The sequence below is a fragment of the Sprattus sprattus genome, assembly GCF_963457725.1.
Source record: "Sprattus sprattus genome assembly, chromosome: 11".
NCBI classification, from domain to species: Eukaryota; Metazoa; Chordata; class Actinopteri; order Clupeiformes; family Clupeidae; genus Sprattus; species Sprattus sprattus.
In genome coordinates, this window is record NC_137909.1 from 10,094,274 (window position 1) to 10,166,362 (window position 72,089).

General features: G+C 43.9%; 1 protein-coding gene across 5 annotated transcripts; it reads right to left on the reverse strand.

Moving 5' to 3' along the window:
* Window positions 1–31,977: 31,977 nt before the first annotated feature.
* On the reverse strand, window positions 31,978–60,628 carry sec31a (SEC31 homolog A, COPII coat complex component). 5 transcript variants are annotated; one of them, XM_080848011.1, is made up of 29 exons: window positions 60,455–60,628; window positions 59,516–59,595; window positions 57,772–57,895; window positions 57,063–57,261; window positions 55,683–55,778; window positions 55,361–55,501; window positions 54,587–54,729; window positions 54,346–54,445; window positions 53,955–54,116; window positions 53,562–53,714; window positions 52,950–53,180; window positions 52,542–52,616; window positions 52,284–52,325; window positions 47,891–49,498; window positions 46,346–46,604; window positions 45,890–46,068; window positions 45,510–45,636; window positions 45,149–45,294; window positions 44,431–44,604; window positions 42,791–43,021; window positions 40,895–40,990; window positions 39,463–39,565; window positions 38,100–38,492; window positions 37,751–37,786; window positions 36,643–36,701; window positions 35,574–35,798; window positions 34,761–34,880; window positions 34,290–34,361; window positions 31,978–34,157 (listed from the first exon to the last, which is right to left on the reverse strand). In XM_080848011.1, exons 2-29 carry the CDS (start codon window positions 59,592–59,594, stop codon window positions 33,978–33,980), a joined length of 5,553 nt encoding a protein of 1,850 aa, XP_080704137.1. In that variant the 5' UTR covers window position 59,595; window positions 60,455–60,628; the 3' UTR covers window positions 31,978–33,977. The 5 variants fall into 5 exon arrangements, with proteins under 5 accessions (XP_080704137.1, XP_080704140.1, XP_080704138.1 ...); XM_080848014.1 differs by lacking the exon at window positions 47,891–49,498; XM_080848012.1 differs by lacking the exon at window positions 37,751–37,786.
* Window positions 60,629–72,089: the final 11,461 nt, after the last annotated feature.

The following is a 72,089-nucleotide window of genomic DNA, read 5'->3' on the forward strand; positions in this document are numbered from 1 at the left end:
CATAAAACTTAATACATTCAGTCAGAAAGCCAGTACAGTTCCTTTCAGTCACATTTCAGAAATACCAACACAGAAGAAACGAATTGCTGTGATTGGTACGAAAAGGCCATAATGACAGTATTGTTCATCACTAGAGTGGACACTATGACCCGTCCAGCATGATCAGTACCATGTGTTCTGCTACTATACGTGTGTGTGCTGTAGTGTGTGTTTAGTCATGTGTGATAACCCCTGGGTACTCCTTTTCCTCACCTCCTCTTCCTCACTGCAGATCCTGCAGAGCCGCACCAGCCGTGAGCCACAAGGGCTTTGAAGAATACAGTGGGTACACACAAACTGCAGAAAAGAGGAATGATTAAACACACACACACACACACACACACACACACACGCTAAAGTGGGAGTGGGTAAACATACACACATTACAGAGAAGAGGAGTGATTAAACTCACACATTCACTCAAACACACACTCTTAAACACTGCAGAGAAGAGAATATAGGTTAAACACACACACAGAGACACTATACAGAAGAGGCGTGGGTCAACACACACACACACACACACACACACACACACACACACACACACACACACACACACACACACACACACACACAGTCTCCCGTGAGTCTACTCCAGTACAGAGTCCCTTCCAAATAGATCACATGTCTATAGCATTCAAGCAAGTTTCACCCTAGATACTTGTTGAGTCCACCCCAGCCCAGGTGAGTCTACCCCAGCCCAGGTGATTCCACCCCAGCCCAGGTGATTCCACCCCAGCCCAGGTGAGTCTACCCCAGCCCAGGTGAGTCTAACCCAGCCCAGGTAAATCTACCCCAGCACAGGTGAATCCACCACAGCCCAGGTGAGAGTAGACCCAGCTCAGGTGAGAGCAGCCCAGCCCAGGTGAGTCTACCCCAGCCCAGGTGAGTCTAACCCAGCCCAGGTGAGTCTACCCCAGCCCAGGTGAGTCTACCCCAGCCCAGGTGAGTCTAACCCAGCCCAGGTAAATCTACCCCAGCCCAGGTGAGTCTAACCCAGCCCAGGTGAGTCTAACCCAGCCCAGGTAAATCTACCCCAGCACAGGTGAATCCACCACAGCCCAGGTGAGAGTAGACCCAGCTCAGGTGAGAGTAGTCTCAGCCCAGGTAAATCTACTCCAGCTCCAGATGAGTATAGGTCTCAGAATCCCAAGTGAATGGTACCTTCCTACACTGCTCACAGTGTACAGCAGCTGGTCCTCTGGGGCTGAAGGCTGCTGCACACAGCAGGCAGGAGGTCACCCCATCACCACGAGCCGTCAGCTTCACGCTGTCCAGCTTCTGCTCAAGACGTCTGTCAACACACACACACACACACACACACACACACACACACACACACACACACACATTTACAAAAATGCAGATACAAAAACATTCACGCGCACACACACACAATCAGTAACATAAACTTAGCAACACACCATGAAAACACATGTGCACAAACCCATTTACAAGAACACACATTAACAACCATGCATACCCACAGAAAGTAGCACACACACAAACACAAACACACACAGACAAGAAAAGGACACAAGGTCAGTAGGGTGCTTTTCTTTCCGACACTGATGTCAGATTATATTAGCTGATGTGAGCTGATGTTGTCTGTTTGCCATTTGTTATTTCCAGAGGCTGTGTATGTTGTTATTTGTCTGTGTCTCTGTGTGTAAGTGTGCATGTGATGCCCTCCCTTACCGATGCAGCCCCCCCCCCCCCACCCACCCGATGTGGTCCTGCCCCCCCCCCCTCTTACCCGATGCGGTCCTGCTCCTGTGCCTCCATCTGCTCTGCTCGCTGTAGAACTCCGCTGATAATCCTCCTCTCCTCTTCAGTCAGGTCATCCTGACAGACCGCCATCATCTCTCTCGCTCTCTCTCTCTTTCTCTCTCTCATACACACACCTACCTCAAACACACACCTGCCTCACCTCAAACACACAGACACATACACCTATCTCAACTCACCTATCTTAAACACACACACACACCGAATACACTTCTCACACACGCCTTAAGGGACCTGTGAAAACACAGAAACATTTGGTATCAGAACACACTGGAACTAAATATCTCACTGTAACTGTAAAGCAGTAGATATCTCACTGTTAGTGTAGAGCAGTAGATATCTCACTGTAATTGTAGAGCAGTAGATATCTCACTGTTAGTGTAGAGCAGTAGATATCTCACTGTGTAGATGCAGTTTCTTTTAAGTTCCTTGAGCTTAAGTAAATGACGCGAGACTTCTTTAAAGCTTCTTCTGTTTACTAACTCAAAAGGTTCACAGTACAAGAACAAAATGGCAAAAATAAAAGTTCTTTCTAATTTAAACAGGAGATCGGTTAATTCCGTGTAGTCACGGTCAAAGACTGTTGTGCTCTGTCTCTCAGGGACGTTACTCACGCAGCTTACTTCTTCAGCATAATGATGTCATGCATACATATATTTAAGCAATATTAAACCTAACAATTAACATTACTAAACAAACAACAGTCAGTTCTAAGAAATATTCAAGCAAACATTACACATTACAAAACATTAAATTATAATTGTCTTATTATTTTCCTATTCTCATTATGGCTCTAACATGCCCGGCCCCTAATTGTGCAGGCATGGCGATGCATCAATTACTTCCACCATACAGAGCCATTCACTTTCTTAATCAAACAATAAAGAAATATTCTCAATTTTCAATTTAAACTGTGAATTATTATTCTAACAGTCCTTTATGTCCATTCACACTGCTTCCTGCAGCAAGCATAACTTGGTTATAGGTCTTATCAGGACGCTGCTCTTTGTCTGCACTTGCACACTCCGAACACTGCCTCTGTAATCTGGCATGGTCTTGATGACGCGGCCTATCATCCATGAATTTCGTGGACCTGAAGGATCCACAATCAAAACAATGTCGTTCACTGCAAAGTTTCTTTTCAGCTTGGACCAGCGCTGACGTTCTTGCAGCAGGGGTAAGTATTCTGAGGTCCATCTGCGCCAGAACAGGTCAGACAGGTACTGTATTTGTCTCCAACGTCTCCTCCCGTACACATCACTCTTCTCAAAGACCCCTGGTGGTATCGTAGGCTTCGTTTTCATCAGTAGTAGATGATTTGGAATGAGCGCTTCGAGATCATTTGGCTCTTCTGACATCTAAGTTAACGGTCTGCTGTTGATTATGGACTCTACTTCACACAACAGTGTATGCAAGCCATCATCATCCAGAACTTGTTGTTTTAGCAGAGCTCCAAGCACCTTCCTTACCGTCCTAATCTGGCGTTCCCAGACACCTCCTTGATGGGATGCACCAGGAGGATTAAAGTTCCACTCAATTCCTCCTTTCAGCATTTCTTCTTTGATCTTGGAGTCATTCATGTTCTGAATTGATTCACGCAACTCTCTTTCAGCACCAATGAAATTCGTTCCATTGTCCGATCTGATCACAGACACCTGTCCTCTTCGACTGATGAAGCGGCTTAATGCATTAATGCACGCATCGGTGTCCAGCGAGTGCGCAACTTCTATATGAACTGCTCTCGTGGTCAAACAAGTAAACAAAACGCCATATCTCTTGACCATGACTCGTCCTCTTTTTACTTGAAACGGCCCGAAGTAGTCAACACCAGTGAACGTAAAAGGTGGGTTGTCTGGTGTCAGTCTCTCCACCGGCAAATCCGCCATCTTTTGCTCGCCAGTCCTTGCATACATTCTGCGACAGGTGTAGCAATCTGATAACATTCTTCTTATGGGAGAATTTGCTTTCGGGATCCAATACTTTTGCCTAAGTCGTGCCAGAACATGATTCCGTCCACAGTGTCCAACCTGATGATGCGTATGTTGAAGAATAAGGGTCGAAATCTTGAGGTCCTTGTGCAGGATAGCTGGATGCTTAGCCTCCTCTGGCATTGCTGCCCTGCACAGCCTTCCTCCAACTCTCAACACTCCTTCATCAAGGTACGGATCCAGCTTGTATATATGGCTGCTATTTCTAACTTGGTTCTTCCCCTGTCGCAGAGTTTTGATCTCTTCTCCATATTTCAGCTGTTGACTGTAGCGAATCAGATCATGTTCAGCATTTGTCAAATCTTCCACACCAATTGAGAAGCTCTTCAGGCTCTCCTTGTATTTCCTCATTTCCTGGGCCAAGGCACTTGTCTGGGAATTCCCCGCCCCTTCACTGCATTTCATTTGCTCAGTTAGTCTGGCGAAGTACTAAATGGAGGTCCACTTCTGTCACGTAATTGGACACGCCTTTAACCAATCAGACCAACGATACTATACAACGATACAACGATCGGTAATAAAGCAAACACATCTTTTTTCTGTATGAATTGTTCCCTTATCAATGACACTTGGTTTGCTACAAACGTCTTGTATCGAGCTGCATCATTTTCGATATATTTCAAGACGGTCATGCTGTCCGTCCAAAACAATGACTCCCCCAGCTGCATGTTTAGTTCCTGCATTAACATTCGGTCCATCTTGACTGCCACAGATGCAGCTGTAAGTTCCATTCTGGGTATGGTTATTTGTTTGAGTGGTGCCACTCTGGACTTGGCCATTACAAATGAACATGACTTCTGATCATTCTCATTGGTCAACACAAGGTAGGTCACTGTCCCATAACCATTCTCGCTGGTGTCCGAAAAATTATGCAACTGTGCAGTCTTGACTGGTCCAAAGCTTGCAGGCTTGAAACATCTCTTCACACTAAAACTGGAAAGCTTTTGCAGATAAACAGTCCATCCTGTCCACCGTCTTAGGTGGTTCTCTGTGATCTCCTCATCCCAACCTGTCCTGTCTTTACAGAGGTCTCTCAGGAGCAGTTTTGCTGGCAAAACAAACGGTGACAAAAATCCAAGGGGATCACATACAGAGCCAACAACTGACAAGATTCCTCTTCTTGTAGGGGGTTTGTTCTGCACATTGATGTTGAAGGAGAATGTGTCAGTTTCAGTACACCAAGTCACCCCTAAAGCTCGTTCTACAGGCAACAACCCGCTGTCCAAGTCTAGATTCTTGACTTCTGTGGCTCGCTCTTGGTCAGGAACGGATGACAGGAAGGCTCTTGAATTACTCATCCACTTCATCAAGTGAAATCCACCCTTGCTACAGAGAGATGTCAGATCCCTGGCCAGCACGATGTCCATAAATCCTGAGTAATACCTGTGAAACTGAGGATTTCTTGTAAGTTTCCTTTTCAGACCTAACAGCCTCTGCATTGCTATGCATTTGTTGTTTGGCACCTGAATCTTTTCATCTTTCAGAGGCAATCCAATGTGGTAATGACCATCTTTGAATTGTAATGGCTTGGTCACTGATTGCATGAATTGATGATCTTCCTGAGACATTTCTGTCTTATCCTCATATCGCCTTTCAGGAAAGTCTGTATTGAACTGCTGAACCAGCAAGTCTTCAATTGTCTCCACTGATATGCGATTCGCTATGCTGCTTTGCAGAGCGTCATTTGTGCTTTCTTGTTTCGGGCCATTCACAATCCAGCCTAGTACTGTCTGCACTGCATATGGTCCGTCATCTCCACTGTTCACCACTTGCCATGGTTCCATTGCTTTGTAGGCATTCACACCAATCAACAGTCCAACATCTGCTTCAATGTGTGGTAGACGAACTTCACGCAGGTAAGGCCACTCACTTAGATCTTGTTGCTTATGAATATTGCCTTTCTTCACAGGAATATGTTGCTGTGTCAACACCCTTGGCAGATCAATGTATGTGGTTCCTTCTAGTGCACACACTTCCAAATCTGTTAAGACATGTCCTTGAGTCTTCTTTTGCTGTCCCATGATACACAGTTAGAAGTCTGTCTTCTTGCCTCGGACATTAAGTCTGTGCATCAAATCTTCTGTGCAAAAAGTAGTGGTACTACCTGGGTCTAAAAATGCATTAGTCTCTACAGTCTTGTCACTTCTCTTTGATTTCACCTTTACAGGTACTACTGACAAAATGCACTCACTGTCGCCGGCCCCAGTAGATCCACAAGTTTCTTGATCCAGTGACAGAAGAGCATTCGTCACTGTAGGACTGCTGACATTAGTATTCCCATCAGAACCACTATTTTCCTTCGTCCTATGAAGTATCGTTGGATGCTTCAAAGTACAATCTGCACAAGTCAGTCTTCTCTTACAATCTTTACTTAGGTGTCCTTTGGTGAGACATCCATAGCAAAGTCCTTTGCTTTTCAGGAACTGTATCCTTTCTGGATGCTCCTGTTCTTTAATCTTTTCACATGAGCTGAGTGCGTGTGCCCTTTCACAGTACAAGCAAGCATTTTCTGAAGTGTCAGACTTGACTGTATTCTGCTGTTCCTTTTCCTTAAGACGTTGTGTGTTGTCCTTCACAATGGGGGAAACACCTATGGCAAAGTTAGCTCCTTTAACGTCATTCTTCTTAGCACTCTTCCAAGCAACTAGCTTCGTCTTGGCCTATGTATCAGGGTTCACATCCTGAATGTCTCCGAAGAGAGGATCATTCACAACTTGCGCACACTGGTCGATTGTGCTGATGTTGACCAGGTCTTCAAACCTCGCTCGTCTTCCTTGGCGTGCCTGAGGGTCAAATGCAGTGTTCCGCCATCGCTCTCTGACTTTGTATGGAAGTTTTGAGACCACTGTCCTCATATTGGTCGGATTGTCCATCTCTTCCATAAACTCAACATCAGTCATGGTATTCTTACATCCAATGAGAAACAACGCATATGTCTTCAAACCTTTGGCATCCTCAGTTTTGATCTGTGGCCATTTGAGTGCTTTCTCTAAATAAGCCGTGGCTATCTTCAGTTCATTGCCATAATGGTACTGAAGCAGTCCCTTAGCTTCTCTAAGCCCTTTATCTGACCTCATATGTTCACAACTGCGCACAAGGTCTCTTGGTTCGCCACTTGTGTACTGTTCTAAGTAGAACAACTTGTCCTGATCACTGTTCGTCTTTTTCTCAATTGCACTTTCAAATGCCCTCATAAATGATCTATAGGCAAGTGGATCTCCAGATAAAACTGGAACCTGTCTCTGAGGAAGCTGGGATAGACCTTGCTGCAGGACTAGTAGCTCTGTTACTTCATTCTGGCGTTGCATTATCTTATGAAGTTCTTTCTCAGGGGCACTTAACTGTTGTGAATAACCAGAGTCAGGAATTCGTCTAGTTGATGCATCTGCCTTGCTGCGCGCACCAGGTGCCTGTAACGTTGACCTTGGAAGAGGTGGTACAGGCTTTCTTTCCTCTTTCAAACGAGAATTGGAAAAATCAGTTTTGCGCTCCTCTTTAATATTCTTGTGTGACTGATAATAATTGCCCATGTCATCACGAGCATCCTCATGTTCACTAAGTATTTCCAATCTGGCAGTAGAAGCTGCAATCTCTGCATTCATCTCAACATGTTCTCGTTTGGCCTTTAACTTTAATTCTTCAGCATCTAATTCTTGCTTCTTCTCTAATGCAGCTGCCCGTGCAAATAATGCTGCATGCATGCATGCATGCATGCATGCTCTGCCTTGGCCTTTATGCGTGCAGAGCTGGATGAAGAATGCGCTGAAGAGCTGTGTCTACTCCTAGCACCCAGTGTGAAAGCCGCTGATACACTGTCCTTTGGCATAATGCCTTCATTGACATCATCTTCACTAGGCCCTTTACGTGTTTCTGAGACCCATTTTTCAGTTTAAAAAATAAACCTTTCAAACGCATCAAATTTAGGCTTATACCAATTTGACTGGTCATCTTCCCTTTCTGCTTCTGATATATTCTGAACCATTTCTTCGTTGGCTTCTTTGAATTCACTAAATATGCGATGAAAGCCATGTGACAATTCAACTCCAACTATTTCCACATTATCTTCAACTTCTTTCATTTGCTGAATATCATGCATCTTGCGAGTGAGCAGTGCTAATTTCCCTTGTCTCCTATTGCGTAGCCTATTCATTTTCTCCTCCATTGCTATTTCTGTGGGCTTTGGCGCTCTCTTCTGGTCAGCAAAATCCCCATTTTCGTTTGCTGAGTCATCAGCCATTTTAGCAACCTTTATGCTAGTGCACATTAACTATCACAGTTAACTAGAACTTCGACAGTTTCTCTGTCTTCTAAATGTTCACAAATCCTCTTGTGAAAAGACACATACAGAGTGCAGCAAGCATTTAAATAAAGTTGGTTTCTTACTAGGCTTCCACTAGTCCTTCTCCAATAGCAGCAGGAATTAGCATGTAGACGCTAGCATGTTCATTTTAGCATTCAGACATCAAAGACATATTTCGTACTCATCGTCGTCTTCAACATTCAGTAGAACAGTCTAGTTCAATGTAGTTTAGTTTACCTTCCTTTCAGAATGCAACTGGATAGATGAAGGCTTTGTTTTTCCTCCAGAATCATATATTCCACCTTGAGGCGTCCATGAACTCATCCAAGAGCACAGTCTAATGTAGATGCAGTTTCTTTTAAGTTCCTTGAGCTTAAGTAAATGACGCGAGACTTCTTTAAAGCTTCTTCTGTTTACTAACTCAAAAGGTTCACAGTACAAGAATAAAATGGCAAAAATAAAAGTTCTTTCTAATTTAAACAGGAGATCGGTTAATTCCGTGTAGTCACGGTCAAAGACTGTTGCTCTGTCTCTCAGGGACGTTACTCACGCAGCTTACTTCTTCAGCATAATAATGTCATGCATACATATATTTAAGCAATATTAAACCTAACAATTAACATTACTAAACAAACAACAGTCAGTTCTAGGAAATATTCAAGCAAACATTACACATTACAAAATATTAAATTATAATTGTCTTATTATTTTCCTATTCTCATTATGGCTCTAACAAACTGTAAGTGTAAAGCAGTAGATATCTCACTGTACTTGTAGAGCAGTAGATATCTCACTGTAATTGTAGAGCAGTAGATATCTCACTGTAATTGTAGAGCAGAAGATATCTCACTGTAAGTGTAGAGCAGTAGATATCTCACTGTAATTGTAGAGCAGTAGATATCTCACTGTAAGTGTAGAGCAGTAGATATCTCACTGTAATTGTAGAGCAGTAGATATCTCACCGTAAGTGTAGAGCAGTACATATCTCACTAATTGTAGAGCAGTATAAGTATATCTCACTGTAAGTGTAGAGAAGTAGATATTTCACTGTTATTGTAAAGCAGTAGATATCTCACTGTAATTGTAGAGCAGTAGATATCTCGCTGTAATTGTAGAGCAGTAAGTATATCTCACTGTAAGTGTAGAGATATCTCACTGTAAGTGTAGAGCAGTGGATATGTGTCTCACTGTAACTGTGACTGTAGAGTTATCTGTCTTTAATACACAGAGAACAGAGAACAAATGAGATTTCGTTTTAATCATTTGTACTGAAAATAACAGTGAGCTCATGTGTGTGTTTGAAGGAGAGTGTGTCCTCTGCCAGATAGACTCCTGGTAATGTGGGTGGGGGTGGACGGGGTTAATCAAAGCAGAGACAGTGCAGAGTAACAGGCTCTGACACCTATCTGACTCCCATAACTCACCCTGCCTGAGTGAGAGCTGGGCTGGGCTGGGCTGGGCTGAGTCAGGCAGAGATGAGCAAAGCCCCATAAAGGCCATCAGTGTCTTTCAGTAGAGGTCACGAGGAGTAGAGCCACCCACCACTTATAGAGCAAGAGGCTCTGCGCTCATTACATTACTGAAGAGAGAGAGAGAAAGAGAGAGAGAGAGAGAGAGAGAGAGAGAGAGAGAGAGAGAGAGAGAGAGAGAGAGAGAGAGAGAGAGAGTGGTTTCAGCCGTGTGAGAAGAGCAGAACACCATACCCAGCAAACCTATCCAAACAGTCAAAATCACCCTACATCCAGTGACATGACCTTGTGTAAGATGTATGCAATATGTCCAGCAATCCCATATAATTTACATTATCCCCCTAGACTCAGCAGAATGGCCAAACAGCCCCACACAGTTCAACTACACTCTACCATAATCCACCATAACCAATCACTTACCCCTCATACATCCCACCTACACCTACCCACCTACACCCCCATACATCCGCCTACAGCTATCTACCTATAACCTCATCCACCTACAACTACCCACCTATAACCCCATACACCTCTCTTCAACCACCCACCTAAACCTCATATATATCTCTGCAACTACCATACTGTAAGGCAAAATTCAATCTGAGAATGTCCATGTACTGGATCATTCAGAGAATCATTTGCAGTGTTTGGAAAAAAGGTACACAACACAGCTTCTCAACCTGTACTCAGCTCACAGCAACCCCCAATGCATTGGTTGCTATTAGGCACCCAAGAGCTTGGTCACAGTTGCATTAATTGCCACATGCCGCATTCTTTTAGAACCTGGTTTACCCCCCATTGTCACAGAGAGAACCTCAAGAGGTTTTGGATTTCCAAGTATGTGCAAATCTATGTGAATGTCAACCCACTAACACCCCACCGCAATCCCCCTATACTGACCATCCCAGTTTTGCCGTCTCATTCATCCATTACGCCTGCCCTTCCTCTTTGGAAGGATAACTCCACCAAAAGCTGTCTATGGGATCAACAGAAGCAGATTACCGTATGACTCTACTGGGCTACTGCTACGGGACAGATTCTAGTGACTCTCACCAACAGATTATTCCGACTATGACCCCCCTGACCCCTCCCTCTCTCCCTCCCCGAAGCCCTTTTAACCCAACCCCCCCGCCCCCTTACACCCCAGTGTCATTCCTTCCCTCTTTGACACCATCACGCAGGTTCCCCTTCCTCCTCATCTATATGATGTAATGTTGACAGACATCATCCACAGGCAAAGAGAGCTGAATCAGGGCATTTAACATAAAAATATGTCACATTAAATCACCACTACCATTGGGCTTTCTCTAGCCCTGGGAATACCACCCTCTTGAACAGAGATGTACTCCTACGCACTGTGATGTATTAGGACACCATGTATGAAAATAGTCCCACAAGACCCATAACACACTCATGAGCAGCAGAATTCCATACAGCACACAGAGTTCCCTGTGAGTGACCCATACTGCACACAACATACTATATTAGTGATCCATACTGAACACTCTATCAGTGGTCCATACTGCACTGCTATCAGTAATCAATACTGCACACTGCATAGGCTACTTTATGAGTGATCCATACTGCATAGCCTACTCTGTGAGTGTGGCACCCATATATGGGGTAAGGGTAGGGGCAAAGGCAGCTTTGTTTTGTGTGTGTGTGTGTGTGTGTGTGTGTGTGTGTGTGTGTGTGTGTGTGTGTGTGTAGGTGTGCTAATGCCCGCTCCATGTGTATTTGTGTTTAAATAAATATGTGTGTATGCCTGCAGACATGTCTGTCTTTGGTTGTTCATCGTCAGTCAATCCCACAGGAGCCTTATTCTGATGAGAATAGGAACTGGCAAGCAGTGTGTGGGTTTAACAACAGCTTCAGGCTGTGTGTGTGTGTCACAAAACGAGGAACAGGAGAGAAGGGACCAAAAGGAAGATGGTAAGGATGAAGAGGGAGTGCCTGACTAAGCCGCTTTTGTGTTTAACAGTGAGATATGCGAGATAGTGATTGCGTAAATGTAATATCTATGAATGAAATAGTCAGGGGGTGTAGTAATTGCCAACGTGAAGCATGAGCGTGAAACGTCTATTGAAACGAAGCATCTGTAAGAGAGGCTAAATAAAGCATATTTTAACTCTGGGGTGTGCTCTGTGATTAGGAGTTTTTAAGAGAAGCAGATGGTAGTGGAATCTGAAGGAACACCAATGCCTTTTGGGGGGGAAAACCTGTCATATGACGCACCATACATTTCCCCTCGCATCGCTGCCTGTGATGCAAATTAGGTCGCAATGTTCCCGGTTGTCTTTCGTCTTACAATTACAAGTTGTGCTTGGACCACATGCACCTCACAAAACACCCAACGACCGAGGCTCTGGCCTTGTAAATAAATCATTCCGCTCGGGAGGAGACGAGACGCGTGAATGGTGGAGGGCGCACAGGGGCACATTCTCCAGCGACCTTCCTGCCTCTCCTCCAGCGGCCACGGACTTAAAGAGTAACGCACTCTCTGCACGCTCTACCTATCTTCATTTACGCCAAAACAACGCGTCCAGAAGAGCTTCACAATAATGACATGCCCGATGAAGTTTTTTTGATAAATACATATTATTTAAATTGTTTTAAAACAGACAAATTACAATTATTAAGCCAAGATCAAATCGGCTACAATTTACAGTAACCTATTCACTAAGGCCATATTTTGCAATTGTTCAAATCCACGGGTTGGGTGTAAATAACGCGTACAAACTTTTGAAACAATCAAACAGACAAACTCCATTGAATGCAGGAATAATGGGAAACACTTGGTTTCCTGACCCTTCCTTGTGGAGACAAAACATTTTTAAAGATCTGTTAGGTGAGAGAAAAGCAGTTATATCTAGGCAGTGCAAGTGAGCTTATGCTCTTGCTGATTAATTGGTAGGCTACACTTCAAAAATTGTTCCGCGAAGTTGGATGTATAGAACTGAAATATTTCCAAGATTCACGTTTCACGGACATGAGAGCATGCAACATTGGAATATTTCATTTTAGCCCGGTTTCAAGCTCTTGTTTCATGAGTTCAAAAACGTTTAAATATTCATGTTCTGGACTGAAATACAAATAGCCTAATCATCAATATTTAGTTTTGCCGCCCGGGCACCTATAAAATGTTTAAGGAGCTGCTTACCCGTCCTTCGAGCTTGTGGATTCTGGGGATGCAGCTTCAAGGATGCGGCGCCCCCTCACTCCAAAGATCTTCTCAGCACGGTGTGCCTGCGCTCTCTCTCCCTCTCACTCATTCACAGACGACATAGCACCTGCCCTCCGAATCGGTGGACGTAGCCTAGATTTGGCTTACATTTCATGGAATTCTTATGCTTATCATTGATTTAGTCTCAGTAACAACTATATTATGTAGAATGCTTGTGTGTCAATTTAACGTAAACCCGACGATTTAAAGACGTTTCAGACGTTTCAAAATATCAATGCTATTCATATATACAATTTTGGTATGATGTAAAATATTGAATAACATTTTCAGTAGGGCCGTGTGTGCTTCAATGCGGCTAATGTTTTTTTATAAGGAAATGACACCTGCTCTGTGGCTGAATTGGACATGTAGGCTATTTGTTAGTTTATTTGAGCGGGGAGAATAGTACGAAAACTTACTATAATCTATTTTTAATAACCAAGTAGGCCTAAGCATCCAATCGCCTCCCCCATCGAAAACACAACAGACTACTGTCAAAAATGGGTAAAACGTCTTTATTTAATTTGCCAATACAAACCCATCTACTATCTCAAACCCATCTACTATCTAGCCTACTATGATACATCTACTATCATTTGAACTGTGCAACAAGCTGAGACCGGCCATGAAAGCACACATTTCCCTATTACCGTTTCAATGTGGATGTTGCCCTGAGTCTATCTAGCCTGACCCAACACAGACAGATTCCTACATAATATATCTCGGACAGGACTTAAACTTGTATTTAGGTCTACCTTCTTGATAGCAGGAATGGGCATGTCCAATGCATGCATTTCATATATTGCCCTACTGACCTTTTGACTATGCTTGGATTTTAAAGATCATTTTTGTATGATAGCCTATATTCAGGATGTTACTTTCAGGTTATCCAGGGCGCAATTGCTTTTGCCTGCACCTATACTGGTCTGAATTATTACAGCTTTTCACCGCAACACACATCGCAAAACGTTTCAGAGAATGTTTTTGTTGGGTGGAAAAGTCTCAGCCGAACAGTGTTGCAGGTTAACAGACCTTATGTTTTAAATTTGGAGATTAAGCCCCACCCATGTGGTTCCATCATCATACAACATATTTCCAAGGTTATATTTAGAGCGGAGTGGTAACAAAGCTGCGCTTTCCATTGTGATGTGCTGTTTCAGATGTTGGCCCATGACAAAAAGAGCAATACAAAAAAAGACCAATAATATAAAAAACTACGGAACCCTTTAAAAGTCAACAGTTTAGCTTAATTCATTTTGGCCCACATTTTTTCCCCCAGATTTTCCTTGGGCTGCCGACTGTTTGTTAAAAGGCCAAAATGATCCAATTTAGGCAGCTTTGCCACCTCCACCTTTTTTCTCTTGCCTTTTCCTACAGCCACTTGTAGCCTATGCTAAAAACGCATTGTTACGCTTGCAGGTGTGCTGTGCTCAATTCTACACTTGCTTGTATTGACCTTCCAACTTGATTCACTAGCTATAGCTAGCTAAACCCAAACTGATGGCGAGATGAGCAGGGACCCCCTACTATATAAATTGCATAAAATTAAGTTTATATACTGGGCCTAGTGCCACATAGCTACCCTGTTATTGTGCATTCAATACTAAGCTATTCAAATAATACAAAGGTTAATATATTCATTAACTTTGCTAACATTGAATTTAACTTAAACATTTTGAACAATGAATTTTAGTGAGATGTATTTTCTTTTCAATAACTCCTGACTGACACGATCCAACGAATGACGGAGGAGGAGTCTGGCGCATGGGGTTGTGTTGACAACAGAGACGTTATAGTGAGATTGACAGGTCAACAAACCAATCACACCGCTAGCAAGTTGTGAACCTTGTAGGTAGTAGCATGCTTACATTAGATAGGGGGTACATACCTCGCAAATCCTCTCAGACTTATTTTTCAGTTACAATTAAGGTTTTTTAACCTTGTACAGTGTCTATTTCTCTGTATTTTTTTTTTAATCTAAGCAAAAAACATTTAAAACTAACAACGTATAGGTACAAACCAGCTACAGAGTTTGGTTCGCCATCTTTTATTTTTGATCTTCGCGCTCTTTAGACTTTTGCATGAAAGGTGCTGTGAGTGAACCGGTGCCCAGCTTGAGAAAGCTCCTGTGGGTAGCTGAATGTGAGCATTGGACTGAAAGATAACGTCTTCTCGATCCATTTTTTAAATTTTTTTTTAGAAATAGGAAAAAAAAATCTTATCAACCAAGTATTTCGCGACCCCCCCTGCAGTACCTCCGCGGACCCTGTTGAAGACCTCTGAGCTATAGCGTATTGTATCGTCACATGATCAAATAAAGACTTGACATTGGACAACAACATACATATTACCCAGCATTCATCATTGCAAATCTAAATATGACAAAAATACCAAAGAACATAAGAACGTATTAATTTAATTGCATAGTTTTTTAATAGTTTATATAAGTATATTATTTTGTTATTTTCCCCAACAAAAAATACCAACCATGACGAAGACAAGTTTTTCTTTTCAAGCGTATTTATAGCAGTAGACACAAATCCATGTCTTATCGCAGATCAACTCTGAACAGCGGCGTAATGGGTGGTAAAATAGGGTTTAAGATTTCTCTTTTAGACGAAGAACTAGTGGGGATTGTCAATCCCACTCTGATATAATAACACAAGGGGAGGAGTAGGAACACGTCTCGGTGAGGTAAAACCTGTATTATATACTTGTCAGTGTGTCTTGATTCTCTCCTCCCTGCTAATATTTACTCCTCAACCATGGACGGAATAAGAAACCACGGGTCCCTGGGTCGACATGTCTCAGAAAATAGTTACAGTACTGAGTTGACGATAAGGCAACAAACAAATGCTCTCTCCCATGCATTTAAATCGCTGCAATTCAGGAGCCGAATTCCGAATTCAGGGCCAAATTGGGATGTCTTTTCAAATATGCTGAAATATGAAATCCAAACGGAAGGCGAAAATGTGACCTCCCCGTCGGGGAATTGAACCCCGGTGACAGGCGGGATACTATCCACTATACTAACGAGGATTGGCACAGTGGACAAAGAATACCAAAGAATGATCTTCGCTGTTACACAAATCAGTTTAGCTAAACAGCTCTAAACAGTTTCCCATTCATTCACAATGGTAATGCCAAACCACTACGGATGTAATATTATTTTGGCCACTACTACCTTTTGACGCTGTGGCAAACTTTTATTTCAGGCAAACGTATTACTCTAGTAGCCAGCCCATAGAGCCCCATTGTGAACCCGGAAATGTTAAGTATAGCAAAGTTTTATTGCAGAAATGTGAAGTATGGGTCCCCAGTATACAGAAACTGCCGGATGCTAACTTTCATATGTTGAGCAATTTGCATAATTAGCATAATTAGCTGAATCGTCAGATTAACACCAGATTTTGCACTGTGTGACCAATTCCTACAATATTGGAGTCTTTTTAGAGGTTTGAGAGGATACTGAATTCAATTCTGGCACTTTAAGACATCAAAATGGTAAATTTATAACAATTTTGGATACATTTAGACAAGTTTCTGATACATTTCGGATGAAATTTAAGGTTATTTTCATGGTGAACACAATAAACTCACATTTCAGAATCACAATTGCTACTTTTCTTTGGTTTGAATGTTGATAACCTAAATTTGTTAAAATTTTTGAGGTACGGTCATGTTTTTATGCAAACAATTGCACATAGATTCTGGCCAGCAGAGAGGGAGGGTGACTGGTTGCTGCAACAACACTGCCTTGAAGAGATGCTACCCTATGTTTTTGCTGCTGGTCATCACAACTATGCTAGATGGATAACTTGGCATATACGTGAAATGCAGCACCTTCCTTCCATTGCAAAAGATGACCTTCTTTCCGGAAGTCATGTGTGCCGCCATTCAGATGGTGCACCTGCAGTGAGTGCAGATATGTTTGGGGAGCAGACATGCATCAGGCAAGGGAAGGGAGCAGGGGGCATGAAGGGTATTTCAACCAACATTGAACAGGTTGCAGTTTGGATCCAATCATTTGGCATTTGGCATCTTTCTCGGTCATTGGATGACATGCATAGTGATAAAGTAGCATCAGAGAAGACTCTGTCCAACAGACACAAAGAGGACGGAGAAGCACGATGGGAGTTGGATGCTGAGGACTGCTCTAGAATTGTGAGGATGCTATGGGAAAACACAAATCCACTCAAGACAGAGAGCACTTTGCTCTACCACATCAAAAATGGAGAGGTGGCTGATGAAAAGGTTAATGTGCAGGATGCACTGAAGATTGGCCAGGCTATGTGTACAAAGTTTTCTTCATCACTTCCGGAGGCATTTAATGCACCCATCTCTCACAAGGTAGTGACTACGAAGTTCCAGAAGTTTGTGACCTTGAGTCATTATTTGCTCGTTTGTTGGTGGTGGGAGGCCAGAGAAAAATGGAGCTCTCTTCTCTCTTCAAATATGAGCTTAGTCCAGTCCCCTTGTCAATCATTGATGACAATGGATGTGTCCGAAAGGGCAATAAGTCAGTGCTTGTCCAGCAGCTTGAAATTCCAGTTTGCAATCCCCAGCCACCAGATGTTGTCATTGTGGATGCATCTCAGCTCATTTATCACGTGGTTTGGCCATCATCTGGGACAGTGGCAGATCTTGCAGCCAGCATGGGACATCGGCTTAGTTGTTACAACACCCAAACATTAGTCATCTTTGACAAATATTTTGCAGGTGTCTGCCAAGGACCATGAGAGACAAAGAAGAGCAGGGGAGAGCTCCACAGAGTACAAGCCCTCATTGACTACACCTCTACCTCGTGGAGACAAAGTTTTGAAAAACAAGCACAACAAGCAACGGCTGAGCAAACTCCTGTGTACTTTAAATGTAGGAAGTAAGATTGTGATGGTCAGTAAAGCTGACAGCATTGACACTCATGATGAGGCTGATATATCAGTTATACTGTATCTTACATGTTAGATGCTGTCAGACATGGGGCTTCAACTCTTCGCATTCTTAGTGATGGCAAAGATGTCTTTGTGCTTCTGGTTTATTGGTGTTGGAGGGCTGGTATCACAACTAACCTACAGATGGAACAATGAAATGGCACTGTTCTCAGCATGAATGCAACTGCAAAGAACCTGGGTGACCATTGCAGTTCCATTCTGGCCATGCATGCTCTTTCAGGATGTGATACCACCTCATATCGTGTTGGAAAGGGGAAGGTATCTGCACTCAAGGCCATGAGAGTTGTACCTGGCAAGCTTCTCCGCTGCATTGGAGAGGCAGAAGCCACAGATTAACAGATCACCAAAGCAACCAGGAATTTCTAGAATCTAGAACAATAAAAAATAGCGCACAGGCCCTTGCTGGTAAAATAAGTGGATGGAGGATCCATCAGTCTCATAATAAGACTTGGCCCGTCCACAGGCACGACAGGTCTTTGTCTGCCTTCTCTTTTGTTGCTGCTGCTGCTGCTGTGGCTGCTGTGGCTGCTGTGGCTGCTCCTCCAAGATGCCCTCCACAATTTGCTCTATTCTTATGGCAGAGGTGTGGACAAGGCAGAGGCAGGTGGAGGTGGATTATTACTAGCCTGCCCAATAGTGACCACAGGAACAGTCACCCTCTCACTCCCCACTGTTAAGAGTGCCACAGCGGTTGCGTCAGCAAAAGGGTTTCCTGGCTTGTGTTCAAAGATGAACTGGTGTTAATGAGTTTTGCCAGGTGCTTCACGTAGCGGGATATGTGTAGCCTGGTTGTGGGGTGCAGTAAACTGTTGGGATCGGTGGCAGACCGATGGACCATGTCTGCATAATCTTGATCCACAAGCTTTAGCATGTCCTTCTCCCCATGGTATTTCTGCAGCAAGCCGTCAACAGCATTTTTCATTGGTGCCATCCAGCGTGTGTGGTCTAACACAAAAACCCATCCAGGGCATATGAGAGTTCTGGAACACAATAAAGCAATTCAAGTTTCTGAGTTAATCATGTGATAACATTTCGATATAATGCAAATATGTACGCCCAAAACTTTATGTTAACTTACTCATTGCTGCGGGAGGTTCCTGGTGGTCGTCTGTCGGCATCTTCTGCTTAAGAGGTGCACGTGCAGAGAGCGGATGGCCAACGGATGGTGTGCCAGGCGACAGTGTCCAGCTGGAGGAGGGTGCTGGTCCAGGGGAAGGTGTGCCAGGCGACGGTGTCCAGCTGGAGGAGGGTGTTGGTCCAGGGGATCGTGTGCCAGAGAGCGGTGTCCGGCTCGAGGGTCTTGGGCAGGACCGGTTGCCTGCACACTGGACGGAAGCACAAAAGCAGCAGGTTCATCTCTCTTTTGTGTTCCATGTTTGTCCCAATCCAGATGGACTGGACAGCAGCCTGGCTCCTGGTTCTCTAGGCCAAACCTCTCTCCATCCCCCTGATCCACTGGGCTTGGTGGAAATGGTACCCTTCCTGCTGTGATGTACCTCTGACAGGGATCCATATCGGAACTTTGGCTCCTTCACCAGGTACATGGTTCAGCTGAAAAGTTCCACCATACCGGTACAGGGGCGGAGTGGCCATCGGGAGCACCGGGATTTTTCCCGGTCGGCCGGTAGGCCAATAATCTCTCGAGAACCAGCCTGCAGGCCGGCCTTCGCAGCCGTCGCATCAAATTCATGAGCGGCCCATTTGAATATACGTCAAATCCTGGTCCCGGGAAAATCTCTAAATTCTCCGAAAGTTACAATATTAAGCAGTCCAACCACTATTTATAGCACTATTTGTCTCTGTACATCACACCTATGGTGTGTGTCAAACTCACTCCCATCAATCCAACCTTCTGATTTATGTTTAGCCTCCTATATTGATGTAATTCTTTTTATTCAGACGCTCCATTACTTTCATGACCACAAATATAAATTGGCCAGCGATTTAATTCGTTTTTTTTTTGTTGAATGTAGAATAGTCGGTGCAAAGCATCATGGGAAATGCGTATCGTTCTGCCTTTATCAAGTGAACCTAGGGAGATAAATTAGCGGCTATCAGGGAGAGATAGCAGGTGAAGCGGGCCTGATGGAGGGACATAAGAGAAAGGAGAAAGGAGGGGGCAAAAAGGCCAGACTGAAAAAGAGGCGGATGCTGGAGGAAAGTGCATCAAAATGTACAAGAATTACGGATTTATTCAACCAGCCGTCAACTAGGTGCGAGTGAGTTGACATGACACATTGTTGCGAATTAGCATAACATTTGAGCCAATACGGGACGCGATTTGTTCCGTATTTCCATAAGTATATACAAATACACTGTCACTGTCATGTCTGTCACCCACACATCAACTATAAATCTAACAATAATGATCAAAAGCCGCCCGTTTGTTTCTGTAGTTGATATATGGGAGGTGGAGGGGATGCGGGTTGGGCCAGTTGTGGGCACGTTGTGGGCACGTTATGGGCCGGTGGTGGGCCGGTGCAGTCAGAATTGTCCCGGTGGATTTTTGTGTCCCACTCCGCCCCTGTACCGGTACATTATACCCTCTGAGAGTTCAGGGACACTGAAGCAACCATGGAGAATGTGCACTCTCTGTATGCACCATAACTTCAGCATAGATGGCTTCAAGAGTGGGACATTGTTGGGGTCCGTAGCTAAGTGAAAATGTTTCAGGACTTTCTCCACTCTGTCCAGCAGCTCTGTGGGTTGTGGTATCTTGGTCCTACAGTGCTCATGGAATGTTGTTTGGTGGGATTAGCCGGATGGATACCACAGAACTCATAGGTGTCCTGGAGCCTCTTTAAGTCCTCCTGATACACCACAGAGAAAGCAGCGGAGAGGAGCTGGCAGAAAGTGCTGGCACTCCCGTGAAAAACGCCTCAAGCAGTGGAAGAAGTCCAGATTCACGATGTTGGTGCTGTAATGTGACCGTGAGGGTGTTTGCCAGCAGTCCATAGTTGGCTCCAGCAACCACAGAAGGAGTAGTCTTTCAGGCATCCCAGTGCAAATGCTCAGCAGGGATGCAGTCCGGGATCTTGAAACGGAGCACAGCAATCCTTAAGGCACAAAGATACAGAAGAATTAAGACTTGATTTTTTTTTAACAAACTGATTGTGCTAATTAGAAATAGTATTGCCAGTGTGAATGACTTTGAAAAGAGAAGTTGGCTATTCTCACCTGTCCATCCAGTGGTAGTCGCCTTTTCCACTCCACCTCTTGGCATGTGAGATTTCTCATATCTGAACCACAATAGAGCAATAATAGCTCTTTCATTACTCTCATTTCAAGACTTATCGAGGGCTGTCCACAGGCAAGACAGGTCTTTGACTTTGTCGGTCTTCTATTCTGTTCTCAGTGGCGTAACGTAGTAACGACGGGCCCAGGTGCAAGATATTATGACGGCCCCCCTAGTGAACGCTACCTCAGCACCCGCGTCTAAATAAAACGCTAATCAAAGATGTGATGGGTGCAGGTGCGATGGGTGTGTACACAATTAACTAAGTCTTCTTTGGCTCTCAGCGAGAACCTCTCTTACCGTAAAAATTGTTAGAAAGTAATGATAATAGCACTATTTTCCCAACTTGTAGCCTAGTAATCCTGCCCTACCATAATGTATGTAGGCTATAACTTGTCTTGAAATGTATATCTATCACAATAGCCGTAGGTTACCTGTTGCATGGTTGCTGACACACCACTGAGGGCAGCGATGCTGATCCCAGCTGAACTGCTGCACCGCTGCTAGCAGGGGGGTTGTCTGTGGCAGACTCCGTGGGCTGGCGACTAGTTGACGGGCTATTTAAACAGCCAAAATAATCTAATTTAGGCGTTTGCCGCCTTCTTCTCCTGTTTTTTTTTCTCTGGCCTTTTCTACTTCCACTCTTATGCTTAAAAGGCATTGTTACGAGTAAGGTTGTGCTGTGCTCAATGAACAATAGTTACTAAATTGCCGTGACCTTCGAATTGGTTTAACTTTAGCGTATTGTATTGTCACATGATCAAATAGAGACTTGACACATTGGACAACAACATACATATTACACAGCATCAATGCTTATCACAAAAACACCAAAGAAAATAAAAACGTATTCATTTCATTGCATAGTTTTTTGAAAGTTTCTATGTACGATAAGCATATGATTTTGTTATAAATTGCTACTTTTCCCAAAAACATTATACACCATGACGGAGATAAGTTTGCCTTTTAAACAGGATATAACATTAGACATTTCCTAAGTTCAGGAACAGTTAGTCTTTGAACACAAGCATAACTGTGCGGCAGAAGCTATTGGAGGGGCTGGCGAGATACGTATGTTCATCTCTGGGCACGGTTACAGGCCCCGACTCCCCACCAGCTGAGAAGCACTTGCTGCACCTCCTATAATAACATCCCTGTCTGTTCTGGCTGGTGCTGCTGCTTATCCATGATGCCTTCCACAACACGTGCAATATAACCAGCCTCAAAGTGACAACAGGAACTAGTAGCGGTCCCACTCCTCTGTTAAACATGGCCATGTGAAATACATGGAAACTACACACATTTTCAAAAATATTGTCATGAATTCCTTTTTTTAACAAGTTATTACCCCAAACTTTGTCTGAGAGAGAAAAGCCGGCCAACTCTCACATCAACAAGGGTATTAGCAGCGAATACTAATGTTGCCCAGAAGCAGGCTAACTTTTATGACTATATGGAAATGTCTGCCGATATATCTGTAACTGGTTCCCTGCGTGGGACCCCGACCCCCTCCGATTGGCGGTGTGCGGTGCCTCCTGCCGCGCAGATGTTACCAGCCGCTCGAGCGCGTGGAGGGGCACCGTCACACGCTTCCCCACCAGCAGGTTTCTGGAGGTCCACAATGCGGTCTTCACCCTGTTTAGGGTGAGCCAGAGCGCAGCAAAATCCACGGCTGGGAGCCTCTGCAGCCTCTGACCCACCCCATGTACCGCTTCCCGGTACTCCAGGGGGTGGACCTCCCCCGCCGGCAGGCTCGGGCTTGTCAGGGGGCCGGTCACGGCCCACAGGTCCTCTGCCACACTGCACTCCCAGAACACGTGCCTCACGGTCTCCGGTTTTCCGCACCCGGACCGTGGGCAGATGGGGTTCTTTGCCATGCCCCGGGAGTGCATCACGGCCCTGACCGGGAGGATCTCGTGGGCCGCCATCCACGACAGCTCCTTCTGTTTGTTCTGGAGGGCGGGCTGGGCCACGTTCCTCCAAACCTGTTGGGCCCCACGTGTTGTGAGGCCAGGAACGGGGCTCACCTTCTCCCGGTCCTGCACAAGGGAGACAAGCAGCCTACCATTAGTTAAAACCTTCAATTCTTCTTTTTCCAAACAATGCATTTCTAAAAACTTTTTAATAAAAACATAACTTTGGGGTAGGGTAAAAGAGACTGGGGTCCTTAGGTCTGGTTTTAAAATCTTCAGTTTCCGAAGATACGACCCCATCCAAAATCTCGCCATGGCCGCTGTTTTGCTGGTTGTGGATGGGGTCGTAGCATACCTTATGTGGAGGGCGGTATATTTGCTTCCTAAAAACAGGTGGGGGTCTGGGAGGCCCTTCCCGCCGTTCTCTGGTCTTTTTTTCACTGTTTCACGGCGGAGTCTCTCCCACTTGGACCCCCACACGAAATAAAATACCGCCCTCTCCAGACCTAAAAGGAAAAAACGAGGGGGACTAAAAACAGAACACAAGAGTAAAAGCAAGGGTAAAACAACAGCTTTAATAATTAAAACTTTGCCCTCAATTGTCATTTGTCTTAGTCCCCAAAATCCCAGTCTCTGTCTAAATTTCCCTAGCATGTCCGTCCAGTTGCCCCGTCCACCACCCTCATTGTCAAATTTCAAACCTAAAATCTTGATGTCAGTGATTTTAAAAGCTACCTCCAAATTTGGTCTTACGTCACCCCACGGTCCAAAGAGCTGGGCCTCGGACTTGCTCCTGTTGAGCTTAGCGCCCGAGGCCCTTCCGTACCAGTCAGTCAAGTCAAGTGCTCTTTGGACCGATAAAAAGTCACAACATAAAAGGGTCACGTCGTCCATGTAAAGAGTACAAGTCGCTGTCAGTCCACCTGGCAAGTCCAGTCCTTTGATCCATTTATCCCTTCTCAAAATCTGCGCCAACGGTTCAATGCATGCAAAGGAGTGGAGATAACGGACACCCCTGGCGGACGCCAGAGCGAACACTTATCGCTTTGGTAAGGTGCCCATTAACAATTATTCTGCTGCTGATGTCCTGATATAGCAGTCCCACCCACTTAACAAACCTCCCTGGGAAACCCATCTTTTGCAGTACCTGAAACAGGTACTGGTGCGAGACCCGATCAAAAGCTTTCTCAAAATCTAAATTTAGAACTAAAAGCCGAATATTTCTGTCTCTCGCAAAACAGATGGCGTCTCGGACCAGCACTAGGGTGTCCGTGATCTTCCTTCCAGGGACGGCGCAGGTTTGATCCGGGTGGATCACGTCCTCTAAAACAGTCGACATGCGTGAAGCTAAAAGTTTACTAAAAAGTTTACAATCTGTGTTTAAAAGCGTGATCGGTCTCCAGTTTGCTAAGTCTGTCCGGTCACCTTTCTTAAACAACAAGCAAACTGTCCCTAATCTAAAGCTGTCGGGTAGTCGGTCGAGTCTTTCAAATTCATTAAAAACAGTCAAAAGGTCTGTGTTTAAAATGTCATAAAAGGTTCTATAATACTCCACGGGGAGGCCATCCTCTCCCGGGGCTTTCCCTTGTTTAAAACCTTTTAAAACATTAGACAATTCTAAAAAGGTAAAGTCCTTTGTTAAAATGTCATGACTGTCTATAGTTTTGTCTAAAAAACTCAACACCTCTTCTTTTTCTTTAAAATGCACTTTCTTTTCTTTAAATAATTCTTGATAAAAGCCTTCTACAATGTTTAAAATCCCTTCATTCTTGGTTTCAACCCTCCCTTCTTCTTGTAATTTAACCATCCCTCCTCCCCTGGCTAATATCTTTTTAAAAAAGTACCTTGTGCATTTTTCGCCTTCCTCAATTTCTCTCTCCCGGCTTTGTTTTAAAAAAGCTTTGCTTTGTTCCTCTTTAAAACTGGCAATTTCTTTTTTAATATCTTTTATTTCGTTAGAAAAATCCAAACCATTTTTTAAAAGGTTAAAATATCTCTGTAAACGTTTCTGCAGCCCCATCATGTGCCTCCTTTCTTTTTCTTTTTTCTTTTTGCCTACGTTCCTAAAAAAAGTCTTGGTCCGTCCCTTCACCATCTCCCACCACTGTGCTCGTGTTTCGTAGCAGTCTTGGAGGGTCTGCCAGAGGCCGTACTGCTCCCTGTAGCTCTCCGCTACCTCCCGATCTTGTAGTAGGGAGCAGTTTAGCCTCCAGAGCCCTCCCCCTATTGTCACATCAGTGGGGAAAGACAGGGTGCAGGAGAGAAGGGTGTGGTCAGAAAAGTACAGGGGGGTTAATGTAGCATCAGTCGGTGCACAGTCTCTTGTAAAAATATAGTCAATTCGGGAGGCTCTGGTACCATCACCACTAAACCAGGTGAAGCCCTCCTCCCTGGGATGCATTTTTCTGTAGCAGTCTTCTAATTTAAAATCCCTGACTAAACCCTGCAGCACAACTGATGTTTTATCTAATTTAAAATCCTCCCCTACATTCTTTCTATCTTTTTTACCTAAAACACAGTTAAAATCCCCTCCAAGTACTAGGGGAGCCCTCCCTAGCATGTGGGGCTGCAGGTCTTCTAAAAGTGTGTGTCTTTTATTTTTATCATTAAAACCATAAACATTTAAAATGTTAAAATCCCTTCCTAAAAAAGTCAAATGTGCTAAAAGTGCCCGCCCTTCCCTCACCACTGTGCTGCCCTTCACCAAGATGTGAGGGTTTTTAATTAAAATGGCAACACCGTCGGCTCGGCTGTAGTGCGAGCCGCTCCAGAGAGAGGGACCGGCAGCCCAACGCTGCTCCCAATCTCTATATGTTTTTAAAAACGGCAAGGCACACTCTTGTAATAAAAACACATCAGACTTTATGTTATTTAAAAGGGATAAGACACTCTGTGCTCTAATGGGCGTTCTCACACTTCTAACATTGATTGATGAGATTGTGAGGGCCATGAGCAGTTATGGTTTTAAAACACACACATTTTTAAAAGAACACAATACATTTTACAGAGGTACATTTAAAACTAAAGAGATCACAAGATCTCCTGTGACACCTGCTCCTCCTTGACCACCACTGGTCTAGGGTCTGGAGGTTTGCAGGTGTCTCCTGCCTCAGCCCTCACAGAGATGATCTCTTGCGAGGGCTTTTGAGGCGTTGACACTCTTAGCGCATCGGAAAGCGAAAAGGACTCCTCAAAGGGTGGAGCTTCATCGGCTACCAGACGGCTCGAGTCTTCCACTGAGGAACTACTCGGCCGCTGCTGTCGATGCCTCTTCTCCTGCCCAGGGGCAGGAGGAGACTCCAAGGGCCTTTTCGATGACTGCGCATTTGGGAGTGAGAGGGACTCTTCACTCCCGCTGGAGGCCCCCCCAAAGAGGTCCACAGTAGTCATAGAGGGAGCAGACTCAGATGACTCCTCCCCCACCGACTCCTCCTCCTCCTCCACCAACTCCTCCTCCTCCTCCACCATTTCCACCTGGTCCGCCTCCTCCTGTACTACTGCTTCGGGGGTGGCCTCCAGGACCTGCTGTGACTCTGCCCTGATGCTAGCTCCGCCCCCCACCTCTTGGCCAGACCCCGAGGCCGACTGGAGGTTTTCACCTCCCTCCAAAACCTCAGGGTCCGCCTCCACCACCACTTCCTTCTCCTTCTCTTGTTCTGGGCCATGTGGCCCGTCGGCCATTTTGGTGACCTCCGGGCCTTGCGGCTCGGCGGCCATTTCAGTGGCCTCCGGACCATGCGGCCCAGGTGGCTTTTTGGTGGTTTTCATCTTGTTGGCATAGCTATCAGGGCAGTCTCTGAAAAGATGGTCATACTTTCCACAGAGGTTGCACTGTCTGCCATTGGGACACTGGTCATAAGCGTGCCCAATTAGTCTACATTTTCCACATACGATTTCCTTACATGCTTGGGCTAGGTGCCCATCTTTGCCACACTTGCGGCAAAGTTTGGGCATTCCTTGATAAAAGATGTAGCCCCTATTTTGGCCCAACACTATCATTGACGGAATATGTCTCAGGCCAAGGTAACTGCTCGGGTCTTCCCATTGTTTAATGGGAACTCGCCACGAGCAGTTCCATATGCCGTCCTCATCATAAACCTTGATAGGTTGTGACCGCACGGTGCAATATCTAGCCAGCCATGTAGCAATGTCATCTCCAGTCACTGTTTCATTGAACATACTGACAATCACCACTTTTTGTGAATTGTCCGTAAGCTTTTCCACAGTGAACATGGAAAACTGGCTCCTAGCCTCTTCAAAGTTAGCCCAAAACTGTGTCAAATGTATAGCCGAGCGGAAGCTAACATCGAATCCCTTGCTATAGGGCAGAGTCACCAAACAATTCAGGTCAGTAGGTTTAAAATGGAGGGCTCCCTGGATTAGCCTCCTGGAGAAGTCCAAACGTGACATCCCCAGGAGCTTGCCCTCCACCTCCTTAAAAACGAAGCGCACACTGTGGTGCCTCCGCATGCCGGCACTGGCAGCCGACATGGTGGAGACACCACCAGTGAGGCTAACTGCTAAAACAACTAAAAACTAGCCAATAAATAACTAAAACAATAAATAGATAAATACTAAAACACACTAAAACTTTAAAAACCAGACAAAGAAGAATAAAAATTGCGCTTACCTGCTGGGTCGTAGATGTTCTTTCGACGAGATGAGCCCCAATGCTCGAGGACCAAGGCCAACTGCCTAGGACCCGATCCCGTTCAGCTAGGACAAGTTCAATATACTCAGAGTGCTTAGGATCAGTATCACAAGGATAAGGATCTAGGGACACTCTGAGCGATCGAATCTTAGCCAAAAGGCCGAGAAGCGATGCCGGCCGACTTTTCAAGAGAAGGAGTGGATTCTCCGTCGTAATCTTCACGATTAGAGTGTTCAAGAACAACTTAATTTTTCTTAGCGAGCAAGTCTGACATATTGTTGTCTGCTCATTGTATTACTTGTAGCGTTTGAAAGTACCTAGATCACTACGTTTAATCCTTTAAAAAACATACTTTGGATGCGACGTTACACGAGGTGTCCCGTCAACCAATCAGGTACGAGTATATAAAGAAACGTTTATAAGAGTCAGATCTCATGGAAGGTACTTAAAATGTCTAAGAAATTAAGTGTATCGATCACAAACATTGCATCGTGTGCTCTAAGGGCTATGCTTTCAGATGTATTCTTTAATTTGAGTTATAATACGACTCCCCCACCCAGCGGAGAAAAGTGGTATTACAACATTACCGATATTTACTTGCAAGCCAATAACTACATGCATCTGATGGCGTGTAGAATCCATGATATGTCGCCTAACTTCCCTTTCTCACTTAGGCCACTGTACAAAAACAATAATAGTTTAAAAAAATGTTTTTACTTGTAACTCAAAATGATGTCTGCTGCTTTATACCCAAAACTAAACATTAGACAGCAAATGTTTGTTTACATTAGGAATTAAGCAGGAGATAGCACCACTGAAAACTAATTTGTGATAAGCCAGAGCACAGACCACCACTTACAATTAACACCTTTGGAATATCAACTGCAACAGTAGGCACTGACAATCTTGCTAGCAAATGAACTGCTCTCTTCTTGCAACATATGTCAACATCTGCCTTCGCTTTTTTTTTATTCCCAGTGAAGACAATTTATCCCCTCCCTAGTGATTAATTCTACTTCACCCATAGACTGTTATAAAAGATCTACAAAGCAAATTTTTGTGAAATAAAGTAGAGCACTGCAAAGTGAGAGTATAGACCACTACAGTTTCGGTGCAGCAAATTGTCCTTTTGTACAAAAACATAGAAAAATTATAACTGAGAATGTGCCTACAGGAGCAAACTGTACTGTTGTTATAGGAGGCCGAACTAGAGTGAAATTTCCAGGCTGACCCGCCATTAACAAATAACAAAGACAGGCCAAATAGTGAAAGATGCATTTTAACAGTTTTTCTCCATTGCTTTGGGTATTTTCACGAAACATTAATGACATTCTGTAAACTCTTAGTGCATTTGGCAAAATAGCCAATATGGTTCAGCACAACTACATAGATCACCTTCAAAAGGTCATATCTCACCCAAAACAGTTAACCTAAGCTTCAAAACCAAATCATTTTCTCAGTCAGTGCCCCCAAAATAAGCTAGATGGTTAATCAAAACACTATGGCACACCTGCAAAAGGTAATTTCTCTCCCAAAACAGGCAACTCATCAGTTAAAACTAATTCCTTTTCTCATACAAATAGTCAGTGCCCCCAAAATGAATAGTACCTTTGGCATTGTTTAAACACTGCAGGTCAAAACATTTAGATGTTTTGTCAGTATGGCAGTGGACCATAGAATTATCCCCACATGTGCATATTTCAATCTTGGCTTAGTCCTTTGACACTGAATGGATACTGTAATAGATGTTTTCTTTTCAGAATACTATGTGTATCAAACAGAAAAAAGGATGAATTCAAGAGAAGCCATGTCGCGCTCATGTCTGTCTGGCCACAGATTTTCATCAACATCACATCTGATGTTCTCCCTTGCTATGCAACAGGGGTAGAATTGGCGTGCATGCCGCAACCATCCCTTACACTCCCATCCACCTCCATGCAGAAAAAAAACACTCGATAAGATTGAGGTATGGGGAGTAAGGTGATTAGAGCACTATCAGCATCCTTGGATGGGCAGCGAACCATGCCCTGATGAGCTGGCCTCAGTGGAAGCTAACTTTGTCCCACACAATGACAAATAGGCAAGTGAGGCCCAGTTACAATTAACGTTTTTTGACCTTGTGCAGTGTCTATTTCTCTTTATTTATTTTTTTAAATCTAAGCAAACAATTTATAGGTACAAACAAGACCAGCTATGGATATATTTTTGATCTTCGTGCTCTTTAGACTTGAGCAGAAACGCGATCTGATTGGCTAGTGCCTGTGCTGTCGTATTTGCATGAAAGGTGCTGTGAGTGAACCGGTGCTCAGCTTGAGAGAGCTCCTGTGGGTAGCTGAATGTGTGGATTGGACTGAAAGATAACGTCTTCTCGGTCAATTTATACGTTCGCTACAATATGTTGGATTTATGTTAATGTAAATTTAAAGGGAATAAATACAATTCTGATTCGGAAGACATTTAAATTTGTGGAAAAAAAATTGGTTTAATTTTTTTTTTTTTTTTAAATATTAAAAAAAAATGTCTTACCAACCAAAGATTTCGCGACCCCCCTGCAGTACGTCCGCGGACCCCCTGTTGAAGACCCCTGGTTTAGACTATTGTACCGTTAAAAAAAATCATGGTTTTGGTTATCGACCTCTCCTGTCTTTTGAAGCAGACCGGTTTGGCCTGTTCTCATTAGAGAGCTATATTATCTCATGGCGTGAGCTACATTTATTAACTCAGCTTCAGTTCTACGCTGAACAACTGTATTCATCAACAACATCTAATGTATTTTATAATTATTATGTATGTATTCACAATCACTTATTTATTTTAATAACTAACTATTGCAATAATGTATTATTTATTCATTACTTTTTTAATTACAACAAAATCATTCATATGAACATCACAGAAACTGTTGATGTAAGCCTGCACAGGTCTCAGGATATGCATTCTTATTCAAAACAATGGCCAATACAGAATTGAGGAGAAACTATGAGATTGAAAACAAATCAGATTTTGCCACCTAAACAATCTCATAGAAGTCCTATATGGATCTATGCAGAATAGCAGTTAAAAGGTAACTACTGTTTTGTAGTATTGTGTATGTGTGTGGCTGACATGGCTGCCCTACGTGTTTTCTTATATGGGCTGTATTTTAAACTTTAACCTTAGTGAAACTCCTCGAGGCATTGCCATGTGGAATGCAAAGTAGCCTAATGCCTGATATGTTGACGGACTTCATTCTTACCGCCATGCCCTGTTGAGATCAATACGACAAGCTTTGCAAAACTATTGCAATAACGTTTTTTTTTTATTCATGACTTTTTCATTACAACAAAATCATTCAAATAAACATCACAGAAACAGTTGATTTAAGCCCTGCACAGGTCTCAGGATATGCATTCTAATGGCCAATAATGTGTGTGTGTGTGTGTGTGTGTGTGTGTGTGTGTGTGTGTGTGTGTGTGTGTGTGTGTGTGTGTGTGTGTGTGTGCGTCTGCGTGTGTACGGAATCTTCATCAGATAGTTAATTGTTGACGATGATTTCCAGTAGCTGCATGTTGGTCTTCAATGGGCGTGGGCTAATGTCCTTCCAACAAATAAATATACAGCACAACGGTAATTTTATGCAGGAGTTTACTGCTTTTTGAAGTGTTTTAAAAAGAACTAAATGACGCCTGCTTTGTAGGCTGCATTGGACGTATTAGTTTCTTTAGGTGAGTGGGGAAACTAGTATGTGAACTTACAACAGACTAAAACCATGTATTTGAACATCCAAGCAGCAAAACGTCTGTATTTAATTTGCCACTACGAACTACAGTCACTTAATAAAATAATTTAATTGTGCAACAAGCTGAGACCAGCAAGAAACGCACAAATGACTGTCTTACCGTTTCAATGTTGACTTAACCATTAGTCTATCCAGAATGATCCGACATAGACATTGTACATGTATGTGTACATTTCAGGGAATGTTTTTGTTTGAAAATAGTCTCAGTCGAGCAGTGGCAATTTAGCCCTGTGGTTCCGTCACCATCCAACATCTTTTCAAGGTTATATTTAAAGTTCCTTATAACATAGTTGCGCTTTCTGTTGTGATGTGATGTTTTAAATGTAGGCCCAGAGGCGTAGGGGGTGCAGCAGGGACGGTCGTACTTGGACCCGTGGGTCTTGGGGGCCCGTAGCACATAGACATATTTATATCTACATTTACGTGAGCCGCGGCCCGCCTCAGCTCTGCATCTGACAGAAATCTCAGAACACCATTTCGCCGTCTCAATACAGATGTGTTCACAGAAGAACTATTATTTTATAACGAATAATGCCTAATTCTATATATTCAGTTGCAAAAAGCAAACTTACCTCCATCATGGTAGGTATTATTTGTGGGAAAAATATTAGCAATACATCACAGAATGATATGCCTATCTTACATACACTATAGAAACTATTTAAAATGATTCAATAAAATGAATGTTCTTATTTCCTTTACTAAAGTTCTTATTTTCTTTGGTATTTTCGTCATATTCAGATTTTCAATAATGATTGCTGGGTAATATGCATGTTGTTGTCCAATGTCAAGCCTCTGTTTGATCATGTGACAACACGATACGATATAGCTAGTTTAGGCGGAACATCTGAACGTCTGAGGCCTTCTATCAAAAAAACATAAAAGAAGCTGACTTACTTGCATTGTCTCCGCATCGATTTGTTTGTTAAAATAGAATTCCACACATGAACTACTTCATGAAGGAAAAAATGCTCTTCTTTGACGCACGGTTTATATAATTACGAATTTATTGATAGATTCAAAAACATAACATTACAGACTCCTGATAACAAATTACTTTTCCAACCTGTGTGCGGAGAAATGATAATAAACGTCTGAGACCAAAAGTTTATGCCAGACTGACGATCTCAAGAGATCTCACAGAAGGACAGAAACCAAAACCAAATGCCATGTGATATCCTTGTGCGTAAGTACTCGCCAGAGAGTCCTCTTTTCACGTGACAAGTTGCATCTTTCTGCAGCAAAGAGTGTTTCAGTTGAAGAAGGCAAATGTTTAATCTCCATGGCCCATGATGCACTGAAGATTCAAGACACACACATCACTAAACACAGAGAAGTGTCACAGAAACACACACACACATTCCCTTTGTGTCCACATTTTCAAGCCTGAAAATGATCCCAACATTCAAAAGACAAATATCCATTCATCCATCCATCCAATCCATGAGTCTTTCTTTGACCAATCACATGCTCATTCTCCTCAGCCTTTGCAAACTCGTCATGGTGAACACCCCTGGATGCGTAATGCCACTATAAAGACTTCTTCAGGCTGGGATTTGAGGAGCACAAAGCCCAGCGTTTAGGGTGGGATGAGATGAGAGACTAATAAAACACATGGATCTTTTAATGGTCAGCCCTTCTCTACAACATGATCTCAGAAATTCTTTTTCATAATTAAAAGTGTTACTGCCATTGCAAATCTTCAATTAAAAACGTTTAAAATAAATACTATTTGTGGAAATGTTTGCTTGTTTTGGATCTTTGTTGCATATCATGATGCCACTGGTTGGAAAAAGCTGGGAAAGAAAAGCTAAGCTGAATCTTGCGTCATGAACTACAATACACAAAGTTTAAAAGCTCTGCATCTGTAGTAGGATTAACTGACCGATATATATATATTTAAGGCGAGATTTTTTACTATGGAGTGCCACCCTGGTTTGGCATCAAGAGGGTGACTGAGTGAGGAACAAACTCATTGGGTCTTCCACTTCATTTAAAGCATGCTGCATTCTTCAGACTAACATTCTGCCATAGTAAAAGTCATTCATAAAACCTTTAGGAGAGCTAGATAACGACTAGATCAGTCCTGGTTAGCCCCGAGAAGAACCCGGCAAGACTCCAGACTCCAGAAAGGGAGACGACTGGAGTTCAGCAGACTAGTCTCATGAACACATCCCACCGTGTTTAGAACACACAGTCAGTAGGATTCTGTTTGGGTGGGTTCTAAGAATGCCACTCCGACAAGATGGGTTCTGTAAACACCAGCCGTGAGGTGAGTTCTGCGGGTTCCTTGGGGTAACCCCATTGCACTCTGCTCTCACATGATTTACAGAATAAAAGCAGAAAACAACTTAAACATTTGAAACAAACAGGAAGAGAAGACAAACATCAGAGGTGTGATCAGTGAAGAATAGTAAGACTGGCAAATGTTCATGACACTTGGTCCCGCGTCCCCACATCTGGGCACCATACTGATCAGGACAGTCATGGCTTGGACTAGAGTTGCTTTAACACTGGAAGATAAGAGTGGCAGCGACTGTGTGTGTGTGTCAGTGTGTGTGTGTGTGTGTGCATGTATGTGCAAGCCTATGTGTGTGCACCTAAATGTGTGTGTATGTGTGTTTGTGTTTCCTCTCCCTCAGACTCCAAGCTTGTTGGCCTCTGTGAGCACCGCCTTGAGAATGGGCATGAAGCCGGAGATCTCACTGAAGTTGCTGCTGGTGACTATGTGTGTGTGGATGTTGAGGCCTTCGGTGTACGCCCGCGACTCGATGCTGCGTGCCATGTTGTGCAACCCACCCATGATTGGTGGAGAGAGCTGAGGGGAGACAGGAGGGAGTTTAGGCCTCACACACACCACAGGGAGATATTTCTTTCTAAACACACACACCATCTCACAGCACCCACACACACGCACACACACACGCACACACACACTAGTTGAACTCACACTCTGTTCCCTCAGCTTGTCATACAGCATCTCCAGGCGTTTATTAGCGACATCCAGCTTTCTCTTGGTTTGCTGAAACAGAGGGAGCACATGAGAGCAGGTAGGCGGTCAGACACTCAACTATTCAACCTACTGCACAGCCACCCAACACTCTCTCTACTCTAGAGGACGGAGGAGGAAAGTCTAACCAAACCAAACACTATCTGGTCTACAACAAGTGGAGTGTGTGTGTGAGAATGAGTGAGAGAGAGAGAGAGAGTGTGTATGTCTCTGTGTGTGAGTGACAAAGAGTGTGTGTAAGAGAGAGAGAGAGTGTATTTGTTTGTATGTTACAGAGAGAGCAAGAGAGAGAGCGAGAGAGAGAGAGAGAGAGAGTGCATGTGTGTGTGTATGTGTTAGAGAGAGAGTGTATTTGACAGAAGGTGAAAGAACTAGTCTGAGTGTGCAGTCTATGCGTGCGTATAGACTCACTGGATCTGAAGCGGCGGCCAGGCATTTCTGGATGAGTCCTTCAAACGTGATTTTGAGCACCATGTGCTCCTCCGGGATGGGCTTCTTAGTGATCTTCTCCGCAGGCAGCGTCTGCACAGGCTAACCAAACACCCGTTACAACAAAGAGTTAGTTGAGCAAACCGACCTTGTGTGTGTGTGTGTGTGTGTGTGTGTGTGTGTGTGTGTGTGTGTGTGTGTGTGTGTGTCAGATGCCTTGTGTTGAGTAAAACATGTATGCTGTTTCTTCAGGTTAAAGATGCTGGTATTAGTTCTATAACTAACTGTAATTTATAAAACAATTGGGTTCTATCGACTTATTTAGCTGTTTCTGATTGGCGAAGAAACGTTCCAGGAGTTGGAATATCCCAGGACAACCCAACTCGGACTTTTCACAGCTAATAATAAATCACTCTGCGATGCAACATTCTATAACGCGTTGATGATAACCGTTAATTCAAAGTTCTTATAATTCGAAAGCAAGACGTTGACAATGGAACAATTTTTTGTTGCAGTTGTTTAATCAATAACTTCGTGTTGAAATTTCAATTGGTTGACCATAAAATTGTTTTATAAAAGCAATATAGTACTCGTGCGAGTGGGGTAGGTAAGGGATATTCCGAGGGGTGTTGTTACCTGCGCCACTCGGCATCCGACCTCGTGGCTTTGGCCGTACACCACCCGTGGGAATATCCCTTACCTACCCCACTCGCACTCGTACTATATTGCTAAAGTATTGCAGTTGTCACATGGACTAAATGCACAGCTAATATGAATACAGTCCAATAGGAGTACCTGGATGATTTCTCCAGTCGGGGCGCCAGGTGCCCCCTCCACATTCATGCGTTGCATAGAGGGGGGGCCGGCCCCCGGCACCATGGTGGGGCGCATGTGGGGGTTGTAGGGGGCCTGCAGGCCAGGCTGGGGGGGCTGAGTGGGGGCCGCAGGGGCCTGGGGCTCCCCTAGAGGACTCATGATGGGGGCGGTGATGGGGGCAGGAGGGGTGTAGTTATTTAAAACCTGCAGAGAGAAAAGAACGTTAAAGAACCACAGGAGGAACATGAGAGAACACCAAAGATAGAATATGAGAGAACTATTCAGTCAAAGGTGGATCTTGAGGACACACACATGAGTCCAGCGTGACCTAGTTGCCGCTTTGTTTGAACCTCTCAGACTCACAGTCATGCTTGTCTTCAGCTCTGTTTAACTGTAATGTGTGCATGTTATCAGTTCCTCCAGCATCTTGCGAGGGTTTGCTGTGATTATTGTGGCCAAAAGTGACTGAATTTGTAGTGGGAACTGCGGAAAACTGTGGTTAAAATTCGTGATTTTGAGTTAAATAAAATTAATTGCAAAAAATGCAGAAATTCCATGACCTTTTTTCTCTCCAGAAATATCGTGGTAATACAAGAAATCTGCAATTGCGGTAAATCTTCCAATTTGCGTGAACTTGTGAAAACACAAGATTGCAAAATTCTGGAGGGACCGCCCTGTAATGTATGAACTTGGCTTGAGGCAGCCATGGTCTTCTGCAATAGCTCTGTTTAACTGTATGTAATGTGTGCATGTAATCAGTACCTCCAGGAACTTGTGAAGGTTTGTTGTGGCCAAAAGTGACTGAATTTGTGGTGGAAACTGGGGAAAACATTGTTAAAATGAGTGTACTCATTGCCTCAAGCCAAATACATACATTACAGAAAGGTCCCTCCAGAAGGTTGCGATCTTGTGTTTTCACAAGTTCACGCAAATTGGAAGAAAATGTTATGTTGATGTAAAGCTCGGCTTGTAGCAGGAACTTTTGAGTGCCCAGGAGACAGCTCAGACGTCTGCAGTCATGTTTCTATTCAGCGGCATGCAGTCTCACCTTCTTCTTCTTCGGACCTCTGACCAGGTTTGGGGGGTCATTCCAACCATTCTGAGGTTCTGTGAAGTGGGGGGCAAAACAGAGTCTATTAATACTCCAGTACAACAGGACGAAGGTCAAAAAGCTGCATGAGACCAGAAGCACCGCTGTGGGCATCCCTGCCCCTGCATCTCTGCTTGGAGAGTGATCGACGGGACCAATGCACAGCAGGACTGTATCAAGCAGCGCAGCCATAATCACAGAGAATTACATAAGGCCATGGGAGAACAGCTATGCTTGTGGAAGCTGACCAGAGAACTATTTAACTTGCACAGGCCAAAGAGCGCTTAACTAAACCAACACTGAAGACTAACTGGAGCCAAAACGAGGCTGACCCACACCCTATAACCACACAGCATTAAAGCATCTACTGACCACCATATAACCACAAAGCATTACAGCATCTACTGACCAATATATAACCACACATTACAGCAGCCACTGATCCAGACCATATAACCACGCAGCATTAAAGCATCTACTGATCACCATATAACCAGCAGCCACTGACCACTATATAACCACACAGCATTACAGTAGCTACTGACCACTATATAACCACACATTACAGCAGCCACTGATCCAGACCATATAACCACGCAGCACCACAGTAGCTACTGACCACTATATAACCACACATTACAGCAGCCACTGATCCAGACCATATAACCACGCAGCACCACAGTAGCTACTAAGCTACTTCATGAGACAATAGCTGCTATGGGATCTGTGATTGTGGTTGGTAAGTCAGCAGGTCAGCTGGGCAGTTTGATCCTGAGCAAGATCATCGCCCAGCAGCCAGTCCTACAGGCCGGAGGTTGGAAAAGCACAGAGATGTGAGCCACGTTCAGGCTGCAAAAATTTCCCAACATTATGATTCAGTCTGTAGCATACACCCACAGCGCCAATTTAAACCTTTCCAGTTTCCACTGTACACACAGGTAATATCAATTGGCAGCATTTTTCATTGCAGCAGCCAGAGGCCAGGAATTTGTTTTCGGCATTTGGGCGGCTCTTACATTGAATTTGATTTTTTGATTTGTGATCTTAAGCGAATGTACACATTCACCTTCAGAGTCACTGTTTTCACTGTGGCTCATCAACCCTGTGAAGAAAACGCCATCAGTTTTACCGTGTCATGCTTAAGATGGATCTGTACCTCATTTCTATGCATATCTGAGAGGAATCTATACCTTATTCCTCTGTGATGGGAGTATCATAGTGGGGTGTACAGATGGCAGGGATGGTCTGTGTGTGTGTGTGTGTGTGTGTCTGTGTGTGTGTGTGTGTGTATGTGTGTGTTTGTAAGTTTGTCTGTATGTAAATGTGCGTTTATAGGTGTCTATGCTCTTGTGGACCTGTTGTCTGAGAGGCAGGAACCAGAGCTGGGTTGTCGAGTTGGGCATGCTGCTCTGTACCTGAGGTTCCTTGCGGCGGGGGGGGCAGGTGAGACACGGGGGAGCCCAGCCCCCCCTGCTGAAACGAGGGTCCTCCCACCAGAGGAGCAGAAGGAGAGAAGAAGGAAGAGGCGGCAGGCGGAGGAGAGGGGAAGGACGGAGCGATGGACGCCGCAGGAGGAGAAGGGAGAGAGTGAGGAAGAGAAGGATGAGGTTGGGAGGGGTACGTCGCGGGGCTGTGGGGGTAGGGGGCAACGGAGGGCATGTAGTGGTGGGCGTAGGAGGGGGAGGATGAGGAAGAGTGAGGAAGAGGAGGAGCAGCAACAGCAGTAGATGGCGCTGAAGAGTAGTGTAGAGGGTTGTAGAAGGTTGGAGCGTCCATCCCTGCACTGTAGGGAGGAGCCTGGGGAAAGACTGCAGGGCAGACATGGAGAGAAGAGTCAGAGTGGTCACATGCAGTTAAATCACACATCACACACATGCAAACACACACACACACACACAGGCACACACACAAGCACACAGAGGCACATACACACAGGCACCCCCCCCCCCACACACACACACCCACATGTGCAAACACACACACACACACGCACACACACACACACACACATGTGCAAACACACACATTCACACCCATACACACACACTCCAAGACATGTGAACATATCACAGATCAGAGCCAGTTCACATGCTAACATGCTAATTCTGATTATACATGCACTGACAGGTGAGGGGGCTTTTGTAAACATAAATGCAGAATGTTTAAAAAACCCCACTAGAACAGTCTATGGTTCCAGTTTGGAGAGAGACACACACACAAACATACACACACAGCTCTGAGGACATGCAGACAGAGGGAGCAGTGTCGGACAGTAATACTCCTCAGACATCACGAGATAGTATTCAGTAGCACAGGAAAATGCTAAAGCAGGGGTTTTCAACCAGGGGTCTGGTGGTCCGCGACGGCATTGCAGGGGGTCCGCAACATGAGTCCATGTTGATCAGTTAACCATTGAATTTTTTTATTTTTATAAATTTGCTTTAATATTTCAACACATTTCCAGATTACACTGACAAGTGCTACATAACTGCACATATTTAAGTGTTATATACAGAATATCTGTGCAGGGGGAGGGGGCGTGGCAGTGGCTAGCGTTGTACCATGATAATTTCACATATTTAAATGTTAAATGTTATTATAGGCAGAATATCTGTGTTGGGGGAGGGGGCGTGCACACACGCACGAGCGCGCAGCCACATCAGTGGGCCGCAAAATACTTTCTAGTCCGAATGGTGGTCCCTGTGACAAAACCAAAACCAAAATACTTACTCTGAGAATACTGCTGAGGATATGTTAGGCCTGTAGTAGGGTACTTACTCTGCGGATATTGCTGAGATTGCACGTAGCCTGGAGGACCTGAGGCAGGAGGGGCAGCACTCACAGGAGGATGATGACCAAACGCAGGAGCACTGGGGTCGGTCTGAGAGGCAGACAGAAGGGGGGGGGGGGGTTGAAATAAGACAAAGACATGACAGTTGATGCCGAGAAGAACCAAAAGCTCCAGGCACTGCTTTTAGGTGAGACAGGAGGCAGTAGCCATGGAGACCAGTGGGTCAGTCATCCACCACCACCAACAGCCATATAGAGGGAAAGAGTGTGTCAGTGACCCAGAAAGAGTGCACATGTGAGGAAAGCAGTGAAGTATGTGTGTGTGTGTGTGTGTGTGTGTGTGTGTGTGTGTGTGTGTGTGTGTGTGTGTGTGTGTGTGTGTGTGTGTGCGTGTGTGCGTGTGGAGGTTGGAAACCTAAGGCACTAGGAGCACTCCTGCAAGCATGAATGGCTTGTTAAATGTTGAAGCAGGCATCACAGGACGGTGTACACACTGCTGGCTGAAACCACACAGAGGTGGTGTCATGAGAGGTGTTGGAAACAGCTGGATGGAAGGTAAAGGGTAAAGTGAAGCACAGGATAATTGATCCTCCACAACTCCATCTGTGACTGGGGTGCAGTACAAGCATTAGGCACTAGGTGGAAGGAGTGACACTTCTCTGTTGGGCTGTGGATAAGAGTGTGAGGGCCAACCAAAGATCTGTGAGGATGTGAGGGGGTGGCAAGTCATCCATCTGACCTTACATTGGGGCACATGCATCTGAGGGAGGCAAGCTGGAGATCAGCAAAGCACATACAGAGAGAGGCTGGAGTCACATACATGAGAAGACACACACGCACACACACATACACACTCAATCACACAGAGCTGAGTGAACAGTTAGGGTACGTGAGGGACGTGGGCTTTAGGGTGTGGAGTAAGGTGGGCATTTGTGGGTGCAGGGTAAGTTTATATGGTATAGCTTCTATAGTTGTGGATGCGTTGTCTAGCATAGGGAGTAGAATTGTGGGTGTAGGCCGGGTGTTTATGGTTTAGTGTGTATAGTTGTGTACATTATATAGAGTATTTGTCTTTAATTTGTGGCTGTAGTTTAGGTCAGTGAATATTGAACTCTGTAGATGCTGTGTGGGGGGGGGGGGTTGCAAGGTCATGGGTATATTGTAGGTGTGGATGTTAATGTTAATGTATGTATGTATGTATATATATATATATAGGGGTATCTGAATGTATCTGGGTGCATGTATGATACATGTATCTGAGTTTATGTTAATGTATGATGTATTTGGATATGGAGGGGTTTATGATCTATTTGGGTGTAAGTGGGTGTATGTAGGTGTTTGAGAGAGTACGCATGCGCCTGCAAGAGCATGCATGCGTGTGCGTGTGTGTGTTTGACAGTACGCATGCATGCATGTGTACCTGTGGTTCAGGCCCTTGGCCTAGTGGATGAGGGGCACTGGGAAGGGCGGTGGGTGTTTGGTTACTCCAGGAAGTGACAGTAGAGGCGGACCTGACCTGTACACACGCACACGCACACGCACACGCACACACACACACACAAACAGACACACACACAAACACACACAGCCAACCAAGAGCAGGCATGATGACAAATACACACCAACACCAGACATACATCCGCACCAAGAAACAACACACACACACACACACACACACACACACAAAAGACAACAATCCCCTCTGTAAGTCTGATGAATTTAGATTTAGGTGAAAGACACAATATTATTTCATGACATCACCAGGAGAGACCACCAGTACTGCTGTAAATCAACACACGTCATAAGAGGTTAATAACACAGGAACAAATCCTAGACGCATGCACGCACGCACACACACACACAACAGATTAGATTGCAAATGTGCAACACCGTTAAATTAACCAACATCCACATGTGTTACCTTTTAGTAACTAGTTACACTCTGTTTCTATACAAATGTTTGACACATACTATGTATGTGAACAGTGTGTGTGTTAGGGTTTAATATTTTTCCCGAAAATGACATGAATCAGATCCCGGGATAAGATGACCAATTTCCCGGGAATCCCGGGAAATAGCGTTTTTTTGTTTTGTTTGTTTTTTAAGCCCAAGTTGGCTTTATGTATATGTATCATTCAAATATACGTTCGAAAATCCCAAACTGATATCAAATGATCCCACATTATTTGTATCATTATTAGGGCAAAATAATACAGTTTATGTCCATCAACAAAGCAATAATAAATTATAGGCTACTGCGCGACATCTGCTGCAGCGTTAATTATGAAATGCCGGATGGATTGTCCGTGACCGTGACTTGACAGGCTGCAAACGGGAATAATCACTCGAAGTTAATCAAATATTTATTTATTTATTTGGCAAGAAATGCTTCCCTTTTAATCACATAAATAATAATAACAAGTTACGGCAACGGGGGCAGAAGGTCATGGTCCCAGAGCGCTTTTCATTGGCTGATTGGCTCTACACATATCTTGCTAGCTCGGCCAACGTAAGTTTGCCCTGGACATAGGCCTACTTGACGTTTCATTCATTCATTCATTGAATGGTGAATCGAGTTGATTTAGCACTTTACCACTTGAGCATAAGTTGGAGACAAGTTTGGGACCACATCGACCGGAGGATTTAATCATTTCTCAAGAGGGAAAAGACAAACTAGGCCATTACACCGGTAGTGGTTATATTAAGCGGAAAACTTGGCTCGTCAAAAAAGGCGTTCTACTGCTTTACATGTCAGCTCATTGGAAGGGAAACCGTCTGGACAACCACTGGATTTAAAGGTTTGAAACATCTGTCTGAAAGGATGGTAAAACACGAAAGCTTTGCGTCTTATGTGGATAATGTCATTAAGCTAGGTCTTTTAGGGAAACAAATGTTGCATCTCAACTTTATTATGTCGTTAGATTGACATTGTTTGTGTGATGGCATTATTCAGCTGCAATTTCGTCGTCAAATGCGCTGCGGTCCCATCTCTCACTTGCTACTTTGTTTTTGTTGTGAGGGTATGAGAGCAATATAAGTATTTCTGGATTTTCCTGCATGGCCCCTTGACCATGATATGGTGAGCCTGTATTATCGTAGCTACGGCGGCACCGTCGCCTCCATTAACGTTACTGTATGACAAAAATAGACACGCACCTTTTGATTTTTTAATTATTATTATTTCCCGGTTTCCCGTCATAACTTTCCCGGGAATCGAGAAATAGTTTTGATTGGATTTCCCGGGAATCCCGGTTCCCGGGATTAAACCCTAGTGTGTGTGTATGTTTGTGTGTCTGTTTGTGTGTGTGTGTCATACCGGCTGGAAGTACTGAGGTGTGGTGGCTGCTAAGGTCCGGGCCGGGGCAGGCACAGACTGTGCGGAGTGTTGGTTGAAGGCGTACGCTGGCGTGGCTGTGGGCATGTTTGTGGGTGCAGGTTGAGCACTTGGGGCCTGGGGGGTCACAGCTGCCACCTGAGGGGCAGAGACGATGGCAGTCTGGCGCCCCAAAGCTCTGGTGAGGCGATCTCGAAGATGCTCCACCACCTCCTGACATGAGAACAACACTACAGTTACACATGAACACACACACAAACACACACACAGAGAGGGAGAGAGAGAGAGAGAGAGAGCGAAAAAGAAAGAAAAAAAAAGAAAAGAGAGAGAGAGCTGCTCCACCACCTCCTGACATGGCTACAACACTATAGTCTATATACAGTGGGAAAAATAAGTATTTGAACCCCTGCCGATTTCGCAAGTTTGGCCACTTGCAAAGAAATGTTTGATCTATAATTGGACAACAGATATGATCAAGATTACCTCTTTGCTCAACAATAATTCCAACTATAAAGTACTAAAATTCACCTTTCACCTAATACCTATATTACAGCCCTGTCATTATAAACCTAAGAACTATACTATACCTCTGATAACTACCGTAAATCGTCAAATAAAGACCGGGATTCAATTAGAAGCCAGGCTCCAGATAGTAGCCGGGGTCGTGGTCCATACGGACAAATAAAGGCCGGGCCCCGAATACAAGCCGGGGGTAAAATAAAGGAGCCTATATTACTGTAGCCTACCAGCATCAGTCCGTCGGCTCAAAGTAGACATCACAATTTAATTGAATGCATTTCACAAATACATGTTCTCCTCATGTTTAATATTATATTATATAATATTGTTGGCTAATTTCATGGGCTGTTTGCAATAAAAAAAGAAATTTCCCCACGTAGGACTACTAGGCAGATTGTTATTGTTCATGAAGGCGCGTCTGGCAATTTGTTATGGTTTAGCCTAAATGCACGTATCGTATAGCCTACTGTTGTTCATCTGTAACGTTTAAGTTGGCTAGGTTACTTTTTCCAGAAGGGATCATAAAGCAGTAGTAGACTTACGTAACTTTGATATTAAATTCAAAGAGATGGTGTTTGCTGATTGCTGAAGAACATTCGGGAGAAAAAGCAGCAAAGAAATTTGACATTGACCCGAGACGAATGCGATAGGCTACGACTAGCAGGTGGATGTAGAAAGAAAGTTAGGCTGGATATCAAACCAGCTCGTTGAATACATTTTTTTCAGTCCGCGATAAGCATAATAGAGATGATTAAAAATGATTAAAATCAAGGCTTTGGAAATCTTTTCCTCTGTGACTGACAGCAGAGACCATAACTCCGATGTTTATTTTTACGTTGACACCGCACATAACGCGCTACACGATGTGCAGGCAGTGTTGAACGAATATGCAATGAATTATATAAGCCTACTGCAATTATGCCCATTATTTAAATAATACAATTCTATAACAGAAGATAAGTAAGAAATAAAGGCCTGCCCCTTATACAAGCCTGCCCCAAATAAAGGCCGGTGCGCTGTGCAGCCTAAGTAAATACAAGCCCCGGCCACAATTTGAGGATTTACGGTATATTATACCTCTAACAAGGCATGGGCCAGCTCACCTGGTTGGTGTTCTCGGGCAGGTAGGTGAGGGCGGTTTCCAGACTGCCCTGCGAAGCCAGCAGGCTGGCATACTGGCTCATCTTCTGTGCCAACATGGTGCCCACCGCAGACGCCTCTGCCCCGTGAGTCCGCTCCACCGCTTGGCGCAGAATCACCACCTTCTCCACCAGGTCCTGACAGGGCAAAGTTCAAAAGCTCCATCAACGATTGTAACGGGGGACACCAACTCCACCATATGCTCTCAGCACTTCATCCACCACTAGAATGGATTTCCAGGACCAGCTTGCACAATTTGTGATGACAGCATCTTTCAGCCAAAACATCAACATCACCACACATGGACATGATGACCTATGCAGACACAGTGACTTTCTACCTCTGACTGGGACAGCAGGGAGTCATTGTAGCCTGTTACATCAGAGAAGGGCAGGAAGGAGTCATGGTAACCTGCTACAACATGGCACTACTGTCTGAACTGCAGAGAGAGTGGGCACTGCTAACTGACCTGCAGAGAGAGTGGGCACTGCTAACTGACCTGCAGAGAGAGTGGGCACTGCTAACTGACCTGCAGAGAGAGTGGGCACTGCTAACTGACCTGCAGAGAGAGTGGGCACTGCTAACTGACCTGCAGAGAGAGAGTGGGCACTGCTAACTGACCTGCAGAGAGAGTGGGCACTGCTAACTGACCTGCAGAGAGAGTGGGCACTGCTAACTGACCTGCAGAGAGAGCGGGCAGACGGACTCCTGGGCTTTGGTCCAGCAGGAGACCAGCTTCTCCAGGCTTCCAGCACAGATGTAGCAGAGACACGCCTGAGCCTGAAGAGATGAGTCCACAGCCTGCTCCAGCCTAGAGCCCAGCAGACCTGATACACACACACATACAAACACACGTGAACACACACACACACACAAAAACGGACATCCACATGTACACACACACACAGACATAGAAAGAGACATCCACATGAACACACACACACACACACAGAGGGAGATACCGAGACAGAGAGCGAGCGAGAGAGACAGACAGACAGACAGACAGACAGACAGAGACAGAGACAGAGAAAGGGTAACTCACTACACAGAGAGGAGAAGTCCTCAGGCTTTGCGTAGGTCATGACTGCTGCCAGTGCCTCCCTCCAGTTGTGCAGGTCGCACGTCTGCAGGATGTCCAACCAGTCGCTCATCACCACCGCACTGATGAGCTGGATCACAACAAACACACACAAAAACACAAACACATACACAGAGACACAAGTTAACACATGCCACTTGCATACAAAAGATCAAGGCATTATCCAGTGCACTGAGGGCAGATGAGGCGGAGGCATCTGATGTGCTCATTACTGATGTGAGTCCTGGACATAATTCCAATGAACAGTAGCTATTTATGGTGAGTACTGAATATCTTTAACACAACATTCCAGAGGCATTTCTTTAGGTGGGATTCACAGTTACCTTGGTAATTTTAGTCTGGCTCTTCAGGAAGTACTTCTTCTGGGTCTTCTCCAGGAGTTCCGGTCCGCCAGCGATGGCCAGGATGATGCTGTCCGCCATCCGGTTGTCATGGAGACAGAGTTCAACAGCACTCTCAAAGTCGCCCGTGAGCAGCGCCTGCGTGATCAGGCTGTCCAAATCTAAAAAGAATCCGCAGTCACATTAACCATCACACACACATCTACCTCATCCAACAGACATTCACCACAAAACACCAGCGCAGATCCAGAGCAAAACTACATCACTCCTAGATCTGAAACCTTTGATAGCCCACAGCATTTAAATATCTACAGTAATAATGAGCAAATGACTGGTTTCAGGCTGGCTGCTTCCCTCACACTCACACATCCAGCATCCACACCAGCAAACAGTCTGAGGCCCTCAGATGAATGTATCGACCCCAAACCCGATGCCCACCTTTGTTAACTTTTAATGTGACTGGTTCTGTCGCGGATGTGGCAGGTGCAGATGGTCCTGCTGCCACTTCGGGTTCAGCGCTGGGTTCTTCTAAGGGTTCTGCGGGTTCTGTTGTTGTATTCTCCGTAGGATCTTCAATGGGTTCTTCTACAAGCTCTTCTGCTGCTCCCTCCTCCTCCATCTCCGGTTCCACTGGAGCCTCTAGCTCTGGTTCTAGCCCCGCCTCCTCCTCCAGTTCTGGCTCCGCCTCCTCCACTGCCTGGTACACAAACATGATGTCAGAGGAGCTCCACAGCCACCAAACATGCCTTAGATTAAGAACCTGCCGGCTCCCTCTGGTCTGACCTAGCTTTCAGGATTAAGAGAGGTCTGGCAAAATATCGAAAGTAAGAAAAATGGATGACCTTAGTTTATCTACATACATGTTGCCTACTGTATGTCCACAGAGTTCACATAACCTTTACACATGTTGACTTTGAAAGACATCCATATATTTCTCAAAAGTAAATCAATAACATTACTCTTTTGGGCTTTAACATATCACCTAACATATCACCTAACAAATCAATTAATTCATATCTATTCATTCATATCTATAAAATGTTTGTTTAACATATCTTCTATCTGCAAATGTACCCAATTTTTTAAAACCACAGTCTTGAAGAAACATTTAAGACACAGATCACAAAAATTTCCCAATATTGCCTTGGTCTGATTTCCAGCATTCAGTCCCTAAAATAGAACTGAGACGAAATCTGTGATTGTAAACAGCTTTAGATCTATAGTAGGTCAATTAGAGAAGTATATTTTTCAATTCGATTTTAGAAATATACATTTACCATATTTATTGTACTTGTAACACACTGATACTTTAGAAGACAAATTAAGTGACACTGCACTGAATTTGCACTCCAAAATTATTCGATTACTATTTCTAAGCAGTTTTTTGTTTGCTTATAAATGAGGTGGGAGCAACCAGGGCAATTCTGGGGAAACAAGACACTACATTGCCAGCATTCCTGTGTCCCAGTTTTATTTATTACTATTAGCAATATCCTTTACCATTAGAGTTCATTACCTTTACTCAATACCTTCCATATTAACCATTACTGTCAACAATGTCAATTACCATTAAAAATATCCATCATCATTAACATTGTCAATTACTAATAGAATTGGCAATTACCATTAGCAATATCCATTACAATTAATATTACCATTTCACCAGTATGCTGTAAGGACTGTACCATCACTCTTACCAATTAGCAATTATGCATTATGGTGTGCATTATCCATTACCATTACAGGTAGCCATCAGCATTATCCTTACATTTTACCCGTATCATTATAGACTGTAACAGCCAGAGAAAAAATACAAGGGAAGAAAAAACATCAATATTGTAATGGAACAGAACATCCCAGTAATAATGAAATGTGTTCATTAATGAGCAAAAACAGGAAATAAATGCCTGGGCTATATGGTGGGACCACACAGGTATGCCACAGCAGTAGTCTACTGTAAAGGCCGACTTGAGACGGCGATACCTCCTGCTGTGCTTGCTCCTCCTCGGAGAAAGTGGGGACGACTGGTCTCTGCGTGTCCCCTAGTAGTTCCACCACAGGCTCAGGGGCGGAGGCCTGCATGACTGTAAGCTCAGGAGCACCCTCTGCTGGACCAGAGAGGTCACACACCTGAGACAGCTGCTGCGGAGCGGCACCATGCGTGAATGTTGGCATTGGCTGCATGGGTACTAGAGGAGAGTAACCTACAGGCACTTCAGGTGGTGCGGACAGGTCCACAGCAGGTATGCACTCAGGTACAGGTGGTATGCCAGCAGCAGGTACAGGCTCAGGCAAGGGTAATATGCCAAGAACAGGTACAGGCTGAGGTACAGGTGATATGCCAACAGCAGGTATAGGCTCGGGTACAGATGGTAAGAAAAGTTTGGGTACAGCATCAAGCACAGGTGGTTGGTACTCTTGGGGTATCCATTCATTTCCTGGAAGCTGAGCCACTGGTGGTAGGTGGAGTTCAGCTGAAGACACAAGATCAACCTGAGAAGTGGGGACATCCAGCCATGGAGCCATGTCAAAGCTAGAAGCAGTTAGGGGAACAGCCTCTGTACCTGCAGGGTCAGGTGGAGTCATAAGACCCATGTCCACAGGGGGCTGCTGATCTGCTGGGGCAGAGAGCAGTGGTGCTGGGGTCAGAGAACTGACTGAAGGTGCAAATAAAGGAAGAGATGGCTGGAAGTCAACGGGAGGCGCAAATAAGGACACAGGCTGCAGCAGGTCGTATGGTGGAGCGAGGGTCGGCACACAGTCCTGGAGATCCACTGGTTCAGGTTCCAGAAGAAGGGTGGCTGCTGGATAAGGGTCCAAATAAATGGGTTCCGAGGAGGGGTCCAGGGTAATGGCTTCAGGAGATGGTTCCAGAGGAGCTGCTTCAGGAAATGGTTCCAGAGGAGCTGCGTTAGGAAATGGTTCCAGAGGAGCTGCTTCAGGAAATTTTTCCAGAGGAGCTGCTTGAAGAAATAGTTCCAGAGGAGCTGTTTCAGGAGGTGGCTCCAGAGGACCTGCTTCAGTAGGTGGTTCCACAGAGCCTGTTTCAGGAGGTGGTTCCAGAGAGCCTGCTTCAGTAGGTGGTTCCAGAAGAGCTGATTCAGTAGGTGGTTCCAGAAGAGCTGCTTCAGGAGGTTGTGTTCCACTTGAAGAGTGTTCTTCTGGTTGATCATTTGGTACCAGTTGAAGTTCCAATTGAGGTTCAGGTATGAGATCTGCTTGAGGTTCGGGTAGGGGTTCACGAGCAAATTTTACCTCAGGTTCAGGTACATTTTCCATTTCAGATTTAGGTTCCACTTGAGCTTCAAGTCCCGGTAGAATCGCAGGTTCCACTTGAGGTTGAGATATAAGTTCTGGTTGAGGTTCAGGTACAAAGTTCAGGTTGACTGCGGGCTCTGTTTGAGATACTTCCGGGTGTTGAAGTTGATGGAGTATTACAGGCTGAGAAATGGAGAAAGAGTCGGCAGGGAAATCTGGTGTGGCTTCAGGTGGAGCTTTGAGTAGTGGAACGGGTTCAGCCTGAGTATGAGGTTCAAGTTCAGGTTCAGGCTCAGGTTGAGAGTCAGGGAACTCTAGAGGCTCAGGTTCAGCCTGAGGGTGAGGAAGGTGGTTAAACTTAGGAGGCAGAAGCATATACACGCATACACACACAAACACACACACACAGCAGATGGCAGGGCATTTACAGTATGTGAATTCATTCAGGAACCAAAAGGTTATCTTATCATTTCAAGAGAGATGGAAAATCCCTTCACTTCAAGGCAAACCTGAAGTCTGTAACCTGCAAAGGTCTGGTTGCTATTCATTTTCAGCCAGGTCGCTATTCATTTCTTCACTTTGGTTCCTCAAATTGCAGGGCGCCAAATTGAAAAAAAAAAAGGTTATCAGATGCTCAACATATGTTTCCAGTTAAAGTGCTTTAGATCACTTTGATAAACTTTCAGTACCATGGTCAAAGTCAATTCTCAATTTTGATTTGATTAGAAGATGTGCACGAAATCTGTTTAATGTACAGGTTGTCCTATTCAAGAGTGCTCGCCACAAACAAAAATAAACCTGTCTAAAGATTAGCTAAGAAAAACCTGAATGGTCAAAAAGATTTTTGGCATCATCAACAATTGATAAAAAAAATAAAGAGAAAAAATAACAAGCAGTTGAAAACACAACATATAATTTTGTCACATCCACTAAACAGTTTGTATGAATATATTTTAAATAATACATGTAGAGAATTTTCATGACTTCATACCAATCTGTCACGTTGTCTTCCGATTGTAAGATGACAGGCACATAGTTCAGCAAAAAATTCTGCTCACTGCATGCAATGCTTTGCATCAGATAGTGCTTTGCCTGCCATTATGCTTCAAGCTATACAGAAAAGGGACAGTGCCTTGTTACAAATAACATCACTGCTGTGATTCGAGGGCTGTATCATGAAGCGAGGTCAATTCAGGAGTAACTGTCGGGTATAACTTCCTGATTAACCTGCACTACGAAATGGGGATCAATTGTATCTGAGGTATGCGGCCATGGCAATTTACACTGCATCTCTAAACTGGACATAGCAAAGGATAGTCTATAATGAAATCCAATACCTTTGTTATATTCCATTGTTATGTTGTGTTTTTTAGTTCAAGTTTTATTTGCATGACTTTCTTCTGGTAGTCCCGCTACAGCATACACTTATGGACCGTATGAGGGGTTGAGAAGCTCATAAGGAGCCCCTTCAACTGTACATAAGACAGACCTGGGAACTACATAACATATCCTTTAGACCAGTTGGTACGATATTACCCTGTACATAAGGGGTGGACATTGAGCTGGCCACAGGATCAGAACTGACTGTCCCTTGGACCCCATTCCTGTGTTGGTTGCCATGGTTAAATCCTTTGCCAGTGAAAAAGCAGCAGGAGGTGGCCCTCCAGTGGCCTTTTTGGTTGCTTGGTGAACATGAACAGACTAGTGTAGTGCAGCATGAATGAGGTGGTGTATAGTCTACAACCTGATTTCGAAATATTCTATTTAATCCTGACTTGTTACAGGTGTGCTTTTTACTCAGGATGCAGCTGAAGTGATTGCATATAGCAATAAATCAAACAGGTAGCCCATGTGTAGAAAATTACATTTTCCTAACTGTTTTCACATTTTTGCCAAGAATATTTTATGTATATTAGCATCTCACTCATATTAAATAAGACGTAGGACAGTATAGCTTGAAAAATACAAGTAAACTGTATGAACTTAAAACATTTAAATGACAGCAATGCTCTTCCTTGCCTTTTTGACTACCATGGTGTTAAGGTTTATTTGAAGTCTTTTTAGCCACAAAATTCTCATTTTGTAGTAATAAAAAAGGTGCACAGGCCATTGTGCAAATGTGCGCAAACCAGAGTTAAGTAACACTGAGTTAACTAACCATCATATCAAACACCACCCTTCAACTCTGGGTTTAAATCAGGGTTTGTCAACCCTGACTTCCCTTGATTACCCTCAATAAATTCTGAGTAGGATAAACTCCCTTCATAGTACAGCCCTCTGTTGTAGGCACACGCCAAATATAGGTGCCATACAGTACTTCCGCAGCAGAGATGTTATTGGTGACAGTGGCGCCTGCAGCCGTACGGCTGTACGCACTGTGCGTACCTTCTGTTACGCGAGAAAAAAAAAAAAGAGAGTCTGAAATCATGCGCTGAGCCTGGCAAAAGTGCACAATGCACAAACAAACAGATAGTTTTTAAAGCACAAACAAACCCTTACAAAAGTTATCTGACACACGCTGGTCCCAGCACGACGCATGCATTGCCACTGTAATCAAATATTATGAACGCATATTACAAAAGGGAAACTGCAGACAAAAGGGCGCGCAAAAAATTGCGGTACTACGAACTCCCTGTCCAAATGAATGGAGTAATTTGACTTAATGATCAGCGATATTCAGGGTTTGCTTGTTGGTGGCTCTGTGCGGTTGAATACAATGGCTGTAATGAAGCTGAGAGCCGACGTTTTATCAAAAATTCCCTTATAACTTTACATTTAGTTTCATTATGTTAATATGCCGATAGACTACATCTATCTGGTCAGCCGTTTTAAAAATGCATTTCAAATCATCTTCCCCAGCACTACTGATAGACCACAGACCATTTTCTATCTTCTGAAACCAAGTGAAACAGAGTTAAGCTGCAACCATAACATTATAATGTCACTGAAGACACCTTCGCATGATCCTGAAGATAACGACACAATACTCTGAGGGTTACTAAAGGGAATCGAAAAGTTATTCTGAAGGTTCCTGAACAAACCGCTGAAGGGTAGGAGGGGCAGTCTAAAAGTTCCTATGAAGGAAACTCCTATGAGGGTTACTCTGAAGGAACCTTACCTCTGCTGGTTGGGAGTCTTTCTTCTCCAGCGCTTCAGCAATCTAAAGCACACAAACAGAATCATGGCACCATGAACCACGAGACAATGAAACAAACATGGCTGAAGGGACCAAAACTCTACACAGCAGGGCACTTGCCCGGACACACATTTCCTTTTGTTCTTGCAAATAGTATTTAAATTTCATACATATCAAAATAAAAAGTTTAAAAACTAAGCCATATTTATGAATACATTGCATTAATTCATCTGCACTCACCTTCAATGCCAGCTCCTCCTTTTTATACCCAAGAAGATCCAGGTACTTCCCCCGGCTGTCATCCTCAAAGTTAATCTGGGGACGAAGCAGCAAAAGTTTACCTTTCTTATCTAAATGCATAAACTATTAAACCACAATTTCCCTGAAACCTCTGGAGGGCTCCATAGAGTAAATTAACCAGGAACCAGAACCAGGAACTAGACAACATCAGAACCAGGAACTACACAAGGTCAGAACCAGGAACTACACAAGGTCAGAACCAGGAACTACACAAGGTCAGAACCAGGAACTACACAAGGTCAGAACCAGGAACTACACAAGGTCAGATCAACACAAAATCAGATCGACACAAGATCAGAATCAGCCCTGCTCATAGGCCTTTTTGGGAAATTCTGCACGACCTCTCACCTTCAGGAAGGACCACACTGCCTTCTCAAACTCGCTGGGCGCCGCCTCAACTTTCACCTGGCAGAACTCGGCAAAAGTGCCGGCACTCAGGGTGGCCTGCAGCTGGGCCGAGCGCTCCAGGAACGCTGTCTCGGTGACAACCTGGCTTACGTGCACCACACGCTGCAGAGGCTGCTGGGAAGGCTGAGGGGAAGGTTTGCCATTCTCCAAGGAAACCAGTTTGCCTCCAAACTGTAAAAGGACAGAAAAAAAGACAGTTTGCAATTCTGGTGAAAGGTTGTTAATATTTGAGCTCAACAGCCAATGAAATTAGACCACTCCCTTCCGTGCTCCTGACGCCAAGTGTTGATTGGCTGGAATAGTGCATGGCTTAGTCTGACCCACTTTGTTTGTTTCCCAGTTACAGACACCAGGGCTGTTTACGAACACTAACACACTGAATTTTACAAAAAAGTGTACCGTATTAAAATTGTTGACTGCCCCTTCTGAGTCTGCAACTCAGCTACACAATTCCTTCAATAGACCCATGTCTCCAGGCGGACCAGGAGTGTAGGAAGTTGTACTTGACTCAAGCATCTAAGTTGGCAAAACAGACCCATTGAGCATACTCACTGCAAACGAGGCCCCGACTGGACGACGGATCCACTTCGGGGGTTTCTTGAGGGGGGTGACCGTGGTGTTGGTGGCGGGGGCCTGGGGAAGCTGCAGGGGGGGTAGAGCCTGACCCGTCCCAAAGGGATCCATGTTACCGAAAGATGTGCTGATCTGTGGGGGGCCACAGAGGATATTTCACTGAGACATGCTTACAGACAAGAACGTGCAGAAGCATTTGACGGACTCACACACTTACATTGAGTGGGGATGAGTGTGTGTGCAGGTGGCTTGTTTGTACATAGAATATTTGTAAGTGTGGCCACAAATGTATGTGCTTCTGTGTGTGTGTGTGTGTGTGCGTGTGCGTGTGCGTATGCAGGTGCGTGCACGTGTGTGTGTGTGCGCTAGTACCTGGTCTTCCTGTTTGAGGTTGACGGCGTCGTTCTTGCCTCCCATGATAGAGTAGACACTGATGTGGCCATCAAAGGCAGCAGCAGAGAGAACCGCAGGGTTTCTAGGGCACCACTGGATGTCAAAACACCACTGGGTTCTGGTGGGCAGCTCATAGAGAACCTGCAAAACACACACACACACACACACACACACACACACACACACACACACACACACACACACACACACACACACACACACACACACACACACACTGTTAATATACACTCAGTAACATAACACAATTAAAAACACAGTAGATACTGGTGGGAAGCTCACAGAAAACCTGCAGCGCACGCAGGCACGCAGCTTAGTCACATAAGACATATGACACTGTGACGTGTGTTACCTCAGCTGTGTTTGGGTTCCAGCACAGGATACGGTTGTCTTTCCCACAACTCAACAGCAGCTCTGGATCAGCAAGACTCCAGGCGAGCGCCAACACCCCTCTGCACACACGCACGCACACACACACAGCAACACATGAATCATACAACTGTACAAATTATGAATATTTGGTGTTGATGTGTGTGTGTGTATGTGTGTGTGTGTGTGTGTGTGTGTGTGTGTGTGTGTGTGTGTGTATTAACCTGGTGTGGTTCTCCAACACTTTGAGAGGCGAGGTGGCGAAGCGTAGGTCCCACATCTGGATGACAGGCATGCGATCATCTTCAGACGCCAGCACCAGCTGAGTGGCCACCTCTGGGTTCCACGCCAGCCCTGAGCAATGCATCTAAACACAAACAACAACAAAAATGCATCTAAACACAAACAACAGCAATGCATCTAAACACAAACAACAGCAATGCATTTACACAAGACACTTCTTGGACTGTTGCCCATTGCACTGTTGTATTGTTTTGTTTTGCACTGTTGTATTGTTTTGCACTGTTGTATTGTTTTGTGTTGTGTTTTTTGAGTATTATGTGTAAGCACAGTGAGAGCCACTGCACCAAGACAAATTCCTTGTATGTGCAAACTAACTTGGCCAATAAAATCTGATTCTGATTCTGACAACAGCAATGGATCTAACAGCAATCTACATGCAAACACAAACAACAAATAAACAACAATGATGCATCTACACAAAAGCCATAAATAAACAACGACAATGCATCTACAGACAAACAATAAATAGACAACAACAATGCATCTACACATTAACAAGTTAAAACCATCAATGAACTTACATATACACAAAAAAATGTAAACAGCGTTGCCATTACATAAATAACACACCATCATACCAACAAACAAACAATAGCAATGCATCCACACACCACCAACAACAACAACAACAACAACAACAACAAATGAACAACAACAAAGAGTATTTAGAGACTGTAAAGTGTGCGAGGACCTACCCTGTTGCTGTGGTCGCTGACTTTGATTATGAGGTCGTTCTTGCGCAGGTCCCAGATGGATGCTCGGCCGCTGGGGCTCGCAGAAGCCAGGATGTGCTGCACCTGACAGTTCCACGCTACGCAACTTACATCCTCCAGAGGCTAGACAAAATAGACACACACACACACACAGTCTGTTAATGTACATTCCACATGATGCACTGCAACCGACAGTTCCGTTTCATGCCACCCACACCCACACCCACACCCACACCCACAACCACACCCACAACCACACACACACACACACACACACACACACACACACACAGCTGATTCCTACCTGAGTTTTGGGCCCAGGGGTCATGGGAGTGCTGAAGGAGTTCAGGTCCCAGATGTAGATCTCTGATTCATTCCCTCCTGAGACAAACAGGTTTGTCTGGAAACACGCAGCAAGTTACGCACAGATCAGTAAGTTACACGACATAAGTGAGGAGACAAATCAGTGTTAGGAAAACAAATGGGGAAATAAGAAGGAATCCATAATGCTAAACATGGCCAATTTGTAACTGGAAATCCTGCCCTGTACTGTAAAGAACCAATCACATTGTTGGAAACGGTATAAATCACGTATCTCCCCTGCACGTTCGATTTATTTCCAGTGTTGCCATAGTTATAACCATATCGCAAAATTTCGTGCATGTGAGGGGAGACAAACTCTTCGACAGAGGATCTATAGGGCCAATGATTTTCCGTTTCACATTTTGGTGAATTTCGTTTTATTCCGTTTCGACTAATTTTGTTCACCCTGAGGTAGTTATTACAGTCTTGTAAAGTAAACTGGAATTATAGCAGCTGTGACTGATGATGCTACTGGTAGCATACTGATGATAATGATAAATTCATCATAGACAGTCAGTATTCTTCATTGGTTGTCACAATGAGTCAAACTGCACGGTGACCATCCACTGAGCAGAACTGTTTAATTAAGCAATAAGGTATGAGAGGCAGTACTGTATCGACCCGACGCGTAGCGGAGTGAGTTTGAGTGTGCACTGATAGGGAACGCTCAGGTAAATGTAAACAGGTGTACAGTACATTATGGCTCAATACAGTACACCGTGACTCACTCAAACACAAACAGGATGAAACTATCAATAGTAACTAGGGTTTAAACAAAACTTACAAGCTCAGAAGTATACCTTCATGATTTAATGATTAGACTATAGACGATGCAAAATGTGAATGATGCATTGCAGGTGCAGGCGATGAAGGGAAGATGACACAGGATTGCACATCTAAGGGCTGGGCCACCACCATAGAATAGATCACAGGATAGCTCATCAAGGGCTGGGCCATTACCAGAGAACCAACCAAAGGAATAGCTCATCTAGGGGCTAAGGTACTACCAGAGAACCAACAACAGGATAGCTCATCTAAGGGCTGGGCCATTACCAGAGAACCAACCACAAGAATAGCTCATCTAAGGGCTAAGGTACTACCAGAGAGCCAACCACAGGATAGCTCATCAAGGGCTGGGCCACTACCGGAAAACCAACCACAGGAATAGCTCATCTAAGGGCTAAGGTACTACCAGAGAGGTGACCCCGAGGTGAGTCGTCTCTAGGATGTATGATGAACACCCAGACAGCCCTATGTCTGATCAGACCCGTATCTGGCTCAGATCCACCTGCTGCCTGTGGGAGGAGTCACTGGTGCTCACCTGGAAGGAGTTGACGTCAAGTGCCCTCACAGGGCCTGTATGTTTGGAGCTCTGGTCGATGACCACATCGCTGTTGCCACCGATGATTTTGGCAGGGTCGTATAGGATGACGTCTCCGTTCTCGCTCCCTGCGATGAGCACCCCCGAAGGATGCTCGTCTGACCCGATACCGCTGGGACCCCACACCAGTTTATGGTACCTAAACCAGAGAGAAACAAACTGTTTTTACACTGCATTCACATGAGGCCATCTAATGCTGCCTGAACTGAGAGAGAGAAAGAGAGAGAGAGAGAGATAGAGAAGAAAGCGAGAGAGAGAGAGAGCGAGGGAAAGAAAGAGAGAGAGAGAGAGAGAGTGACCGACTGTTTTCACATTGCATTCGTGTCACACTGTCTTGGTACCCAAACCAAGGGGGAACCTCTCTTTACACTGCAGTCGCATCACATCAGCTAAGTTCCCACAGAGGTAGTTTTATGTGATAGCATCTATATTTACACCACACTATCTATATTCACAAAGTTGCAGTAAAATGTCACCCTCTTTACTTATATAAATAACAGCTACATCCGTTAAATACCAGCTATATTCACATCATACTCACTATACTGATATACCTGTGCACACCTGTACACCAGTCTCTGTGTGTGTGTGTGTGTGTGGGTGTGTGTGTGTGTGTGTGTGTGTGTGTGTGTGTGTGTGTGTGTGTCACCTGTGAGGGGATGAGAAGGTCCCACTAGTCTTCATCTCCAGTCCGGGGTCGGCCAGGTCCAGCTGGAAGATCTCCAGAGAGGCGGTGGTGCTGAAGCTGGCATCCAGCTGCTGGGCAGAGGTGCCTAAACACACACACACACACACACAGACACATACACACACACACACAACAGAAATGATATACTGATCAGAAAGTGATTAATAAATGGGCCAAATGATATAATGTTCACTTGCTTGCCTCTGGAGATGAAGGGCTGTATAGTTCAAAACATCTGCGTTCATGCAACACGAATGCATCAGTATGCGTCATGTGTCTCCCAAAGTATACTAGTCTTTTGGTTTCAGACACTTCTCTCAGCACACCCGCTCAATCACAGTGTTTGAAATAATATCCCTACAGCAAAAACTGTTATTATTTTTTTACAGATCTACTGCCCTTTCATAAGCATTTCCTCATCTATACAAAAATTGACTACCTACTGGTAATGTAATTAGCTATGATTCTCTGAAGCATGAAATAATCAAAACTCTCAATCATCAAAACTCTGGGTCTACAGTAGTTTTATTCCCAGGGAGCAAACATCTGAATGTACTGGGCTGCATCTGCACTGCAAGTTGATTTGCATAAAAGCATCGGCTAAATGAACAAATAGCATAAATACATTTAGTTTTCTCTTGACCCTGAGCCAGTGCTATAAAACAGTCAAAGCGCACAAGTCTGCTTGGATAGCGTCGATTGTGCTGATGATGCAATTTTGCCATGTCCGCGGAAGTACACTTCCCACTGAAGTGCCCTAGCAACAAGTCCAGAGGGTGACGAAACTCTGCCTCTCACCATCTATTTGTGTAGTATCTGCCCTGAGCAAAAGAAGCTCTACTCTCCGTTAACAGCGTCAGCAATCAAACAAAACAGGAAGTCATCAATCAACCAATCAGGACAAGGCAGAGCTCAACCAATCAGGACAATGAGTGCTAGTGTTCTCTGAGGGGGTAATGTGCTTGTTTTCCTGCTGCATGTATGGAAATGAAATTAATGGAAATGAGCCCTAGTGACTGTTTACGGCAGAGATAGTAACAGACACACAAAGTCTAGTTTTTAAATGCCTGTTGCCCTTTAAGACTTTTAGTGCGATGCTTCAGCATTACCAGCTCCATCTTCCCAGAGAGACCAATCCGTGACGGGCGTAACGTTGCTGTGCTCTTACGGTTTTCAGGAGCCTGATTATCAACATGACAACCATCATGAGACTCACCATGACATTCAGGGACGGACACACACACGGACACACACACGGACACACACACACAGTCTCTCTCTCTCTCTCTCTCAGGTGCACTGAGCGACATAGTGCTGTGGTGGTGGACGTTGCCCCGAAATACATCTTTACATCAAACACACACTTTGAGAGAGTGTTGATTGTGTTAACAACAAATGTTTAGTGAGTGTACAACCTCAACGTGCAAATCGAGATAAAAAGAAACAAAGCTTTAAAAAGAAGTACAGATCCATACCACACAAGGCCAAACCTGTTTAGATAGAATTGTTTTGTCCATATGCATGTTCACAAGAGGAAGAACAGTGTCAGCTGGTGACATGGATTACATGACATGGTTTGGCCAGGTCACCTTAGTGTTGAAAGGCTCATCTATGCTGCAGAAGTTTCACCTGTGGCCAGGTAGACCAAAGCCTACAGTAAGACTCACCTGTGACCAGGTAGAAACAACTGTGCAGTAAAGCTCACCTGTGGCCAAGTAGACTGGATGCTGCTGTGCCGGGCTCCAGGCCTGCACAGCTGTGCGGTTGATCTCTTTCAGCTTCATCCTGCAGGTGGGAATGGCAAAGACTCAGGCAAACAACGATGGTCACAGTCGAAAGTCATCTCTGTTCAGACTGTTGACTGCATATCTATATACAGCCAACAGAGCTACTTCTATATACAGTGGTTGGTTCAGACACTGGCCTGCTTTAGACATAGTAGTTGCTTACTCTGGAAGCATTATGGATCTGTGATTTACAATCTGGTCAGTAATTATGGGGGTAATATAACTGGGTCCTGCAGGGTGAGGAACAAATAGGTGCCAAGTGGTTTCTCAAGCGCACCTTATGCACAGAGCTGGGTTGTGATTATGTTACAGGCTTGAACATACTGTGTGGATAAAACGACTAGGCTATATACAATGAACTAGCTAAAAGGTTTCAAGTTCTCACATTATTTAACCAGTGAGCAAGTATTTGTGTGTTCATCCTATCATTATTGAGCAGAAGGAAACGAATGACAACGAATGACACTTATCAGGAAGGGTAGCTGAGTAGTGAACAGTTAATGATCAACTAGACAGCAGATTACCAATGCCTGCTGTTAGCTCCAATTCATTCTTATCATGGCAGGAGCAGATTTAGTATGAAATCTACAGATCCAGGGGGACCTAAGAAACTGTGTCACTGTGTAAGAATATTCGAATATACATTGCATAATGCAATCCTCACTTCTCATTACTTCAAGATTCACTCACGAGAAAGAACGACCTTTAAAACCTTGACTAATGTTACTGTAAAGACCTGGCTAGCAGTCGTTAGCTTTAAAGCTAGAGTACTGTTATGTTGTGTAATGTTATTGTACTCTATCTAGTGAGTTAGCCTGGTTGCTAGCTGTCCACAATGTCTATTTAAAGTTGCATACCTGTCAGCCCGCTACCCGTTCACGCATTCACACTCTCACTGATGCGGCAAGTACTGGTCCAAAACTTTAATCGATCGCTTTAGTCTTTCTCGTCTTGGATCTGTACTGCTTGCAGAGAGCTAGCTAACTAGCAGGTAGCGGGTCTCCCGGCTGGTAGGGAGCTGGATTCCACGTCCCCACTGAGCTCCATCAACGTGGCACAAAGATTCCCTCCCCCTAAGCCAAACACTTCCGGTTGGATCCTGTACTTCACCCGCTCCTCCTCTAGGCAAGTGCCGCGCTGACAGTAGCCTGCAACCGTACTTTTTGTTCAGATTCTCTGGCACACCGCGTCCTAGAGGGCTTGGGTTGGCTATGGCGGACACACCTCACATCCCCGCTGCTGGCCTGTTGGTTTAAATAGTTTGGCAAAATACTGGAAATATCATAATGTTTTGTTACGGTTAATACAGTACTGGTGTCCAGCCTACTGAAATAGTAAAGCATATCCTTGTAAGTCGCTTTGGATAAAAGCGTCTGCTAAATGACGAAATGTACTTCTGACTTATTATGACTGCTGCTGCACGCTCGTTTCATAGTACGTTTCTCTACTGGTTCTTCTTTTTCTTCTCTCGCATGTTTTCTCTCTGTAATTTTTGGTTGGCGATATCATGTATTTGTATGGTCAAATCACTTTTGGCCTTTGTAAATTATCTGGCAATAGCTCGAAAACCGTTTAGCCAACAATATATTTTTGCAAACTGTCAAACTGGCCTCTAGAGGGCGCACAAGTAAAACTCTAGCTGTCCATAAGCATATGGCTGTAATGTTAAGGTTCGAACCTCACAACATTTGAAGGTACAGTGAAACCGCTCAGCGACGGTAGTATGGGGTAGATTTGAATTGCGACCTCTAGGAAAACAGTGGCCAGTCTGCGTTGCGGTAATAGTTCGTAATTCTCCCACTGTGCGCTTTTGGTGGGGCTCGAGCTAGTATCAATATTTTAGGTTGTAGGCTGATGGTAGTTGTATGTTAGGTCTACAGCCTTATCTTATTATTTGGACACATTTTTAGAGTTCTAGTTGGAGAATTCCAGAACAACATTAGCTCTCCCGCAGAAAATGATGAAAATACCCAAAAGTAGTTTTGTGTCACCAAAAGCACAATATTAAAGCCCTAAAATTGCTCCCAAAATGGGTTCACGTTTAAATCCATTATAAAAGGTACCTGTTGATTACTATTTTATTTTGATACTTTATTAGTCCTCTACTACTAGGCCTATTACTGTGAATACATTGCATTGCTTTGATATAAAAAGCATTCAATGACCACTTCTTCTGAAATTCATGGATACCTGTCTCAGTCAACGTTCACCATCAGCAAAGCTCTGTACAACTACAGAACATTAAGCAGACATTTACATACTCTGATCAAAAGAGTTAACTTTTAGTTCAAAACCTTAGATAACTGTACATGGAAATATGATGTATTTTGACAAAAGAGAAGAAACACTTGGAATTAGACAAAGTATTCTGGTCATATTTGCTGTCAAATATATTCAGGTTTGTTCTTTGTTTTGTGTTTTTGCAGCCCTTTACCAACTATGTAAAAGTTCACAGTAATACAGCATTTGCTTTGAAATGTGCATCTATGTAGTTGTCGCTGAAGATATTTTCCCACTATAACTGCTGTATATATGTAAGTCATGGACTATCAATGTGACAAAGTGACCCAAAAATGCAACTATAGGAAACTAAGTAAATTACAATGGCACACTGTGCAGTAATCAAACTGAGCTCTGCTGCTTATTAGGCATTTACTACACATACAGTGTGTGACGCACCGTCTTATTTGGTGACGCGTCTAATTTAGTGATATCTTCATTACCATATCGACAATTTGGCATCAAAGGCTGCAACTTTCAAATGCCATCACTTTTAATAAAGTGAAAAAACCCTGCGAGTTAACAGGTCAGTATTACTGGGTTTTTTTTATTGTCAAGACACATTTTCTGAAATTATACATCATTTCTCAAAACTCAAAACACAAATGCACTGTGGCAGACCCTTCCTCACAAACTTCAAACCTCCTTCAAATACACAAACTCTTCAAAATAGCCATGTCGCACTGGTGTGATCAATTTAAAACACTACTGTAAAAATCTGCTACTGCAATGAGTAATGAGTTTTTCTTATCCCCCAGAACACGATTAACACATTATAAAGACACAACACATGTATACATTTTCACTCTATCTATCCATCCATCCTGAGGTTCTGATTGGCATTTGACCAATTTTGGGGAATTGTGTGTTAGTTGGGTTTGAGATGTGATGACTTGAGTAAATAATATGAAATGACAGTGCTTACTAAATGAGCACGTGATGTAGCCAGTGAGATATGAAGTGATTTGTGTGTGAGTGTAGTGTTTCGCACAAAAAGTTCAACAAATCTGAATTGTGTGTGAAAAAAGGGGAATAGTGTTTATAGTTATGGGAAATTGGTCTGTCTTTTGGTAAATGGCGTCATGGTGTGGGATGTTTAGTTAATTTGCCCAGTTATAGTGTGTAAGCGATTGAAAAAAACTGCAAGATAACAGTCGCTAAGTTGTGATGATGTAAAAGGGCAAAGGTAAGATGATTTTTTTTTTACTTTTCCCATTTAAGCATGTGAGAAAACTGTAAAAATAGGGTTCAAACCTTAGAAGAAGTTAATCCTATAAGCAGACGTTACATTTCTACAAGCTAATTACATTATGTCTTCTATATGTGAATCAAAAATGGACCAGCGACTGACAGAATAAGCCTACTACAGCCCCACTCTGTGACACTGGAACTATTCATATTTTTGTTGACTGTATAAATACAATTGAAGATAGTAGGCGCTTTTACATGGCAGGACCCGTCCTGAAGGACCTCTTCCAGGGCCGTTTTTTGGGCAAATAAGTACAAGCTGTGCTGCGCTTCCAGTAATGGTTGACACTTATTGGTTAAACTCGACGTGAATGACAGAAAACAACTAACACCATTTTTAAAACCAGTAAGAATATTTTGACCAGACCTTACAAGGTGCCGCGTCATTACAGAGTTAGCATGTTGAGGTAACTGTTAAGTCTAGTAGTTATTACACCACAATGAAAACACAAAGGCTGAAAGGGCCCAATGAGGGGGACTTTCTGGTAGACATTTGGCCAACTTCGGAAGTGCTCAGAATTGCTGCTGTGGAAAAGCACTTATAGTCCTTACATGCACTATAGGTTGACAATACATTTACAATATAAGTACAGTACATGTGCAGTAACAGCAATGCAAATTATGTTGAACATTGATGCAGTTGTGAAATAGCTCAATTTAAGTTTGTCTCCTGCTTCGTCATAGTCAGCCCATGTATAAGCACATGATGAATGACATTGATGACTTTAAACTACTGGTCTTTGACAATGAAGTCTTTCTCTTCCTCATCCTCATCCTTTGTGTGTGTCCTCCTCTGGTGCCCCCTCTGGTGTCTTGCAATTCGTACATAGGGTAGGGTCCATTGTTTTAAAGCATATTGATACACCAATGTCCCTTTTTTATTGATTCTGCTAATCTGATTGATGTGATAATAATTTTCGTGGCTTAGTGCTTCCACCATGAAAAAGGTGTGCTCATTGAGTTCAGGTGGTAATGCCTTGAGTTTATTGTATTGATTGCAGGTGTTGAACTAAATGAACATATAGTTAACACTTTGAAAAATGTGCTAATAGTGTTCACAGTTATGAGAAAAGGGCTTTTCAAAACTGAGGCAAGGCTATAGGATTTTGCTGAGGGGTCTGGCTATAGTCTCCACACAATGGAGAACTGTAGACATTACAGGGCATAGCAGCTGAGCAAAAAGAGGCTTGGGTGGGTAAAGGCTGTGTGAAGTACCCCTTGTATAGAGGTTATATCACAGACACATACACAGAACCTGAGAGAGGAGAAGGAATGAGAAAAGTACAGGGCAGGGTAATACAATCAAATGAAATACAATCAAATCATCAGCACTTTCATGATAAAGGACAGTTCTCTTCAAACATGTGAGGATGATTATTAAACAAGGTATGTGTGGGGCAGAGGGTGGTGTGTGTGCTCCTGAATTAAGAACACACCTAACAATAGATATAACAAAACAGACCGGTGTGATGAAATCACAGCATTCCAGCGCAAACTATTCACACGAGGTGTGTGTTTTATAAGGCAACTAGTTTTGCTGTTATCTTGAAATGAATGTTGATAGTGTATGGTCATTTATCAGCACAAGATTTACCAACCTCTTATGATCAATGACACTCAGGTGGAAAGGGTAGAGAGTTTTATATATCTTGGTGTCCATATTACTGAGGACCTTACTTGGACCAAGCATATACATTCATTGGTGGGAAAGGGGTATCAGCGCCTGTTCCACCTCAGACGCCTCAAGTACTTTAAGTTACCTCAACAGCTAATGAAGAACTTTTATAGAACCACCATCGAAAGTATTGTCACCGGGAATATAACAACTTGGTACGGGAACAGCACTGCATTAGACCGTAAGGCCCTAAAGTGAGTGGTGAGATCAGCTGAACGAACCGTTATGAGTGCCCTACCCAACCTAGAAGACATTTATACCAAGAGATGTAAGTCAAGAGCAAGGAACATTATCAAGGATCCCAGTCACCCCAACAACTGCCTCTTCTCCATCATGCGGTCTGGGAAGCGTTACCGCTGCCTCAAGGCCAATACTGAAAGAATGCGGAAAAGTTTTTACCCCCAGGCTGTCAGGATTCTAAATGAGGATTGTGGTCGGAGCACCAGCACATAGCCTTAACACTTTGCACTTTGGACAGTTCTTTCCTTTTTCTTTTATTTATTAATTTGCACAGTTTTGGAGTCAGTGGAACAAGCATTTCACTACATTTATAGGCTACCTATATATGTATGTGACAAATAAAAATACTTTGAAGGATAGATAAACACATCTGTTGTTCCCACAAGATGCAAAATCATCAGTACTTCTATGATAAAAGACAGTTCTCTTTAAACATATGAGGGCAATTATCAAACCGACTCAACTGAACATTACATTTGTGTCCTCAGTGCAAAACTGAACATTAGCTTAGCCTATGTCTATTAACTCACCATTCCTTTTCATGTAGATGCTCTACTTACTGAGTATGTATTGTTGATGGGAAATAAAAATTGCATGTTTAACAAAATATAATTTTTGATGAATACTTTGTTGCTGTGTTTGTGGAAAAACAAACTGCCACCTACTAAGCAGATCAGTGGCGACATTGGATAAGGCCATTGGCAGGACAAATATATAATATAATTTAAAATAGTCGTCAGGGGGATATGAACACTTCAGATGGTTGACAGAAACATGTTGTTGCCTTAGGCTAAGCTTAAATGATTCAGTCACATATTCATTGCCTTTCATGTGTGAAATTCTGCTGTAAAAAAAATGAATATAAACAGAGGGATCGGAGGAATATGCCAACGAAGAGCTTTAGATTTAACTTTAAAACAACATAAAACAGCAGACAACTGAGAGACCAAAATCTTTCTCTTTTGCAGACACTTTGAATAGTATTTCACATGCTCAGTGACAGCCATTCACTACTACAAAAATTAGCTTTATGGTACGAGTTGCAGTATGTGCCTTGCTAACAAGTGCACATGCCAGAACAGAAATGGTGTGACTCTGTGTAGGGTTCTCATGGCAGTGCAGGCTGGCTGACACTTATACCTCATGCCTGAATGCACCGTCATGGACTCACCTACTTTCACTGGGTCTGTGTCTTCACAGGGAAACCCTTTCCCCTTCTACTAGACATGATTACAAGCTGAGGGAATGTAGGCTTGATTAGTCATGGAGAGTGTGGCAAGTGTCATCTTTACAGAAACTTGTATGGTGTGTCACACGTCATGGATACATTTCTGAGCTCTCCTTCTGCATGGGAAAATAATTGCTCAATTTATGAATTTGGACATATTATATTTAAGGAGAAGTTTTTGATTGTAAACCATTACACTTGTCATTGAATTCAGAAAAATTCTCCACACGTTCGTTTAGCTGCCCTGTAGCAGTATGTTTTTAAAAACTTAGCTGTTTGTGCTGTCCTAGCAACAACAAGCGGCACTCATGCTACATCGTTGCTTCAGGAGTATGGAAGGGTGGGGTGTATTTGACTGTTGAGCTCAATATAAACATCCTTTTATCAGGATCAAGGACCGCACCTTTAATGTCATCCCTGTACTGATTCCACTGTTTGAAGCAGACTCACAGCTGCACCCTTCATCTTCATCTAATGTGGTTTTACATCCCACAACAAAGTTGGTCTGTCATGTAAACAAACAGGCATTACATCATTGAAGGGCTGCTGTGGACTCTAATACCCATCAGTGCAGTCTCTCAGATGGAACATATAGTTTAACTCTAAGGCTTTACTTTGAATTTACTTTGCTACGGTGTGGAGACAGGCACATGATAAAAAGCAAGGGTAGGGAGAGAGACAGACTGAGAAAGAAGAGAGAGAGAGAACAAAAGAAAGGTGAACAGGAAGATCCAACAACACCTACTCTGCCTTTGGGCTACATCACCACCAACATCTATGTAAACAAACACCTCTGCTGCTACAGCAACCTGCATTCATGAGCTGAGTTCATTCTCACTGCAGGCGTTTGGGTAAGAGGAATGTTACTTTCTCTCTCTCTCTCCCACACACACACACACACACACACGCACACACACACACACACACACACACACACACACACACACAAACACACACACACACACACACACAGAAAGTGGTCCTTCTCACCCTACTCAAACACACTTCTTTACACATGCAAAGGAAAGGTGTGTTCCTTTCACACACACATACACACACACACAGACACACAGTAAACAGCATTAACACTATATACCGTAAATCCTCAAATAAAGGCCGGGATTCAATTAGAAGCCGGGCTTCAGATAGTCCATACGAACAAATAAAGGCCGGGCCCCGAATACAAGCCGGGGGTAAAATAAAGTAGCCTATAGGCCTATTACTGTAGCATATAGCCTACCAGCATCAGTCCGTCGGCTCAAAGTAGGCATCACAATTTAATTGAATGCATTTCACAAATAGATGTTCTCCTCATGTTTAATATTATATTAGCCTATATAATATTGTTGGCTAATTTCATGGGCTGTTTGCAATAAAAAAAAAAAGAAATTTCCCCACTACTAGGCGAATGTTTAGCCTAAATGCACGTATCGTATAGCCTAAGTTTGTTTATCTGTAACGTTTTAGTTGGCTAGGTTACTTTTTCTAGAAGGGATCATAAAACAGTTGAAGACTTACATAACTTTGATATTAAATTCAAAGAGATGGTGTATGCTGATTGCTGAAGAACATTCGGGAGAAAAAGCAGCAAAGAAGTTTGACATTGACCCGAGACGAATGCGATGGCTACGACTAGCAGGTGGAGGTAGAAAGAAAGTTAGGCTGGATATCAAACCAGCTCGTTGAATACATTTTTCAGTCCGCGATAAGCATAATAGAGTGTCTATAAAAATAATTAAAATCAAGGCTTTGGAAATCTTTTTCTCTGTGACTGACAGTGGAGACTATAACTCCGATGTTTATTTTTTACGTTGACACCGCACCTAAAGCGCTACGCGATGTGCAGGAAGTGTTGAACGCATATGCAATGAATTATATTAGCCTACTGAAATTATGCCCATTATTTAAATAATAAAATTCTATAACAGAAGATAAGTAAGAAATAAAGGCCTGCCCCTAATACAAGCCTGCCCCAAATAAAGGCCGGTGCGCTGTGCAGCCTAAGTAAATACAAGCCCCGGCCACAATTGGAGGATTTACGGTATTCATAATTTGAACAGCTGTATGATTCATGTGTTGCTGTGTGTGTGCGCATGGGTGTGTGTGCAGAGGGGTGTTGGCCCTCGCCTGGAGTGTGGCTGATCCAGAGCTGCTGTTGAGTTGTGGGAAAGTCAACCGTATCCTGTGCTGGAACCCAAACACAAACACAATCCACAGACAGTGCAGGTGTACTACTCACACAGACTACACCCAAACCCTACACATACATCTCAGTACTGTGTCTCTTTCTCTGAACACAGAAGAAGGCCGTCGGGAATGCATGACGAGTGTGCGTGGGGCAGGGGGTGTGTGTACTTCGGAAATTAGAACACACCTAACGATATCGAAACAGACCGGTGTGATGAAATCACAGCATTTGAGTAGAATAAAACCGCACTCTTTAAGTAAGTAAGTAAGTAAGCTTTATTTATAGAGCACATTTATATACAGCATAAACTGACCAAAGTGCTTTACAATGACACTAAAAGGCAAATAATAAAGTATAACAATAATACAATAACAGGACACCCCACATAGGCAAGAACAGGGGGTTAACAGTTCAGGGGGAAAGGAAGGCCAGGGAGTAAAGGTGGGTTTTTAGCCTAGACTTGAAGGCAGAAATAGAGGGGGCGGATCAAATGTCCTGAGGGAGCTGGTTCCACAGACGTGGAGCGGCGACAGCAAAGGCCCTGTCTCCTTTCTGATTGAGCCGTGAGCGTGGCACATGCAGAAACCCTTTGGTAGAGGATCTGAGGGACCTTTGGACTGAATGTGGCTGTACAAGGTCAGTGATGTAGGCTGGGGCCAGCCCATTGAGTGCCTTAAAAACAAATAATAAAACTTTAAACTCTATTCTAAAATGAATGGGGAGCCAGTGCAAGGAGGCCAGAATGGGGGTGATGTGCTCACACCTCTTGGTGCCAGTTAAAAGATGTGCAGCTGCATTTTGGACCAGCTGTAGACGTCTGAGTGAGGAGTGGGGGAGGCCGAGGTAGAGGGAATTGCAATAATCCAGCCGTGATGTTATAAAGGCATGAATTACTATCTCCAGGTCTTTATGAGATAGGAAGGTTTTGAGGCGGGAAATCACTCTAAGTTGGTAAAGACTAGTTTTGACCACATTACTAATCTGTTTGTCAAGACAGAGTTCAGAGTCAAGGATGACACCCAGGTTTCTGGCGAAGGGTGTGACAAATGGAGTGAGGTAACCTAAATTATAAAGAGTAGTGCATCTTGCCTTGGGGGGGCCAAAAATGATGACTTCTGTCTTGTCACCATTTAACTGGAGGAAGTTGTTGGCCATCCAGTTTCTAATGTCTTCAAGACAGACCAGGAGAGATTGGATGGAGTCCCTAGATTTTAATGGCAGGTAAAGCTGTGAATCATCTGCATAGAGGTGAAAAGAGATGTTATGCTTTCTTATAATGTCACCCAGTGGGAGCATATACAGGCTGAATAGTATGGGACCCAGTATGGACCCCTGAGGGACCCCATAAGAGACAGGGGCAGATGATGAAGAGAACTGGCCTATAGAGACAGAGAAAGTCCTATGTTTAAGGTAAGAGCTAAACCAAAGTAATGCAGTCTCCCTGATACCCACCTGCTGGTCCAGGCGGGTGAGGAGGATGTTGTGATCTACAGTGTCGAAAGCAGCACTAAGGTCAAGTAATATCAAGATGGCATTATCACCAGAATCCAAAGTGAGGAGCAGATCATTAGTTACTTTAAGCAGGGCAGTTTCTGTGCTGTGAAGGGATCTAAAACCTGATTGAAAGGGTTCTAGTATGTGGTGGGTGGTCAGAAAGGGAGTCAACTGTGACAAAACAGCTTTCTCTAAAACTTTAGAAAAAAAGGAAGCTTAGAGATGGGGCGGTAATTTTTAAGGCATTCAGCATCAAGGTTGTGTTTTTTAAGCAAGGGTTGGACAACCGCATGCTTAAAACATGCTTTAAGCTTTTGGTGTGTTGGAGTGGACTCCCCTGATACAGTTCAAACAGAGCCACGAGAATCAAAGGCATCCCATGTCAGTTTCAGAGATGAGAAGATCACCCACAGGCAGGGGACACAGTGGACTTGTTCACCCACCCAAGGCTTCAGCTCCTCAGATGCACGATGCTAATCGGTTGAACTAACACACATAGTAACACACATTCTCATGTAACTCTCTGAGCCCAAACACAGAGGCCTTTGCTTCTAAGCTTCAGTGTTAGGCGCTGGGCTTGTTAGGCAGGTGAAACACACACGTTCACTTCACTCTTAAAGCCCAGAAACCAGAGGCTTCAGTCAGCTGCAGTGTTAGTTAGGTGAGGTGCCATCGACACGTTTATCTTGCTCTTTAAAGCAACACTTTGCAACAGACACATCTGTCGTTCCCACTAGTTGCCCATGTTATGCATTATGCAGATCTGTGATCCGGGACGAGCACCCTGCGAAAATGCTAGTAAAGCTTTTACAGCACAGCACAGCATCGGCAACTATATTGCCAAAAAACATCAGTTAGCACTACAATCTAACACTATAAGCATGCCAGCAAGCTTATCTCATTGCCAACTGTGTTGTTGTTGGGAGTCTGCAGGGTTTTGCCATACTTTCATTAGGGAGTTGGTTTGCTAGTTTTAGACCCAAACTCTTTACTGTTGCTTTAATCCTAGACATAACACTGGTGTTACCCTGTGATAAAACTAATGATTCAAAAGGCAGGATTACATTTTTTGATTATTTGAAATGTGTTAAGACTCATCTGGTGTGTACTTCTTTAAGTGAAGATCTTATCTTTTGTTTTGGATTACAATGTGCCCACGAAGGGCTTTGGCATGTGTGAGGGCATGGCCTGGGCTGTCTGTGGAGGTGGTTGCAAGGCTTTGCCACGGTGATTGTGCTGTTTGGCACTCAGTGACTGACCTGTCAGAGCACGCCAGGCCTGTTCCTTCATTCATTCTGGGAACACAGTGTGCCACGAGGAACAAAACACTCTCTCTCTGACACTGACACACACCCTGCCTGACTCAACTCATGTATCAACCAGGACCAGGGCCACATTAGGGTAGGACCGGGCCAGGAGCTGACTGATCCGGGCCAATTTGGACCTCTCAGTGAGTCCTGCTCAACTTCAGTATAGCTGAAAACTGAACTGCCTCTGTGTGAGTGTGTGAAAACTCGGTGTTTATTCAAATATTTCACATACAGTTGAACAAATGACTTTCTGTTCAGTTCAAACAAAGTAGTTGCTCAAAAATAATTAAAGAGTTGAAAATACAACACAAATGAAAAAAAGTAAAATATAAATAGTATAAATAGAAAAATGCAAAATACATACAAGCATTTGAACACTGAATGAATCACATCTACAGACATCCATATACTGCTCGGCTCCCATTAGAGGTGGAATCATCTACAGGTTCTGATAGATGTGTTGATTCCACTGCTACACGGTGTGTCTTCACACACATTTACACAATTAAATACACAATCAGCAACACAGGCACAGCCAGAGCTGCAACACACACACACACACACACACACACACACACACACACACACACACACACACACACACACACACACACACACACACACACACACACACACACACACACAGACACACACACACAGACACACACACACACACACACTAACACTGTTGGTCTGGGATAGTGCAGCCTACAAAAATATTCTCTCTCTCTACGTCTCTGTCTCTCTCTCACACACACATAACACCCAGTGTGAGCGGTATCTGCAGTATGTTTAAGTGGCATGAGTCCTTTGAGTCCTCTGTAGTCAT

Coding starts and splice junctions, on each gene's coding strand:
- sec31a (XM_080848011.1), bottom strand. CDS start 59,594: ATGAAGCTGAAAGAGATCAACCGCACAGCTGTGCAGGCCTGGAGCCCG. Junction 57,896..59,515: donor TCCAGTCTACTTGGCCACAG/GTGAGCTTTACT, acceptor GTGTGTGTTTAG/GCACCTCTGCCCAGCAGCTG. Junction 39,566..40,894: donor GCCAAGGGCCTGAACCACAG/GTACACATGCAT, acceptor TCTGCCTCTCAG/ACCGACCCCAGTGCTCCTGC.